Here is a 72,089-nt window from a genome sequence, read left to right as displayed (position 1 = left end):
TCTGCTGTGTTATGTTCCTGGAATCCCTCTGTGTTTGGAGCCCCGCACCCAGTGACTCTGAGACTCTTGTAACCGGTGTTCCTGCTGAGCATCTACTATGCTGTGCTCTGACTACCATGCGGTGCTAGCTCCATGCAGGCCCAGCAATCCTGCGGTGTTAGCACCATCACGCTTGAGTTCCTTCCTAGGTCCGATGCCCAGAGCCTGTTGACCGCAGTCTGGAACCTGACGACCACTGCCTGGAGCTGGATGACTGCAGTGGTGCCTGTAGGTCGTGTTGGATGTCCGAAAGCAAACGACTCCCGTCTGATGTCTGCCAGTGACCCTGATGTCCTGTGGGTGACCCTGATGTCCTGATGACCTCGTGTACTCTGATGTCCTGATGATCTCGTGTGTCCTGATGTCCTGATGACCTCGTGTGTCCTGATGTCCTGATGACCTCGTGTACCCTGATGTCCTGATGACCTCGTGTGTCCTGATGACATCGTGTGTCCTGATGTCCTGCCTGTGTCCCGATGTCCCGCTTATGAGTGCCTCAGTGATCCAATGGTGCCTTGGGGTCCACTGGGTGGTACCCTTCTGGGAATTGTGGAATCGGGAGCCTGGTTTAGCCCTGTTTTGTCTATGTACCTTGACTTTACTTTAAGTAAACTTTACTTTATTTATACCTGAAGTTGTGCGGTGTCGTCAAGTCCTACGTGTCCTTGTCCACATGCTAGGCTGCCACAGAATCGGGTAAGCCCGGGTCCCCTCTGTGGTATAGAGGGTCCATATTGCGTCCTCGGGGGATGCCCGCCCCCTCGCCGTCGGCTTGGAGGTGCCTGCTGGGCCGCGTCTGCGGCCGCAGTCGTGACATAAATATCAAGTATAGAAACTTTTTAGCACTGAATCAATATACAGCAGTGATAGTTATAAAAAGTCTAGTGCAAGAAAATCCTTATCTGCCACTGTATTGTAAATGTATAAATGCAAATATAGTGATCATTTCCAAAATTGGGACACCTCAGTAGGATGTGGATATGGGAAAAAAGCAAGCACTGCCTCTCGATATGATAGATGGGTCAGTAACTAGCTTTTTAGCCTTGGTTAGGGCAGAGACAGGGCAGTGAATCAAATGTTAGATCTGAATGAAAAAAAGTCTTGCTAGGACCCTGCTTACAAGGATAAACTGGCAGAATGGACTGCCGGCCTGTGCCTGTGACGAGTGTTATAAGGAACCTTCTCTTTGATCTACAGAATATATGAAGTGTGCATATATAACAGAAACAAACTTTTCACAACATCTCGATTTATTCAGTGTCGACTGTGAGCGCCACACGCAGAAATACACGCACTTACAGCCTTGGCTGCTATCAATGAGGTTTTTAGTATTGTTGTGTGGAATATTATGACACGCTGAATGAAATTTGGCAAATCATCAAGATCCACTACTCACAGTATGAGCAACATGTGGCCTGGTGTTGTCATGTCTTCTCCTGAGACACTTAGGAGAAATGGCCGTACCACTGGTTTCATGATTGATCCATTCTTACCGCAAGTGGAATTGGCAGCTATGTTTGCAATTGCCAACCAATGACGTCCCAAACCTACTCGATGGGAGACAAGTCCGGAGACACTACAGGCTATTGTAGAATGTTTAGGCCAAACAGTCTGCTCACAGTGGCACAAGCAACATGCGGCCTGGTATTGTTGTGTTGGAAAACATCTCCCAGGAAACTTCTGAGAAATGGATATGCCAACACTGGATTAATGTGACACCGAGCTGTTAGTGTACCTAGAATGTAGACTAGAGTGGTCCGGCTACTGTACATTATGCTACTCCACACCATAATCCCGGGGGTAGGACCGGTGTGACCTTCTCTCGTGAAGACTTATTCATTGCATTGACCATGTGGTCTTGTCAGATTTGAAGATTGGCACTTGGTGATCTGTTCTGTCCTGTAAGTGAAATTATACGTCACACACCAAGCCAAAGTCAGCAAATAGTGTTTCTAGAAACCATCAGAATATGTTAAGATAACACTGGGCTACGAGACAGATGTCCAGCTACAGATGTTCCGCTAAACTCACATCACTGCTCTCAAAGGCTATCATAGTGCAGAACAAGATGGCAATGAAAGCCAGAAAGGAAGTCTCTCCTCTCTTTTTTAAAGCATGTATTTAACTGAATTATGTTAGGGAGGGAGTTTAGTCACACATAGCTGAATGATGCTGGAATGGAAGGCATGGGGGACCTGACAGTTTCCTTTAATTTTAGCCCTTTTAAAGATCATTTAATCTTCAACCTGCTTAACTGTTCACAAAAACAGTAATTTTGACCAGAGGTGCATACATTTTTTTGTATATGAAGGCACTTTATTGGAGGAATCTCTTGCAGTATAGGCTATGTGATAAGGTAAATTGTACTTTTTCTATTTTGCGAATTTAATTATTAGATACAAGAAACCTCTCTGGTCACTATGGACATTTCTTCCTCTATTGCTGAAAAATCTCTTTATTATTTCCTGATATACAACCAGAAATGGAACTTTAACTTCTAAAATATGTCAGAGGTTTTTATCTGTAGGAGAGCTGGGACCCAAGAGGGCACTGATGATTTTCTAAGAAACATGTCCCTTTATTTTGTATCATGGAGGCCTTTACATTCTTGAAGATGGAGCAACACATCGGGTGTTGTGTGATCATATATTTATTTTAATTTATTTTACTTATTTATATAGTGCCATTAATTCCACTGTACTTTACAGACATCACCATAATTGTCATCATTGGGGCTCACAATCTAAATTGCCTATCAGCATGTCTTTGGAGGAAACCCATGCAAACATGAGGAGAACATACTGTACATACTCCTTGCAGATGTTGTCCTTGGAGGAAGTGAACCCTAGGTTACAAGGTTATAGTGCAAACTACCATGCTTCTCACGATAGTAAATGCTCCTTAGTAAAATGGAAAAAAAGTCTCCATATTAACAAGGCCCTCAAGGTATGGTCCATATTCAGAAAACATGGCTGCCTTCTTCCAAGAACCCAGATTCTGAGTGGTACAAGGCTACAGAGCTAACCACTAATCCACTGTGCTGCCCATGATATTGTACCTTCTTCACATCACCAGAATTCAATGATATGGTACATCAAGTGATAGGGGCAGAGATTTACAGAAGAGGACCCCTATGCAAGACCATTATATACGGTAGGCCTTTTGAAGTCCAATAATGTGTCTATGGCAGAAGCTGCTTGCTTCTTTGTAGGTGGAAGTGGGCCACAGGATGTCTCAATGGTATGTCCACCCTTGGCTATTGATTTGCTAATATGCTATAGAATAGTGATTTTCTTTATTTTGCCACAGTTGTAAGATACGGTGCTCTGTCTGGAGCAGCTTTGTTGCAGTCAAGGATGGGCTAAGATTTTTTCACAAGTGTGGTTGTTTCATCATATGACCACTAGGCGGGGGTGTAATCTAACATAACTAATCTGCTGTCAGACTGTAAAGATAAAAAGTGCAGCTACCCACAGGGCTGTCACACTGGTGACGGGAACATGTTTCACCAAACAGCTCTTCAAACTCACTGTCTAAGTCACTAAAAGAGCGTATCTTTTGACAGAATCCCTTTATTTATCACCCATACACAGTACCTTAGGTTTCCCAGCAGAACTTTGTTCATAACATCATGCTGCCTCCTACTGCGCTGCTTAGAGCATCTTCCTGAGGCCATTTCTTCCCCAGCTACAGTCATGGCTGAAAGTGTTGGCACCCTTGAAATTGTTCCAGAAAACGAAGTATTTCTCCAAGAAAATTATTGCAATTACAAATGTTTTATTATACACATGTTTATTTCCTTGCGTTTATTCGAACGACACAAAAAAAAACAGAGAAAAAAAGACAAATTCAACGTAATTTCACACTAAACCCCAAAAATGGGCCAGACAAATTGTTGGCTCTCTCAATCTCAACTTTTATATTGGTTGTACACCCTTTGGAATAAGTAACCGCAATCAATCCTATAATCATCAACAAGCTTCTTACACCTCTGAACTGTAATTTTGGACCACTCTTCTTCTGTAAGCTGCTCCAGGTCTCTCATATTTGAAGGCGCTTTCTCCCAGCAGCAATTTTAAGATCTCTCCACAGGTGTTCAATGGGATTTAGAGCCGGACTAATTGCTGGCCACTTCAGAACTCTCCAGCGCTTTGTTTCCATCCATTTCAAGTTGCTTCTTGAAGTATGTTTGGGGTCATTGTCCCTCTTGAAGACCCATGACCTAGGACATAAACCCAGCTTTCTCACACTAGGCACTACTTTGTGATCCAAAGTCCTTTGGTAATCTTCAGGTTTCACGATGCCATGCACACCGTCAACATGCAAAAAAAACCCTGTTTGGGAGAGAAGAACAGACAAATCGCGGCACCCTAACCGACTTTTTAAAACATAGCCATTCAAGGCATCTGCTAATTAAACATAACAAAATTTTTAACATAAAAGTAACTCCGGTGGAGCAGATACCCTCTGGTGTTGCAAATAGGAATGCTCTTTCAAACAGGAAAGAAACGTTTTGGATATATCGTCTGGGAACATTATATCCAAATGGATTGAATGATATCATAGAGAGAGTTTGAAGGTTGCCTTTTTTTTTTTCTCTCTCTGGGTTTTATTCCTTTTGGGTTTTTTATTTCTTCTTGCATCTATGTTGTCAAGGTTGGATCAATCAGTGGGTGTGTTCCTGAACTTGGTCCACACCCTAAATCAAGTTTCTGAGACTGGGATAAAATATTGCTACTATATATAAGTGTAACTGAATTTTATACTATTAGTATTTGTACTGTGTTTTTATGATACCTGATGAAGGATATACACTGTATCCGAAACGCTTTGTATCTCTTCTTTTTTAACCTATGAAATAAAAAAATATGAAATATCATCTTTGGATGTGAGTCCCGGGAAGCGCTGCCAATCATGGGCTGGATGTGCCTTTCTTGATGCACACAGTCAAGGTACCCAGTGCCAGAGACAGGAAAACAACCCCATATTATCTTTGAACCTCCTCCATCTGTATTTGTCGGTACTGTGTTATTTTCTCATTCTCTTTTCGATAAGCAGGAGGATGATCCTGACCAGACTATATTTATAAGCTTTATAAGCATTTTATGCCTTTAGTAGCTCATCTGTGGGATCAGACCAGATAGGCTAGCCTTCGCTCCTCATGCACGTCAAGGACCCGTGTGTGCTCATGAACCTACAATTCACAGTCATCTGTCTTTCGATGACTTAGGTAGATAGTAACCACTTCATATTGTGAACACTTCATAAGACCTATGGTTTTGGAGATGTCCTGACACTATCGGTTTTGGCTTTTTGTCACAGTCACTCTGTTCTTCACATTTGATCATTTTTAGTGCTTTCCACACATGAGATGTCTGTTTATTTGCCGCTTGTTAAATCCCACCCTATGTCAGGTGCCATTGTAATGACATAAGTGTTATTCATGTTAGCTGTCAGTGGTTTTATTCTTATGGCTGATCATGTATACTATAATATGGTATGTGCCTGTAAATTGACACCATCTCAGCTATCATAACGACGCTTATGATATAAGGCAGGAAATCTGTAATCTTCGTTCATACATCCTGTTTGCAGGAACCCATTATTGCGGACTTCACTTAGTAAGAACATCTGCTTTCCTATGATAGCTGATAATCAGGCTGAGTAGAGGCGTAAATCACATTGGATGCCACAAAATCAGGGATGCACCGTCTATAAGGCACACAGAGATTTTCCGCTCAGAGTTCGCTCCCTTGGATGCAGAGGGCATGAGGAGGAAAGCATTTTGATATAAACATCTTAACACTGAAATTGCAAAAGGAAAAGTCGTTTTATCATGGAAATTACAGGTTGGCTAGACAGGTTAATCAAATGCATATGATGAAAAAAATGGAGCCAAAATTTTATTTATTATTGCATATGACCCCAACGTCCAGAAATACACGCACATTCACACTTTGACATGTTATCAATTAGGTTATTAATAGTTGTCTCAAGAATGTTCTGCCAGACTAAGATCCTCAGTTGTTAACTCCTCTTGGAATTGCCGATTGTTATGGGGTCACCTTTTGAGGTGGATCCTCTAAGCCCCAGGTTTGGCTGGGGACACGAGTCACGGGCGTCAATGCAGCAGGTAGGCAAGGCACGCGGGAACAAGGAATGAGCACTGAAGGCAGACAGGACACAGGAAAACCGGTATGGAGCAGGTAGTGGTGCACAGACAAAGAGTCTACATACCAAGACACAGGTGTGTGAAAAATTTTTTCTACTTTTTTTAATCATTTGCTATCACTAACATGTCTGTCCATCCTGTGATTTCCATAATTCCACAACGTTTCCTTCTTCAGTTTAAATGTTGAAGAGTTTATGTCTAAATTTATGTAATTTGTATGTGAAACTTATTTCCACCACAATGTTTATGGGTTTATGTAGCAGAGAAATACTTAAGTGACTGTATACATACATAATGTATATATTATTACTAGAAGTGTGCCGGATGCTATCGCATTGGGAAGGCAGAATCATCACGATGGGGGCAGGTTTGTGGCGCTGGGGGTGGCAGGCCACCCACTTCCGTACAGACATAACCGTCAGGAAAGACGGTGTTTTGCGGCCTACGCTGGAGATGGTGTGCGGCGCCACCAGAGGGTGGCCGCACCCAATCTCCAGCACAGGCCTCAAGCTGCGGTCTTTCCTGCCGGCTGTGACTGCACGGAGGTGGGTAGGCAGGCAGTGGCGGGATCCGGCGCATGTAGTCAGGCGGTGGATCCTGGCGGGGGTCCAGCGGCGGCATCCCTCTCATTACTCCCCCCTCATTACACCCTCTCATTACACCCCCTCATTATGCCACCTTCATTAAACCCCTCTCATTATACCCCCTCGTTACACCCCTTTCACAGCCATGATCGCAGCAGCAGCCTGGATCCGAGCGGCAGCTTGGATCCCAGCGGCAGTTGGGATCGCAGCGGTGACCTGGATCCGAACGGCAGTTGGGATCCAAGCGGTGGCTGGGATCCAAGCAGCGGCCGGGATCCCAGCAGCGGTCGGGATTGCAGCGGCGTCCGGAATCGCAGCGGTAGCAGGGATCTGAGAGGCAGCAGTGATCCAAGCGGCGGCTGGGATCCAAGCAGCGGACGGGATCGCAGCAGCAGCCTGGATCCAAGAGGCCGCTGGGATCCCAGCGGCGGTTGGGTTCACAGCAGTGGCGCGGATCCCAGCGGCCTCTGGGATCCCAGCGGCGGTCGGGATCGCAGCTGCGTCCTGGATCCGAGCGTCATCACTTGGGTGTTCCAAAATGGCGCTCGGCGTACTTCCGGTGTGGTGCGGTGGATTGTGGGATTCGGGGACATCCAGACAGAAGTGGATGACGGACAATTTAAGGCAATTATATGTATAGATTATTATTATTTATAGTGAAAGTTCTTGTATGTCCATTGCAGCTTAGTTACTTAAAGAGGTTGTCTACTACTTTTACATGTATGACTTATCCTTAGGATAGGTCATCTATTACTGATCGGCCGGGATCCAACAACCAGCACCCTGCTGATCAGCTATTGTCGGTGTCGTCGGAAGTAACTTGCCGAGATGCTCCATCTTCTGGTAGTGTCGAAGGCTTGGTACTGCATCAGTAAGGATAGGTCATCAATGTAAAAGTAGTGGACAACCTATTTAAGGGGCTTTTCCTACTATTTATTTTATTTACTCACTTATATAGCGCAATTAATTCCACAGTGCTTTACAGGAATTATTGGCACTGTCCCCATTGGGGCTCACAATCTAAATTTCCTATCAGCATGTCTTTGGGGTGTGGGAGGAGGAAACTGGAGTAACCCTGAGGAAACCCACTGAAACACGGGAAGAACATACAAACTCCTGCAGACGTTGTCCTTGGTGGGACCCAGGACCCCATTGCTGCAAAGCTGCAATGTTAACCACTAAGCCACCATGCTGCCCTAAATATAAAAAGTAATAGTTTAAACTTACCATATGCCATCACTTTTTCATTGGAGTCCGACCTCCGTGCCCCATACTGATCTTGATATTTTGTGCCGTATCTTCTACTGAATTTCCCTGTGAGGCACAATACAGGAACACAGATACATTTATCTGTATGGCATTTTTATAACATAGATATAAAGGAATCATTATAAATAGGACAACTAATCAATATTGAGAGATGGGTATAGTAATTTACAGAACTGAAGAAATGTGCAAAAACATGTCTGGTGCCACTTCATTCATATGGTATACGAACAGTCCATGTGAGAGCTGCATATTTTGTACCAGGCTTGTCACTCTCCACAAGGAGAAGCATTTCTTCTTATACCCCAGTCCAGAACTGCCCACCAAGCCAAATCAGATCTCACACTTTGCACTGATGAGGGTGCAACACCCCCGAAACACTGTGTCTGCAAATTGAGATTCTGGTTTGGTTTTTATCCTAAGTCATATTACAAGGCTTATTAAAGTGTCGATATTGACTTTTAGGATCGCTACTTGCGATTGATGATGCTAAAGTTCTAGTCCTCTTCCTCTCCGAGGTAGCAGTTTTCTTATTTAATTTCCTAGATGAGCATGTATGGCTTTTAAGTCTCCTCACTCTGACATGCTAGGCTTGGCTTATCACTCTCCACAAGGAGAAAAGTTACCCCTGTGACCCCATATTTTGTACCAAAAATTAATTATGTGTGCAAGAGTAGAGCAAGGAAACCTTTTACAACATATAGTATATCATAAAACATTCACAAGCCTTGTCCATGGTGGTGTAAAAAGAGGCTTATCTGGAGTTGTGGCCTAGGAATTAGAGTAGTATTGCTGTAGTATTTTATGGGATTTTATGGCCATACTAATTACTAACTATGAAGCATTGTATGTATGTTCTTGATATATGCTCAGATTGAACAAATATCATTCTTGAAAGCAAACAGAAATCAAGACTGGAAACAGAGGTCCTCACAGAGCTGGCCTTGTTGTCCTTTAGGGCTACACCATTAGGACTCCAGCAGTGTTTGCTCTGACTTCTCTATAAACCTTGTCTGGTCCAGTTTTTATAGAACAATATTATATTTGGTTGCATGTACTAACCCCAGAAAGTAACGCAGCGAATGTCTGATTAATGCAGCAAAGTTCTGTACTGTGATACCAAAGAAAACAAATGTTCATCAAATGTTAATTTACCTGCAAGTTTCCCCTTTCAAAGTGGTCATTTGGCTTGTGGCAAGTACATACGTGAAAAGGCTCGGGATGTACTACAGAACATTGCTGTATGTTGTCCTGATTCGGACCTTTGCACAGTTACACAGTTCTCTTTTTATGCACAGTGGCTACAAGCCTGCAAAGTCAGAGGTGAAGAGGAGGGCACATAAATCTCAGATGAAGGGGACACGTTCATGCCAGTTACACAGAAGGCCATTTACACAGCTGACTGGGTTATACCTACAAAGACCTAGACCACTTCCAACACTGTATAGTTAGGCAAGACCAAAGCAAACAAAACTAAACACCAAGAAAAACTGTCTGCAGAATTATGGAGATCTACATGTGCAAGTAATGCATACAGATCCGGACAGTACTGACAGCACTGAGATATTATTTATCTTATTATCTCACATTCCTGTCAATGAAGCAATGACATTGTTGCTAACTACTTTTCTACAGAAGGTTAACTCTAGGGTTAAATATAAGCCACTGAAATCTACTTCCTCCATAAGTCCCTGTTTATTTCGTTTTGACCGATTTTACAATAATATCTCTCACTTTTATTTGAGATTAGCGATTATGACAGTGATTGCCCATTTTCAGAAAATTGTACGGATTACTACAGTTGCTATCAATATTTAATTTCGGGGGGATCTAACCTCTGAGACCCCCTTGGAACAGAACAGTGATGGGGTCACAGCTCTTGCCCCCTTTCTTTCTTACATACATACCCTCTGTAACTCATCATCAGAAAAATTTGCTGTGCATGGTACTGCAGTTCGCCCCATTTTAGTAAACAGGTTTATAGTGCAAAAATCGGCACGTATTCATCCGTCCAGTGGAATTCTATATTTTTTCCCATGTATCAATACACAGAGGATAACTGGTGTGCACTATGGATTTGCAAGGTAAAAATTATTTCTTCTAAGGAACATAGCTTCTTAAATGGTTGATACTACAAAAGGTCATATAAGTCCCAGCCAAATCTATGATGTTTTTAACCTCTCATTCCCTTGATGACATCACAAGCTATCACTTTCGCAGTAGAGAAGAAGCATAAAAAAAAGTTGGGGAATACATCGATTAGCACCAAATGGATTGTCTCACAAATAGACATTAATTAATTTACTTAAAGGGTTGTTAATTGTTGAGAAATTTAATTTTGTAATTTATATGCTGGAAAGATTCAGAAGACATGTCTTGCTTTTTGGAGTGTGCTTGAGCACCAGAAGTTCAATAGTTTCTTTAGTCTTGACACAAGAGAAATTAAATATCTGTCAGTCATGAATTGTTGTCAGTTTTGATGGTTAAGGGCTGAGCAGGGTCGGCATTAGATGTGGGGAAAACTGGGCAATTGCCCAGGACAATCATCCTCAAAGGGTTACACAACAGTAGCATAACATGCAGACAGTCACCCCGGGCCCATGTGCATGGAGGAGCCCCCCCTAGAGTAATCACCACTATCGGCATACGTAGCATACCGATACTGTTAAACTATGCAGTAGAGCAGAGAACTATGGTCTCCACTCCCTACCGCTCTCGATTCTGTAAGCCACTGATGTTATAATAATAATAATAATAAATTTTATTTTTATAGCGCCTACATATTCCGCAGCACTTTACATTTCAGAGGGGATTTGTACAGACAATAGACATTACAGCATAACAATAATCACATACAGTAGATTATAACAAATAACAAGGAAAGAGGGCCCTGCTCGCAAGCTTACAGTCTATGAGGAAAGAGGTAGACACGAAAGGTGGGTGGTAACAGTTGCCCTGATTGTATGGACCAGCCATAAAGTGTGTGACAGTACAGACACAGAGGGCTAATGGATGCATAAAGCATGTGGGAACATGATGCGGGGAATCTGGTTATGGTAAAACTTTTGGCTGTGTCACACAGGGATAGATTAGGTTAATGTGTTGAGGCGATAGGCCAGTCTGAATAAATGCGTTTTCAGGGCACGCTTAAAATTGTGGGGATTGGGGACTAATCGTATTGACCTGGGAAGTGCATTCCAAAGAATTGGCGCGGCACGTGTAAAGTCTTGGAGACGGGAGAGGGAGGTTCTGACTATTGAGGATGCTAACCTCAGGTCATCAGCAGAACGGAGGGCATGGGTAGGGTGGTATACTGAAACAAGGGAGGAGATGTAAGATGGTGCTGAGCTATGGAGGGCTTTGTGGGTGAGAGTAATAAGTTTATACTGAATTCTGGAGTGGATGGGTAGCCAGTGTAATGACTGGCACAAGGTAGAGGCATCGGTGTAACGATTGGTGAGGAATATGATCCTGGCTGCAGCATTCAAGACAGATTGGAGAAGGGAGAGTTTGGTAAGAGGGAGACCGATTAGAAGAGAGTTACAATAGTCGAGACGAGAATGAAGAAGAGAAACAGTAAGAGTTTTTGCAGAGTCAAAAGTAAGAAAAGGTCGAATTCTAGAAATGTTTTTGAGGTGCAGATGACAAGAGCGAGCCAGTGATCGAATGTGGGTGGCAAAGGAAAAATCGGAATCAAGTATGACCCCAAGACAGCGGGCCTGTTGCTGGGGAGTAATAGTGGAACCACACACAGAAATGGCAATGTCGGGTATAGGTACATTAGTAGAGGGAGGAAACACCAGGAGTTCAGTCTTTGACAGGTTCAGTTTCAGATATAGTGAGGACATGATATTAGACACAGCATTTAGACAATCGGTGGTGTTTTCTAGAAAGCCTGGCGTGATGTCAGGATAAGAAGCGTATAATTGGGTGTCATCAGCATAGAGATGGTACTGGAAACCAAATCTACTGATTGTTTGACCAATAGGGGCAGTGTTCAAGGAGAAGAGGAGGGGGCCTAGAACCGATCCTTGAGGGACCCCAACAGTAAGGGGAAGGTGAGAGGAGGAACCGGCAAAAGATACAGTAAAGGAGCGGTCGGAGAAATAGGAGGAGAACCATGAGAGAACGGTGTCCTTGAGGCCAATGGAACGGAGCATAGTGAGGAGGAGCTGATGATCCACAGTGTCGAATGCTGCAGAGAGATCCAAGAGAATTAGCATGGAGTAATGACCATTTGATTTAGCTGTTAGCAGATCATTAGAGACTTTAGTGAGGGCAGTTTCAGTGGAGTGTAAAGAGCGGAAACCGGATTGGAGAGGGTCAAGAACAGAGTTTTCTGAGAGATAGCGGATAAGACGGGAGTGGACCAGGCGTTCCAGGAGTTTAGAGATGAAGGGAAGATTAGAGACAGGTCTATAGTTAGCGGCACAGTTTTGGTCGAGGGATGGTTTTTTAAGTAGTGGATGTATGATGGCATGCTTAAATGAGGAGGGTAAAATACCAGAAGAGAGAGAGAGGTTAAATATTTTAGTTAGGTGAGGGGTGACAGCAGGGGAAAGGGACTGGAGGAGATGTGACAGAAATGAGTCACTGGTGCAAGTGGTTGGGCGAGAAGATGCAAGGAGCCTGCTTACTTCTTTTTCTGTGACTGGTTCAAAATCAGAGAGTGAGCTAGATGCAGTGGAGGAGGGAGGACAGTGCATGGTATGAGGTGATTGGGAGATAATTTCCTGTCGAATCTGGTCAATTTTTTCTTTGAAGTAATTGGCCAGATCGTCAGCTCGGAGCTCCATGGTTGGAGCCTGAACTCTTGGGTTGAGTAGAGAATGAAAAGTGTCAAAGAGACGTTTTGGGTTATTGGACAGTGAGGTGATGAGGGTGTTGAAATAGGCTTGTTTGGAGAGGTGAAGGGCAGTGTTGTATGTTCTAAGCATAAACTTAAAATGGATGAAATCTTCGTGTAGATTGGATTTTCTCCACAGACGTTCGGCGCACCTGGAGCACCGCTGCAGGAAACGTGTTTGCACCGTGTGCCAGGGTTGTCGCCATCTGCGTTGTGGTGTTCTATTTATAGGGGGTGCAAATTCATCCAGGGCACTTTGAAGTGTTTCATTGTAATGCTTCAATGCAGAATCAGGACATGAGAGGGATAAGGGCCAATGAAGACTGCAAGTTCTTCATAAGTTTCTGGGTGTTAATGGCCTGTATGTTTCTATAAGTCTGGACAGTGGGGGTGACCTGAGCAGCTTGGCAGTTCTTGATAGAGAATGAAAGAAGATTGTGGTCAGACAGTGCTATAGGGGAGTTTGCAAAATCATCCAATGCACAAAGCCGAGAGAAGACCAAGTCGAGGGAGTTTCCGTCTTCATGCGTTGGAGAATTATTAAGCTGCGAAAGGCCAAATGAGGAGGTTAGAGATAAAAGGTGAGTAGCAGATGGTGAGAGGGGAAGAGCAATGGGGATGCTGAACTCTCCCATGATGAGGGTAGTGATGTCACAGGAGAGAAAATGTGGAAGCCAAGTGGCAAAATAATCCAGGAACTGATGGGAGGGGCCAGGAGGACGATATACCACCGCCATTTGCATGGAGAAGGGGGTGTAAAGTGGCCTTCAGAGTGCCTGGAGCACGCTAATAGACATCAGCCTCTATTAGCTCAGTAGATTATATGGTACCACAGCAATCCTAACCGATGACAAGGAATTACAAGGATGAAAATTAAGTATTTAGTATAGTTGAATGTTTCACGGTTAGCGGTAGTAGCCGTTTTCAATTTTTTTATTCATATAAGGCCTCTTTTATTTTACAGCTTTAGGTCATAAGTATTGTAATTGTTTTTTAAATACTTTTTAGAAGGTGAATAGTTAGGCTTCAATAGTCATAGAAGGTGAAGGTGTGTTTTTAGCTCTTATTGTCAAATCAATGTATTTGAATATTGGGAGAGAAAAAGTGGTGACTATGATTGATAGCAATCTGGATGAAAAAAAGATATTAGGGTACACTGTAATATACATATTTATGGTACAAAAAATATAAAAAATTGCATCTGAGGGTTTAATATAGTAATTTTCTTCTCACTGGTGACATGTTAGGTGATTATAAACAGGTAATAAGATAGGAATAGTTTAAAGATGGAGCATTATATCGGGCTCATTATTCTGTATGGAGCAATATATGGGGCCTGTTATACTGTATATTGTATGGAGCAATATATGAGGCTCATTATGCTGTATAAAGTAATATATGGGGCTCATTATTCTGCATGGAGCACTATGTGGTGTACATAACACTGTATGGAGGACTATACTGTCCGGTTTCTGACCTATTGTAGAATTTACAATAGATATCACTCATATAATGTAAGAATGTGAATTCTGGTATGTGTTAAAGGGGCCACTGAGACTCTTTCACCCGGGGCCCTTTAAAACCTGGGCAGTGTAGCCACAACCGCAGATTCCTGGAGCAGCTGGGCGATCATGTGTGCCCACTACTAAAGAGGGAAAAAAGGAAGGGGGAAAAAAACTCTGACTAGCTGGTGTTATGATAACAATTCATAGTAGCTGCTAAAATCTAATGTTTGTTATTTCCTTTTTAAAAATGTCACGAATAAAAAATTGATAAAAATTGATGGTGACTGAGGATGTACATTTGAAAATATTGCATATTAAAAATATACAGTGGGTACAGAAAGTATTCAGACCCCCTTTAAATTTTTCACTCTTTATTTCTTTGTATCCATTTGGTAAATTCAAAAAAGTTCATTTTTTTCTCATTAATGTACACTCTGCACCCCACCTTGACTGAAAAAAAACAGAAATGTAGACATTTTTGCAAATTTATTAAAAAAGAAAAACTGAAATATCACATGGTCATAAGTATGCAGACCCTTTGCTCAGACACTCATATTTAAGTCACATGCTGTCCATTTCCTTGTGACTCTCCTTGAGATGGTTCTATTCCTTCATTGGAGTCCAGCTGGGTTTAATTAAACTGATAGGTCTTGATTTGGAAAGGCACACACCTGTCCATATAAGACCTCACAGCTCACAGTGCATGTCAGAACAAATGAGAATCATGAGGTCAAAGGAACTGGCCAAGGAGATCAGAGACAGAATTGCAGCAAGGCACAGATCTGGCAAAGGTTACAAAAGAATTGCCGCCGTACTCAAGGTTCCTAAGAGCACAGTGGCCTCCATAATCCTTAAATGGAAGATGTTTTGGACCACCAGAAGTCTTTCTAGACCTGGCCATCCAGCCAAACTGAGCAATCATGGGAGAAGAGCCTTGGTTAGAGAGGAAAAGAAGAACCCCAAGATCACTGTGGCTGAGCTCCATAGATGCAGTAGGAAGATGTGAGAAAGTTCCACAATGTCAACTATAACTGCAGCCCTCCACCAGTCGGGCCTTTATGGCAGAGAGGCCCGACGGAGGCCTCTCCTCAATGCATATGTAAGCCAATATAGAGTTTTCTAAAAACACATGAAGGACTCCTAGACTATGAGAAATAAGATTCTCTGGTCTGATGAGATGAAGATAGAACTTTTTGGTGATAATTCTAAGCAGTATCTGTGGAGAAAACCAGGCACTGCTCATCACCTTCCCAATACAATCCCAACAGTGAAACGTGGTGGCAGCATTATGATGTGGGGGTGTTTTTCAGCTGCAGAGACAGGACGACTGGTTGCAATTCAAGGAGACATGAATGTGGCCAAGTACACAGATATCCTGGCTGGAACAGATATCCTGGCTGAAAACCTCTTCCAGAGTGCTCTGGACTTCAGACTTAGCCAAAGGTTCACCTTCTACCCAACAAGACAATGACCCTAAGCAAGAAGACTCATGGCTGTACTAGCTCAAAAGGGTGCTTCTACTAAATACAGAACAAAGAGTCTGAATACTTATGACTAGAGTTGAGCGAAACGGGTCAAAAAAATTCAAAAGTCGCTGACTTTTGGCAAAGTCGGGTTTCATGAAACGAAACCCGACCCTAGGATGAGGTCGGCCACGAGGTCAGCGACTTACACGCCAAAGTCGCGTTTCAAAAGTTTGTTTTGCGCTCTTTTTCAGCCAAATCAGGATCCACGGACACTGTGGGCAACGTGATGACATAGGCACGGGTCACCACCATCTTTCAGAAGGGCATGCAAGTGATTGGCTTGCTTTGGTGGGCGTCACAGGGGGTATAAAAGGGCGTGCACGCCGACCGCCATCTTACTTCTGCCGATCTTAGTATAGGGAGAGGTTGCTGCTGATTCTGTAGGGAGAGCGTTAGGCAGGGAAGAAGACAAAAAAACTGCTTCTGCTGCTAGCGATTTGGCCTGCACAACACACAAGTCACTGTGTGTGCAGTGCAAGGGGAGGCTATATAGTGGTGTATCAGTGGTGTTGGTTGTTGGGCTGCCTTTTAAGGATTCCTGACAGGCTGGCATTGCTGTTTACCCACTGCTCCGCAAACTGCTTTTTTAAAAGCAATCCCAATTTTTTTTTTTTGTCCTGCTGAGAAGAAAAAAAAACTGCTTCTGCTGCTAGCAATTTGGCCTGCACAACACACCAGTCACTGTGTGTGCAGTGCAAGGGGAGGCTATATAGTGGTGTATCAGTGGTGTTGGTTGTTGGGCTGCCTTCTAAGGCTTCCTGACAGGCTGGCATTGCTGTTTACCCACTGCTCCGCAAACTGCTTTTTTAAAAGCAATCCAATCTCCCTTATCCTCTAGTCACTTTTGTCACAGCGGTGCCATCGAGCCTGTCACATAGCGCTCAGATATTCATTGGGCCTCACACAATCCAAAAGTGTCCAGTGTCCAAAAGTGTGTGCAGAGATTCAAAATCTCCCTTATCCTCTAGTCACTTTTGTCACAGCTGTGCCATCGAGCCTGTCACATAGCGCTCAGATATCAGTGGGCCTCACACAATCCAAAAGTGTCCACTGTCCACAAGTGTGTGCAGAAATTCAAAATCTCCCTTATCCTCTAGTCACTTTTGTCACAGCTGTGCCATCGAGCCTGTCACATAGCGCTCAGATATCAGTGGGCCTCACACAATCCAAAAGTGTCCACTGTCCACAAGTGTGTGCAGAAATTCAAAATCTCCCTTATCCTCTAGTCACTTTTGTCACAGCTGTGCCATCGAGCCTGTCACATAGCGCTCAGATATCAGTGGGCCTCACACAATCCAAAAGTGTCCACTGTCCACAAGTGTGTGCAGAAATTCAAAATCTCCCTTATCCTCTAGTCACTTTTGTCACAGCTGTGCCATCGAGCCTGTCACATAGCGCTCAGATATCAGTGGGCCTCACACAATCCAAAAGTGTCCACTGTTCACAAGTGTGTGCAGAAATTCAAAATCTCCCTTATCCTCTAGTCACTTTTGTCACAGCAGTGCCATCGAGCCTGTCACATAGCGCTCAGATATCAGTGGGCCTCACACAATCCAAAAGTGTCCACTGTCCACAAGTGTGTGCAGAAATTCAAAATCTCCCTTATCCTCTAGTCACTTTTGTCACAGCAGTGCCATCGAGCCTGTCACATAGCGCTCAGATATCAGTGGGCCTCACACAATCCAAAAGTGTCCACTGTCCACATGTGTGTGCAGAAATTCAAAATCTCCCTTATCCTCTAGTCACTTTTGTCACAGCAGTGCCATCGAGCCTGTCACATAGCGCTCAGATATCAGTGGGCCTCACACAATCCAAAAGTGTCCAGTGTCCAAAAGTGTGTGCAGATATTCAAAATCTCCCTTATCCTCTAGTCACTTTGGTCACAGCAGTGCCATCGAGCCTGTCACATAGCACTCAGATATCAGTGGGCCTCACACAATCCAAAAGTGTCCAGTGTCCAAAAGTGTGTGCAGATATTCAAAATCTCCCTTATCCTCTAGTCACTTTTGTCACAGCAGTGCCATCGAGCCTGTCACATAGCGCTCAGATATCAGTGGGCCTCACACAATCCAAAAGTGTCCACTGTCCACAAGTGTGTGCAGAAATTCAAAATCTCCCTTATCCTCTAGTCACTTTTGTCACAGCTGTGCCATCGAGCCTGTCACATAGCGCTCAGATATCAGTGGGCCTCACACAATCCAAAAGTGTCCAGTGTCCAAAAGTGTGTGCAGATATTCAAAATCTCCCTTATCCTCTAGTCACTTTTGTCACAGCAGTGCCATCGAGCCTGTCACATAGCACTCAGATATCAGTGGGCCTCACACAATCCAAAAGTGTCCAGTGTCCAAAAGTGTGTGCAGATATTCAAAATCTCCCTTATCCTCTAGTCACTTTTGTCACAGCAGTGCCATCGAGCCTGTCACATAGCGCTCAGATATCAGTGGGCCTCACACAATCCAAAAGTGTCCACTGTCCACAAGTGTGTGCAGAAATTCAAAATCTCCCTTATCCTCTAGTCACTTTTGTCACAGCTGTGCCATCGAGCCTGTCACATAGCGCTCAGATATCAGTGGGCCTCACACAATCCAAAAGTGTCCAGTGTCCAAAAGTGTGTGCAGATATTCAAAATCTCCCTTATCCTCAGTCACTTTTGTCACAGCAGTGCCATCGAGCCTGTCACATAGCGCTCAGATATCAGTGGGCCTCACACAATCCAAAAGTGTCCAGTGTCCAAAAGTGTGTGCAGATATTCAAAATCTCCCTTATCCTCTAGTCACTTTTGTCACAGCAGTGCCATCGAGCCTGTCACATAGCGCTCAGATATCAGTGGGCCTCACACAATCCAAAAGTGTCCACTGTCCACAAGTGTGTGCAGAAATTCAAAATCTCCCTTATCCTCTAGTCACTTTTGTCACAGCTGTGCCATCGAGCCTGTCACATAGCGCTCAGATATCAGTGGGCCTCACACAATCCAAAAGTGTCCAGTGTCCAAAAGTGTGTGCAGATATTCAAAATCTCCCTTATCCTCTAGTCACTTTTGTCACAGCAGTGCCATCGAGCCTGTCACATAGCGCTCAGATATCAGTGGGCCTCACACAATCCAAAAGTGTCCAGTGTCCAAAAGTGTGTGCAGATATTCAAAATCTCCCTTATCCTCTAGTCACTTTTGTCACAGCAGTGCCATCGAGCCTGTCACATAGCGCTCAGATATCAGTGGGCCTCACACAATCCAAAAGTGTCCACTGTCCACAAGTGTGTGCAGAAATTCAAAATCTCCCTTATCCTCTAGTCACTTTTGTCACAGCTGTGCCATCGAGCCTGTCACATAGCGCTCAGATATCAGTGGGCCTCACACAATCCAAAAGTGTCCAGTGTCCAAAAGTGTGTGCAGATATTCAAAATCTCCCTTATCCTCTAGTCACTTTGGTCACAGCAGTGCCATCGAGCCTGTCACATAGCGCTCAGATATCAGTGGGCCTCACACAATCCAAAAGTGTCCAGTGTCCAAAAGTGTGTGCAGATATTCAAAATCTCCCTTATCCTCTAGTCACTTTTGTCACAGCAGTGCCATCGAGCCTGTCACATAGCGCTCAGATATCAGTGGGCCTCACACAATCCAAAAGTGTCCACTGTCCACAAGTGTGTGCAGAAATTCAAAATCTCCCTTATCCTCTAGTCACTTTGGTCACAGCTGTGCCATCGAGCCTGTCACATAGCGCTCAGATATCAGTGGGCCTCACACAATCCAAAAGTGTCCAGTGTCCAAAAGTGTGTGCAGATATTCAAAATCTCCCTTATCCTCTAGTCACTTTTGTCACAGCAGTGCCATCGAGCCTGTCACATAGCGCTCAGATATCAGTGGGCCTCACACAGTCCAAAAGTGTCCACTGTCCACAAGTGTGTGCAGAAATTCAAAATCTCCCCTGTCCTATAGACACCTAGTACCTTGTTTTACATTACTATATAGTTTGTTGGATTTTGTCTACATTTCTACCAAAAATGAGGAAGGCTGGTGGAAGAGGCCGTGGAATTGGGCGGGGGTTGGCAGCTGGTAATGATGGTGTTGGTGGTGGATCTGATGGTAGTGGCAAGAGCAAAATAGGACCGAATGCAGGAGGTGCTGACCCTGCGTCATCGTCTGGCTACATAAGGCCTCGAACGCTTAGTTTTCTAGGAGTTGGCAAACCGCTTTTAAAGCCAGAGCATCAGGAAAAAGTTTTGTCTTACATTGCTGACTCAGCCTCCAGCTCTATCGCCTCCTCTTCTTCAGTTGCAAAAAGTAAAAGCACTGAGTCGTCATTGGAGGCTCATGTTCATGAACCACACCTTTCCTTGTGTCCTTCACCCCAACCAAGATTGAAGGATGACGCAGGCCATACTACTGATTACTCCATGGAGCTGTTTTCACATACCATGCCTGGATTATCAAGTGAAATGGTGAATTACCCAGGCCAAGATGAATCTGACATGGAGTGCACTGATGCACAGCCGCTGATGGATGATTCTGCTGGTACATTCACTCAGAGCACTAAATTGTCCTCGCAGTGTACAGAGCCAGATTCTGACCCTGATGAGACTCAGGTGCCCCTTCCCGCACACTATACCACCATACACGGTGACACAGAGGAAGGTGCACATGACATAGAAGAGGAGGTGATGGATGACCCAGTTGTTGACCCAGATTGGCATCCATTGGGGGAAGAGGGTGCTGCTTCCAATAGCTCAGATGAGGAGCATCCACAGCAGACATCGACATCGCAACAGCTGTTATCTGGCAGGCCCGGAGCACTCCAAAGACAGGTTCCAAACATCAAAAGAGTTGCTGGACAGCTTGTCCAGAGGGTCAAAAGATCACAGCGTGCTAGGCCGCAAAATGTCTGCCAAAGTAGGAAGAGTGCAGTGTGGCAGTTTTTTGAACAAAATCCTCATGATCAGGCCAAGGTTATCTGTAAGAAGTGCGCAAAGACCTTTAGCCGAGGGAAAAATCTGAAAAATTTGAATACCAGTTGCATGCTTAGACATTTAACCAGCATGCACTTGCAAGCGTGGACACAACACCAAACCTCAAGTGCCACATGTGCAACTGATCACAACGAAGGTAGTCAGCAACGCTACATTGTTTCCCCCACTGTAAGCCCACCGGTTAGCACAGCAGCAAATGTTGAGGTGTCGTTGCAAGACCACAGCAGTTCATGAATCCCACTGTTATATCAATGAAAGACTGATTCTAGGCCATCAGAAAGAACACCAACTCCATCACCATCATCAACCCTCTCTCAGTCCGCCCTGTCCACCGCTACTTCCACCATATGCAGCTCTCAAGTCCAGCTCACCCTCCCAGACACTATGAGTAGGTCAAGAAAGTACTCAGTCTCTCATCCGTGTACACTGGGTTTGAACGCCCACATTGCCAAACTAATCTCGTTTGAGATGATGCCCTTTCGGTTGGAGGAAAGCACAGCTTTCCGCGAACTCATGGCCTATGCAGTACCACGCTATGACCTACCCAGTCGCCACTTCTTCTCTCGCAAAGCCATCCCAGCCCTCCACCATCATGTGAAAGACCGCATTGTCCATGCACTCAAGCAGTCAGTGAGCGGAAAGGTGCACCTCACAACTGATGCATGGTCCAGTCGGCATGGCCAGGGCCGTTACGTGTCCATCACTGCGCACTGGGTTAATGTGGTGGATGCAGGGTCCACAGGGGACAGCGGTGGTGGGACAGTGCTGCCTAGCCCACGGTATAGGAAACAGTTGGCTGTAGGCGTTCGACCCTCCTCCTCCTCCACCTCCTCCAGAAGCGAAAGCTCGTCCACAGAGCGCAGTCGTACGAGCACTCCATCTGCAGCTGCCACTGTTGCACACGATGTGTCCCCCTATCGAGCAGCTAGTGGAAAGCGTCAGCAGGCTGTGTTGCAGATGATGTGTTTGGGCGACAGACACACCGCCGAGGTGCTGGCCGAGTACTTGAAGCGACAAACTGAGTCATGGCTGGGCAGTGTACATCTTGAGGCAGGCAAGGTAGTTAGTGATAACGGCCGTAATTTTGTGGCAGCCATAGCCCTTTCAAAACTCAGCCACATACCTTGCTTGGCTCACACCTTGAACCTGGTGGTGCAGTGCTTCCTCAAAAATTATCCGGAGTTAACAGCCCTGCTCCAGAAGGTGCGAAGACTGTGCGCGCACATCCGCCGGTCGCCTGTACACTCCGTTCGTATGCAGAAGCTGCAGCGATTGCTCCACCTTCCCAACCACCGCCTCATTATAGACATTGCAACAAGGTGGAACTCCACCCTGCACATGGTGGAGCGGCTGTGCGAGCAGAGGCAGGCCATAATGCATTTGTGGGAGGATACACGGCCAGGCACTTTGAGAGCAGACATGGAGTTGACAGGTGTGCAGTGGTCGAAGCTGAAAGACCTTTGTAAAGTCTTTCAGTGTTTTGAGGAATGCACACGGCTGGTAAGCGCAGACGATGCCATCCTAAGCATGAGCATCCCACTTATGCGTCTGCTCATGCAAACTTTGACGCACCTTAAGGAGCAGGCGTCTGCAGCCAATGTTGATGAGGAGGAAGAGGAGGAGGGAATCCTTGATGACATTCAGCCATTGTCTGCTTAGGGACCTCTCCTGGACGAGGTGGAGGAAGAAGAGGAGGAGGAGGAGGATGATGGGGATGATTACTTAGGGGAGGAGGATGCATCTCGTGGGGCAAGTGAAAATGTTGGCGTGGCAAGGTCTGGTACAGGGTTTGTGCGTGACTGGAGGGATGTGGATTTGCCAGAAAGTGCTCCTCCACCCAGCACTCGCAGTGCATCATTGACACCGGGAACATTGGCCCACATGTCAGATTATGCCTTGCGGATCCTAAAAAGGGACCCCCGCATTGCCAAAATGATGAACGATGACGACTACTGGTTGGCCAGCATCCTGGATCCACGCTATAAAGGCAAATTACAAAACATCATGCCACAGGAGTACCTTGACCTAATATTGGCTAATAAACAAGCAACTCTGGTAAATCGGTTGCTTGAGGCATTCCCAGCACACAGCAGCGGTGATGGTTCTCACACGAGACGTACGGGCCGGGGGCAGCTTGGCAGAGGTGTTCGTGGTGCACACAGCAGAAGTGGCGTTGGAGACAGGGGTTTCATGACAATGTTGTGGACTGATTTTTCAAATACCGCTCACACAACTGGTAATACTGCATCGATGGAAAGTGACAGGAGACAGCAGTTGTCAACTATGGTAACAAACTACTTTTCCTCCCATATCGATGTTCTCCCACACAGGTCATTCCCCTTTGACTATTGGGCCGCTAAACTGGACACCTGGCCTGAATTGGCCCAATATGCCTTACAGGAGCTCGCTTGCCCAGCTGCAAGTGTGCTATCGGAAAGAGTCTTCAGTGCAGCTGGATCAATCCTGACAGAAAAAAGGACCCGTCTGTCAACCCAAAATGTGGATGATCTAACCTTCATTAAAATGAACCACGCATGGGTTTCCAAGGATTTTGTCCCACCTTCCCCTGATGACACATAGGGTGACAGAAAAATGGCTTGCTTTGGTCCACCTCTTCCTGGTACTTCACCTATTTCGCCTTTTGCATCAGCTGAATGTCCAACATCAACATATGCCACTTTCTAAAACTCCCTAACTGTGCTGCCTCCCCCCCCATGGCCGGGGTCACCACCTACCGCACGACACCGTGCGAGTGCCGTTGCCCTGGACAGGTGGGTAGGCCGACTCTTGGGCACGGGCACTGGCACAGGGTCCCTCATAGTGCAATCAAGTGTCTCTGACGGTGGTGGTGCACACCCGCCATCAGACACACCACTGTACTATGAGGGGCCCAGTGCCAGTACCGACGCCCACGAGTGGGCCCCCCTTGCTTGGGCAGGGCCCCAGCATTTGCAATCTTTACCTCTCCCTGCTCCTCCGCTGTGTAATCTGGGCCGTCAAATCCATACTGTGCCTGACACCGTCTGAGCCTGCCTCCTGAGACATATATTTTGAATGTGTACGCTATCCATACATGTTATCCAGGGATACGGTACCCTTTCTAACCTTTGTGCAATCACGTGCAATCCATACTGGGCCTAACACCGTCTGAGCCTGCCTCATGCTGTATAGACATATATTTTGAATGTGTACGCTATCCATACATGTTATCCGGGGATACGGTACCCTTTCTAACCTTTGTGCAATCACGTGCAATCCATACTGGGCCTAACACCGTCTGAGCCTGCCTCCTGAGACATATATTTTGAATGTGTACGCTATCCATACATGTTATCCAGGGATACGGTACCCTTTCTAACCTTTGTGCAATCACGTGCAATCCATACTGGGCCTAACACCGTCTGAGCCTGCCTCATGCTGTATAGACATATATTTTGAATGTGTACGCTATCCATACATGTTATCCAGGGATACGGTACCCTTTCTAACCTTTGTGCAATCACGTGCAATCCATACTGGGCCTAACACCGTCTGAGCCTGCCTCATGCTGTATAGACATATATTTTGAATGTGTACACTATCCATACATGTTATCCAGGGATACGGTACCCTTTCTAACCTTTGTGCAATCACGTGCAATCCATACTGGGCCTAACACCGTCTGAGCCTGCCTCATGCTGTATAGACATATATTTTGAATGTGTACGCTATCCATACATGTTATCCGGGGATACGGTACCCTTTCTAACCTTTGTGCAATCACGTGCAATCCATACTGGGCCTAACACCATCTGTGCCTGCCTCCTGAGACATATATTTTGAATGTGTACACTATCCATACATGTAATCCAGGAATACGGTACCCTTTCTAACCTTTGTGCAATCACGTGCAATCCATACTGGGCCTAACACCGTCTGAGCCTGCCTCATGCTGTATAGACATATATTTTGAATGTGTACGCTATCCATACATGTTATCCAGGGATGCGGTACCCTCTCTAACCTTTGTGCAATCACGTGCAATCCATACTGGGCCTAACACCGTCTGAGCCTGCCTCCTGAGACATATATTTTGAATGTGTACGCTATCCATACATGTTATCCAGGGATACGGTACCCTTTCTAACCTTTGTGCAATCACGTGCAATTCATACTGGGCCTAACACCGTCTGAGCCTGCCTCATGCTGTATAGACATATATTTTGAATGTGTACGCTATCCATACATGTTATCCGGGGATACGGTACCCTTTCTAACCTTTGTGCAATCACGTGCAATCCATACTGGGCCTAACACAGTCTGAGCCTGCCTCCTGAGACATATATTTTGAATGTGTACGCTATCCATACATGTTATCCAGGGATACGGTACCCTTTCTAACCTTTGTGCAATCACGTGCAATCCATACTGGGCTTAACACCGTCTGAGCCTGCCTCCTGAGACATATATTTTGAATGTGTATGCTATCCATACATGTTATCCAGGGATACGGTACCCTTTCTAACCTTTGTGCAATCACGTGCAATCCATACTGGGCCTAACACCGTCTGAGCCTGCCTCATGCTGTATAGACATATATTTTGAATGTGTACGCTATCCATACATGTTATCCGGGGATACGGTACCCTTTCTAACCTTTATGCAATCACGTGCAATCCATACTGGGCCTAACACCGTCTGAGCCTGCCTCCTGAGACATATATTTTGAATGTGTACGCTATCCATACATGTTATCCAGGGATACGGTACCCTTTCTAACCTTTGTGCAATCACGTGCAATCAATACTGGGCCTAACACCGTCTGAGCCTGCCTCATGCTGTATAGACATATATTTTGAATGTGTACGCTATCCATACATGTTATCCAGGGATACGGTACCCTTTCTAACCTTTGTGCAATCACGTGCAATCCATACTGGGCCTAACACCGTCTGAGCCTGCCTCCTGAGACATATATTTTGAATGTGTACGCTATCCATACATGTTATCCAGGGATACGGTACCCTTTCTAACCTTTGTGCAATCACGTGCAATCCATACTGGGCCTAACACCATCTGAGCCTGCCTCATGCTGTATAGACATATATTTTGAATGTGTACGCTATCCATACATGTTATCCGGGGATACGGTACCCTTTCTAACCTTTGTGCAATCACGTGCAATCCATACTGGGCCTAACACCGTCTGAGCCTGCCTCCTGAGACATATATTTTGAATGTGTACACTATCCATACATGTTATCCAGGAATACGGTACCCTTTCTAACCTTTGTGCAATCACGTGCAATCCATACTGGGCCTAACACCGTCTGAGCCTGCCTCATGCTGTATAGACATATATTTTGAATGTGTACGCTATCCATACATGTTATCCAGGGATACGGTACCCTTTCTAACCTTTGTGCAATCACGTGCAATCCATACTGGGCCTAACACCGTCTGAGCCTGCCTCATGCTGTATAGACATATATTTTGAATGTGTACGCTATCCATACATGTTATCCAGGGATACGGTACCCTTTCTAACCTTTGTGCAATCACGTGCAATCCATACTGGGCCTAACACCGTCTGAGCCTGCCTCATGCTCTATAGACATATATTTTGAATGTGTACGCTATCCATACATGTTATCCAGGGATACGGTACCCTTTCTAACCTTTGTGCAATAACGTGCAATCCATACTGGGCCTAACACCATCTGAGCCTGCCTCATGCTGTATAGACATATATTTTGAATGTGTACGCTATCCATACATGTTATCCGGGGATACGGTACCCTTTCTAACCTTTGTGCAATCACGTGCAATCCATACTGGGCATAACACCGTCTGTGCCTGCCTTCTGAGACATATATTTTGAATGTGTACGCTATCCATACATGTTATCTGGGGATACGGTACCCTTTCTAACCTTTGTGCAATCACGTGTAATCCATACTGGGCGTGAGAACGGCTGGCGAGCTGTTAAGCAAGCTTCAGCACCTGTCCAGACAAGTACAGGGATTCCCTAGCGAGGAGACTTATTTGATTGTTTTCAATGTTGGGACAGCAAGTTTTGGGGAGCACTATACTCTGGAGAATGATAGATGGGGCCCACCATACACTGGAACATTCCAAAGGTGGACATCAGACACTGGAGCAGCATTTACAGGGCCCATTATACACTAGAGCATTAGAAATGGGGCCCATTATGTTTGGAGCATTATTTGGGCCCATAAGACAGTGGAGCTTCATCCATGGGGACCAACATGTACTGTAGCATTATGTGGAGCTCATCATATACTGTTTCAAACATTATATGGGACCAATGATTCTGTATGGAGAAATAGATGGGCCTCGTCATGAGATGTAAAAAGTGAGGTATTTTTCATTGTACTATACCGCTATTTCTCTGCCGTATCGGAGCATGATGAGTTGTGGTATGTGTTAAAGGGGCGCTCTTTCGCCCAGGGCACATGAAAACCTGCAGCCAGCCCTCCCCCCCCACAGTTTGTAGCCAAATAACCCCCATTTTTCAGTGCGTAACTTGTATTATGAAGTTAATTAAGGTTGACAAGCTTAAGAAAGAAGAATTGATGCTTTTGGCATTCAAATGGGCACTGTAGGTGTGTTTCCTGTCCTCCTCTCACTGCCGACTTTTATTGCCCATTGACTTACATTGGGTTTCGTGTTTCGGGACGACCCCGACTTTTCCCTATAATCAGACGATCTTGCTCGACCCGACTTTTGGAAAAGTCGGGTTTCACGAAACAAAACGCGACCCTAAAAAACCAAAAGTCGCTCAACTCTACTTATGACCATATGATATTTCATTTTTTTTAACAAATTATCAAAAATTTCTACATTTCTGTTTTTATTCAGTCAAGATGGGGTGCAGCATGTACATTAATTAGAGAAAAATTAACTTTTTTGAATTTACCAAATGGCTGCAATGAAACAAAGAATGAAAAATTTAAAGGGGCTTGAATACTTTCTGCACCCACTGTATGTAATAGAGTGTATAGAAATGTATAAAACTATGTAAAAGATATATAAGGAATGATATTACATTAACGAAAGTAAATAAAATAAATACTGATTTGGACCAAGGCGCGAGTCAGAATAAGAGGGGAACCTGATCCAAAAAAGTTGATCCAACGAGATAGTATGGTCATGTGTGTGTAGGGTGAACAAAACCTAAAATGGTGGAATTTTAGCATGTCCAACAGCTAGATAACACTACTAGCCCCTTTTAATAATGCATGTTGGACTACTGCACTGGCTATAGTAACTTGTACATATATAATTTTTTTGATATATTATTGTTGTTATTAATTAGAAGGCATCAATTTCAATCTACGCTACGCTACGCTATTAATTGTGAAAATCCATTTGGATTCAATCCTGTACTTCTGTTTCAGGTAGTCCCCACTCCTCCATTTTTTTTGGTACAGTTTGGATGCTGGAGAACCTGGTATCTTTACAAGACTGGTTATGAATTTCACAATAATGACACGAAAGTGGGTGGTGTCCTTTGTAGCCCTGTGCTCTTTTATTCTTTTAGAGAGTGCCCTTTTAGTGCATCCCATGTATATTTTACTATATGGGCATTGGATTATATAATTGACCCCTAATGTAGAACAGGAAATGGCCTCTTTAATTGCGAATTGGGCCATCTTGCTTGAAGTAGTGAATACTTTTTGGCGATCCTCTGCATCGGGGCACCGCGGCTTGAACACCCTCCACACGGTATAAATAATCCTTTTATAAACACCATGGTGATTGTGGTATTGAGTGATGATAGATAGTTGGCTGATCTGGTGAGGAATATTAGAAGTTAATGCAGGAGGTTTCTTTTTATATAATAGGCTCGTCCTGGGAATAGACTGAACCTCTTTTAATGATTTTTATATTAGTCATTGGTCATACCCTTTGCTCATAAATTGATGTCTCAAGTGTTCAGCTCCTGTGGTAAAGTTATCCAAATGCGTGCAGTTACACACTTGGTCAAAATTGTTGGTACCCCTCGTTTAACCCCTTCACTACCAAGGGTGGTTTGCACGTTAACTCCCGGGCCAATTTTTACAATTCTGACCACTGTCCCTTTATGAGGTAATAACTCTGGAACGCTTCCATGGATCCCGGTGATTCTGACATTGTTTTCTCGTGACATATTGCACTTCATGATAGTGGTAAAATTTCATTCATATAACTTGCGTTTATTTGTGAGAAAAAATAGAAATTTGGTGAAAATTTTGAAAATTTAGCAATTTTCCAACTTTGAATTTTTATGCTCTTAAATCACAGAGATATGGCACTCAAAAAACTTAATAAATAACATTTCCCACATGTTTACTTTACATCAGCACAATTTGGGAACCAAAATTTTTTTTTGTTAGGAAGTTATAAGGGTTAAAAGTTGACCAGCGATTTCTCATTTTTACAACACTATTTTTTTTTACGGACCACATCACATTTGAAGTCACTTTGAGGGGTCTATATGATAGAAAATACCCACAAGTGACACCATTCTAAAAACTGCACCCCTCAAGGTGCTCAAAACCACATTCAAGAATTTATTAACCCTTCAGATGCTTCACAGGAATTTTTTGAATGTTTAAAAAAAATGAACATTTAACTTTTTTTCACAAAAAAAATTACTTCAGGTTCAATTTTTTTATTTTACCAAGGGTAACAGGAGAAATTGGACTGCAAAAGTTAATGTGCAATTTGTCCTGAGTACGCTGATACCTGATATGTGGGGGGAACCACTGTTTGGGCGCATGGCTGAGCTCGGAAGGGAAGGAGCGCCGTATGACTTTTTCACTGTAAAATTGGCTGGAATTCAGATTGGACGCCATGCCACATTTGGAGAGCCCCTGATGTGCCTAAACAGTGGAAACCCCCCACAAGTGACCCCATTTTGGAAACTAGACCCCCCAAGGAACTTATCTAGATATGTGGTGAGCACTTTGAACCCCCACGGGCTTCACAGAAGTTTATAACGTACAGCCGTACAGTTAAAAAAAATCATATTTTTTCCACAAAAATGATCTTTTCACCCCCAAATTTTATTTTCCCAAGAGAAATAGGCCCTCCAAAAGTTATTGTACAATTTGTCCTGAGTACGCTGATACCCCATATATGGGGGTAAACCACTACTTGGGCACATGGCAGAGCTCAGAAGTGAAGCAGCGCCATTTAACTTTTTTGACTGGAATTGAGATCGGACGCCATGTTGCGTTTGGAAAGCCCCTGATGTGCCAAAACAGTGGAAATCCCCCAATTCTAACTCCAACCCTAACCCTAGCCCTAGCCCTAGCTCTGACCCTAGCCCTAACCCTAACCCTAGCCCTAATGGGAAAATGGAAATAAATAAAAAAAAAATTATTTTATTATTTTTCCCTAACTAAGGGGGTGATAATGGGGGTTTGATTTACTATTTATGGTGGTTTTTATTTTTGGCAGCTGTCATACGCTAAAAGACGCTTTTTAATTGTAAAAATAGTTTATGCATCACCACATTTTGAGAGCTATAATTTTTCCATATTTTGACCCACTGAGTCATGTGAGGTCTTATTCTTTGCGGGACGAGTTGACGTTTTTATTGGTACCATTTTCGGGCATGTGACTTTTTTGATCGCTTTTTATTCCGATTTTTGGGACGCAGAATGAACAAAAACCAGCGTTTCATGAATTTCTTTTGGGGGGTGCGTTTACACCATTCCGCATGCGGTAAAATTGATAAAGTGATTTTATTCTTCGGGTCAGTACGGTTACAGCAATACCTCATTTATGTCTTTTTTTATGTTTTCAGAAAGTTGTGGGAAGCAGGGTGTGTTGCAGTCCGCGCTGCCGAGATTCACAAATCACCTGGGATGCAAGATGTTGTAGCAGTGTACTCCTTTATTTCCTCCTACGCGTTTCGGCGCCCTTCCTGGCACCTTCCTCAGGGATATCTGATATCTGATATTTGATATCCCTGAGGAAGGTGCCAGGAAGGGCGCCGAAACGCGTAGGAGGAAATAAAGGAGTACACTGCTAGAACATCTTGCATCCCAGGTGATTTGTGAATCTTGGCAGCGCGGACTGCAACACACCCTGCTTCCCACAACTTTCTGAAGGTTTTTCCACGTGCGAGTGGTTGGTGGAGGTCCTGCAGCAGCTGATTCTGTGATATGCTCTCAAGCCAGTTGTGGGTTACACAACTGGAATAGGTGAGTGGAACTGTATTATACCGCTCATACTTCTAGTGTCACTAGTGATAGGGCACTATTGCGCCTCTTGTTCCCCCCACCATTTTTTAATGTTTTGTCGGTTTTATGCAATGAAAACAATTTCTATATTAAAAATAATTATTTTTGCATCGCTTTATTCTGCGAGCTATAACTTTTTATTTTTTCACTGATGATGCTGTGTTGCGGCTCATTTTTTGCAGGACAAGATGACGTTTTCAGTGATACCATTGATATTTATATGCATCTTTTTGATTGCGCGTTATTACACTTTTTGTTTGGCGGTATGATAATAAATCATTATTTTTTGCTTCGTTTTTTATTTTTATTTTTTAAGGGGTTCGCTACAGGGGTTAACTAATGGGACAGTTTTATAGGGTGGGTCATTATGGACGCGGCGATACCAAATATGTGTACTTTTATTTTTTTTTGTTTTTTTATTTTCAAAAAATGAATTTATTAGGGAATATATATTTTTTTTTAATTATTTTTGCACTTTTTTTTTTTACTTTATTATAATGTCCCAGGGGGGGACATCACTGTCCTGTGACAGATCGCTGATCTGTCACATCACAGATCGCTGTGACAGATCAGCGATCTGTCACAGGCACTGCTGCAGGATTCCTCATGCCTGCGCTTTGCGGGCAGTGAGGAAGCCAGCTCTCTGCAGGCCCCCAAAGGTCCCCGTCACCATATTGGATCAGGGGACCTGCAAGGTGTGACCACTAATTAGCATCACAGGTGTCTACAATCTTGGAATCAGTGAGTGGCCTGTATAGAGGGCTTCAGATACTCACTGTGCTGTTTGGTGACATGGTGTGTATCACACTCAACATGGACCAGAGGAAGCGAAGGAAAGAGTTGTCTCAGGAGATTAGATTAGAAAGACAGTTATAGACAAACATGTTAAAGGTAAAAGGTACCAACAATTTTGACCACGTGTGTATATAGTCATCATTTGCAGGGGATTTTCATTATAATTTATATTCGCTGTGAGGGCGTATTGTCACTTCACTCACCCATGCTGTGGACAGTTCTTCCCTTCCCCATGCTCTGCATGCTTCCAGCCGGTCCTCTAGCCATGTCCTTAGGGCACACACGTGTGTGCTCCCACCCGCTTAAAAGGTACGCACTTGCTATTCCCTCCCCAGCAAATGTCTGTTGGACATAATGTATATATTGCTTCCTAAACAAATATAGCACAAAAAGAGGTCTAAGAGATTCTCCAAAAATTCAAAAAATATTAGCAAAAGGCAGAGATGCTTACCTGCTCAGGCCTCCAAACAAATTCACTATCAGGATGCAGTGGACCCATGTTGTTAAGATGGCGGCAACACAGGTGCAGAAATACCAATGAGACAACTACTCACAACCTACCAATCCCAATAGAGGGGGTGGCTGCTTGGTATATTACTGCACAAAAAAGACTTGTATGCGGCACTGTTCACACAATGGAAAAGCACAGCATCCAGGTTAAAAGCCTATTAGTGACACCCTTCTATTAGATCAGGCGGGCTGCCTAGTTAATATTTTGGCCAAAATACGTAAGCTCGTAACCCATGTCACGGGTCCCGACACTTACGAGTCCTAACTCTAAACAAATATAGCACAAAAAGAGGTCTTAGAGATCCTCCAAAAATTCAAAAAATACAAGCAAAAGGCAGAGGCCAGGCTTCCAAACAAATGCATCAGGATGTGTGGCACCCCAGGAGTCCGGTGGCCACAGTGGCATTGGCTCCCTCACAGGGAGTAATGTCATGCTTGGAAGCAAGGAGGGGTCCCCTTACCAGGTGTCAGTAGGAGAGAAGTCGAGCAGAACCTGGGGAGTGGAGCTGTGATTAGACTCGCCCCAGAGCTGAGCGCTAGGAACCAGATACCAGAGTCCGTGGGTGCATGGGTACTGAAGTCCCGGCAGCTAAATCCGGAGGGCAGGGGACTGCAGGCCTCCTGGCCCGATCTAATACCCGGAGGCACGGTAGCATACCAGAGCCTGGAGCCGACACAAAGGAGCCGCACCTGTGATAGGCTTGAGCTGCCTGCCATGCGGGCAACAGTTTGTTTTTAAAAACAGAGAGAGACAGCGCAGCAGGAGGGTGAGCTGTTAGGCAGCGAGGAGAAAGGGAGGACAGTGCAGAAGGAAGGGCTCCATACCTACCAGGCCAGGTGTATCCAAAATTGCTTCCAGGCTGCCCAGCTCTCCATCACGATCTGTTACCAGTGCACCGGTCTGTACTATCAACCATCAAGTAAAGGAAAAGAAAACTAAAGTCCTTGTGTCCTCCAGTGATCTCTTGTGCCCTTAGTCCTGCACCACAAGGTACATGAAGCCTGACATAAAGAGAACTGGTAGCCCTAGGGCCCCACTCCACCTGTTTTAAGCAGAACCATCCCAGTTGTGTCACCATCAGCCCCAGCGGTCTCCTTTAACAGCGTCGGCCATCTGTTCCCGAACACCACAGGTGGCGTCACGTTAAGTCCCATATACATATTCCCCATTTTACGGTACAGCCAGGGCCACAGAGTTGAGTCACGGCCCCGTGACTTTCCCAAAGAACTATCCAACCCGGTTCCAAGTACCCCACGGCCCTGGTGAGCGTGTCAGATGTTGTGGAACCATGTAGTTAAGATGGTGGCAATAAAGGTGCAGAAATACTGATAAGGCAACCACTCACAACCTACCAATCTTATGAGTGTCTGTAAACTGTGGTGTCTGTTCACATGCGATGCATTTGGATAGCGCTTTGCAGCCCGCCTGATCTAATAGAAGGGTGTCACTAATAGGCTGTTAACCTGGATGCTGTGCATCGCATACAAATCTTTTTTGTGCAGTAAAATACCAATCAGCTGCCCCCTCCATTGGAGTTGGTAGGTTGTGAGTGATTGCCTCATCGGTATTTCTGCACCTGTGTTGCCGCCATCTTTACTACATGGGTCCACTGCATCCTGATGTTGGAGGCCTGGGCAGGTAAGCATCTCTGCCTTTTGCTAGTATTTTTTGTATATATTGCTTCCTCCCCACTGGGGAGGTACCTGAGCAACCTTCCTGTTTGCAGTCTATGTTGTGTAAGGTTGCATACCTGTCCCTGCTGCACTCTTGTGCAAATCCTGCCTGCTGCACTCTGGTGCAAATCCTGCCTGCTGCATTCTGGTGCAAATCCTGCCTGCTGCATTCTGGTGCAAATCCTGCCTGCTACACTCTAATGCAGACCCTGTCTGCTGCACTCTGACACAAACTCTGTCTGCTGCACTCTGATACAAACTCTGTCTGCTACACTCTGATTCGAACTCTACCTACAGCACTCTGATACAAGCTCTGCCTGCTGCTCCATCCAGTCTGTCCTTCTGGGTCCAGCAGATGGCGCGACCGTTGGTCTGACTTGGACTGGCACCTGGCATTCATCGGGAGCCAAGTCTAACCTCACCATTAGAGGCTCTAGTGAACAGTCAGGTGCTCGCTTATTTACGCCCCCCAGACTCTCCACGGTCCGTGTGCACAGTGGTGCCACAATCCACGTCCGTGACATAATGTGCATTTTTCATTTATTTTAAACTTGTTTTCACTTGTATTTTTTCACGCATACCTTTTTACATGAGTTATAACAAAAGTATTGGTTTTATTATTATTGGGATGTGCCATCTTTTAGCATAGTTTTTTTGCTTTTTCTGCTTTTCATATACCTATTATGTTTTGCTATACTTATACCATACTATCTACGTTGTGACATGATTATTTAATTTTCCATTTATTCACTATGCATAACATTGCCAGTGTTTAGAATAGAGGACTATATTATCCATGTTGGGTGATTTTTCGTTAGAAATAGTAACTGTTTTAGAATGTTGCATTTATACAGGGAATGTTTTATAGCTCCAAGTAGCAAGTTCAGATCATTTATTTCTCCCACAGATGGTTGGTCCTCCAGCGCACTAAAGTCAGAAGGAATGTATTATCACCATATTAGAAGGAAAATGCTCATTAAAAAGTCAACAGGCTCGACCACCACTACTGGACTGACAGTGGCCATATGCATAGTAGTGACAGCACAAATATGGGCATGTGGGGCACAGAGAAGTCCACATCAAAAAGAAATTGTATTTGACGAAATTATTATATTTATATTCTGTAAAATCTTGATTGGCATTACTGAGAGGGGAATGCCATTTGTGTACTATCATTTATTTTTTCATGCTAGATGCCAAAAAAAGTCATTTGTGAAGAAGTGAAATTTTAGGACAGTGAACAACTTGCTAGAAGCTCTATGGGCTCTTGGTGGGTTCAAATAATGGATTGTTTTCCCAGAGCCATATCACTGATGATTTAGGATGCTCAGTCATGGAAACTTTATGGCAACAGGTCTTCTGATGGGCAATTCTCCAAATAACACAGCTTTCAACATATGGGTTTTAGAAGCAGCAAAACAATGTTGACGGGGCGTGACATTCTGTGTTGTTTCTTTCATGATGGCTGCCTATCCATGGAGAAAATAAAAGTAGAGTTGAAGCCTCCTGCAGTACAAGACAGTGTCACAATTGTTGTCTTTCTTCAAACTTTATTTGCAATAATTATTTCCCCTAATTCTACTTTTAGAGCAGCTGTTCATTATTGGGTGACACAGACAAGACCTCTGTTGAGAAGTCTCGGCCAACCAGTTGACTTGGGACATTTCCTTATCTGTGGTTTGGAAAGGGGGTGATTTAAAGGAATTTTCAGCCCTTGCAGTAATTTTCTATAGAGAAATTGTTTTATTTATGAATTTGCTATATAACAATGTGGATATTTTGCTTTATTCCATTGCTATTGTGGAAAGCAAGAGGCCTATCAAAATGTAATGAGCCATACTATCCAGAACCAGATAAATAATGTTGATTTAACACAGCATAAAGGAAACTTTAACATTATACAATATGTTTATCCAGTGTCAAACAGGGGTACATTTGATTTTATGAGTACAGTACATATCGAAATTAAATTTGCTGTTGTCCTCGGACACATAGCTCACATCATCATGGAAAATGTGCTTTCTTGACAAAAATGATTCACAGGTTGGAGTCCCATCTCTGGTTTCCCCAACTGAGACATCTAGTTGCGGCTACAGCTGGTAGAGAACTAATAAAAAGATATCTGTGTGCGCAACGTATTCTCTATTAAAGTCTATGGCAGTTATGGAAATAGTCACGCAAGTTTGAGAAACTCCCATCCTCCCAATAGTACAATTGTGGCATATCTGGTAGGGTTACAGTTAGGTCCTTCCCAACCTTTACTGTTTGCTCAAAATGAGTTAAACCAAAACTATTTTAGAATAAAAATGTTACTACGTGTTGGTCTTTCTTGAGACTGTAACAAATTTGTATTGCCAAAAAAATTGGTGTCCTTCATGAAATTCTCAGAAATGGAAGCGTGGACATGCATAAAAGATGAGTATGCATCTATATATATAATTGCCTTAAACTGTCTGTCATCCACTTCCGTCTGGATGTCCCCGAATCCCATAATCCACCACGCCGCACTGGAAGTACGCCGACTGCCATATTGGAATACCCAAGTGATGGGTATTCCAATATGGCAACCGCTGGTGGTACAAGGCCCTTCCACAGTACCACCAGCGGGACACCGCCAGGACCCCCCCGCCGCCGCCGGACCCCCCCATCGCCGCCGCCGTTGCTGGACTCGCCGCTGCCACTGCTGGACTCGCCGCCGCCGCTGGACCCGCCGCCGCCGGACCCACCGCTGCCTGCCCACCCACCTCCATGCAGTCACAGCCGGCAGGAAAGAGAAAGACCACAGCTTGTGGCCTGTGCTGGCCATCTCCAGCACAGGCCGCAAGCTGCGGTCTTTCCTGCCGGCAGCCCGCCACTGCCAGGATCCCCGCCGCCGCTGAACCCCCCTGCCGCTGCCGCTGGACCCACCGCTGCTGGCCATGCCACCGTACCCTCCCGCCGGACCCACCACTGCTTGCCCACCATGTACATACACACACACCCACACACATGTATATACACGCAAATATGTACACAAACACACATGTACACACGTACACACAAGTACACACACACGTACTCACATACACACATTTACTCACATACACACACCCATACTCACATACGTACTCACATACACACACACTCACACACACACTCACACACGTTCTCACATATACACACACACACGTACTCACCTATACACACACACATACTCACATATACACACATGTACTCACATACACACACATACTCACATACACACACACATACTCACATACACACACACGTACTCACATACACACACGTACTCACATATACTGTACACACACATGTACTCACATATACACACACACACGTACTCACATATTCACACACACTCACACACACGTACTCACCTGCCCACCATGTACATACACACACATCCACACACATGTACATACATGCAAATATGTACACAAACACACGTACACACGTACACACATGTACACACAAGTACACACACACACGTACTCACAAACACACACACACGTACTCACATACACACTGTGAGGGAGCGCTGTCATTCAAGGTTGGGGGACACTCGCTTGGAAGCAAATAAATCACATCCGGTACGGGTTTTCCATAAAACCATATCTGTCTGTGAGGTTTATTCACCGTCATAAACCACGGCAGCTGTTGTGAGTTCATTTTTCCCTTCACCGTTGAGGTCTGATGAACTCCCTCTTCTGGTGAAGGAAGGTAGTGAAGCTGATTACCAAACACCTGAGCAGATAGATGATGACTGGGTGGCTGGAACTGCCGACTGGATGTAGGGCAGCCGACACCCTTCTGCCTCGCTGGTGATTTTCCTGCTGGATTCTTGGAGACCAGCCTGATTCCTGCTTCTCAAAGCTAAGTTTTTTTGCTCTGCATTTGTACACTTTAGTTTTGGTTTTGTTTTGCTCAGTTTTTTGGAGTTCAGCCATCCCCGGCCGGGGGTGAGCTGAATTCCATTTTTGTCTCTGATCTTTTTATCTCTTGCTCTGTCTTCAGAATATACCTGAGTGCTGATATAGTCTTTTGAAGTCTAGCGACTTCAGGGCCTGTTTTTCCTATCAGTCGATTTGGTCTTTTTTAGGGTTTTTTGCGGATTGCAGACAGCAGCTTTCCTGTCCTGTCCTGTTTAGTTAGCTTGGGCCCCATCATTTGCTCAACCTATCTTTCTATCTGTGTTAGTGTTTTCATCTTGCCTCACCGTCATTATATGTTGGGGGCTGCCTATTGCTTTGGGGTCTGCTCTGGGGCAGTTTAGTTTTCCCCTTTCTGTCTTTAGGCTATTTAGTTCTCCGGCCGTGTTCAAGGGGTGTAGGGCACCTTAGGAACCCCCCACGGCTACTGCTAGTTGTGGTGATAGGTTCAGGGGTCTGCAATCCAATAGCTGCCAACCTCTCTGGTTTTTCTGGACTTAGCTAGTATTTTTGTTTTTCCTCCTTCGGTGACTCATCACAACAGTACCTCCCCCTTGAGGAGGGGTCCCCGAACCCTCATCCATGCCACCCGGGCGATCAGGGTGAGCCCTGTTATGAATGAGTCACCGTAGGAGGCAAAAGCAGAAATACAAGCTAGTCCAGAAAACCAGGGAAGTTGGCAACTATCAGATTGCAGACCCCTGAACCTATCAACACAACTAGCAGTAGCCGTGGGGGGTTCCTACGATGCCCTAGACCCCTCGATCACAGCCGGAGAATTAAATAGGCCTAAAGAAAGAAAGGGGAAATCTAAACTGCCCCAGAGCAGACCCCAAAGCAATAGGCAGCCCCCAACATATAATGACGGTGAAGCAAGATGAAAACACTAACACAGACAGAAAGATAGACAGAGCAAAGACGGGGCCCAAAACTACCTAGATAGGAAAGGACAGGAAGGCTGCTGTCTGCAATCTGCCAAAACCCTATCAAAGACATAAGCCAACAAGCTGATATGAAAAAGGCCCTGAAGCAGCTAGGCTTCAAAAACTAAATCAGCACTCAGGTATTTTCAGAAGACAGAGCTAAAGGAATTCAGCACACCCCAGCAGGGAACAGCAGAAATCCAGAAAAACAAAGCAAAACAAAGTCAAAGCACAAATGCAAAAGGCCGAGCAGCAAACTTAGCTTTAGAGGAGCAGGAATTCAGACTGGTCTCCAAGGATCCCACAGAGAAATCACCCGCAGGGCAGAAGGGCGTCGGCAGCCTTATATCCAGTCAGTAACTCCACTCAGCCAGCCATCATCATCAGCCTCAGGTGTTTGATAATCAGGCTCACTACCTTTCTTTACCAGAAGAGGGAGTTCCTCGGGCCTCAGTAATGAAGGGGAAAATGAACTCACAACAGTACCTCCCCCTTGAGGAGGGGTCACCGAACCCTCAACTACGCCACCAGGGCGATCAGGGTGAGCCCGATGAAAGGCACGCACCAATCTTTTGGCATGAATATCAGAGGCAGAGACCCAGGAATTATCCTCCTGACCATAACCCTTCCACTTAACCAAATACTGGAGTCTCCGTCTAGCCAGACGGGAATCCAGTACTTTCTCTACCTCATATTCCATGTTACCTTCAAACAATACAGGGTCAACAAACCTCTTCAACAAAGATTTATGGAACACATTATGGATTTTAAATGTGACAGGAAGAGCCAAACGAAAAGAGACCGGATTAATAATCTCCACAATCTTGTAAGGTCCAATAAATCTAGGCTTAAACTTAGGAGAAGCCACCTTCATAGCAATATTTTTTGATGATAACCACACCATATCACCAACCTTAAATTGGGGACCAATGGTCCTATGTCGGTTGGAAAACCGCTGGGCCTTTTCCTGGGAGAGAGATAACTTATCCACCACTTAGTCCCAGATCTGGTGCATTCTCTCCACCACAGTGTCAACACCTGGGCAGGCAGAGGGATCCACCTGCATTGAAGAAAATCGAGGATGAAACCCAAAGTTACAAAAAAAAGGTGACATCAAAGTGGCAGAACTAGCTCTATTATTTAAAGCAAATTCGGCCAAGGGCAAAAATGAAACCCAATCATCCTGAACAGCAGAAATAAAACATCTCAAATATGACTCCAAGGTCTGGTTTGTTCTCTCTGTCTGCCCATTGGTCTGAGGGTGAAAAGCAGAGGAGAAGGACAACTGAATTCCCAGCCTGGAACAGAAAGTTCTCCAAAATCTAGACACAAACTGGACTCCTCTGTCAGATACAATGTTCTCAGGAATCCCGTGCAAACGAACCACCTGTTGTAAAAACAGGGGCACCAACTCAGAGGAAGACGGCAACTTAGGGAGTGGTACAAGATGAACCATCTTAGAGAACCTATCACAAATCACCCAAATAACAGTCATCCTTTGAGAGACAGGCATATCAGAGATGAAATCCATTGAAATATGGGTCCATGGCCTCTTGGGGACAGGCAAAGGCATCAACAACCCACTAGAGCGAGAACACGATTTAGACCGGGAGCACGTCCCACAGGACTGCACAAAATTCCTGACATCACGAGACAAGGAGGGCCACCAAAAAAACCGACTCACCAGATCTCTAGTACCAAAAATACCTGGATGACCAGCCAAAGCAGAGCAATGAACTTCAGACATCACTCTCTTCTTCCACTGGTCAGGAACATGCAACTTTCCACTGGGACAATACTCAGGTTTGTCCTCCTGGAACTCTTCCAGAGCACGTCTCAAATTGGGCGAGATGGCAGAAAGAACTACCCCTTCGCCTAAGATGGTAGCAGGCTTGGTCACCACAGGAGAATCAGCAAAGAAGCTCCTAGAGAGGGCGTCTGCCTTGACATTCTTCGTTCCAGGAAGAAAAGAAACCACAAAATCAAAACGTGTAAAAAACAAGGCCCACCTAGCCAGTCTAGGGTTCAAGCGCTTAGCCGACTCTAGGTAAATCAAATTCTTGTGGTCAGTGAGGACCACGACTTGATGCTTAGCTCCCTCCAACCAATGTCTCCACTCCTCAAATGCCCATTTCATGGCCAACAGTTCCCTATTCCCCACATCATAGTTACGTTCAGATGGAGAGAACTTTCTGGAAAAGAAAGCACAGGGATTCATTTTAGATGTTACAGGATCCTTTTGGGACAAAACAGCTCCTGCACCAATCTCAGAAGCATCCACCTCTACCTGGAATGGAAGTGAGACATCAGGTTGCCGCAAAACCGGGGCGGAGGTGAATCTTTGCTTCAGCTCCTGAAAGGAAGAAACAGCCTCCGGAGACCAATTTAACACATCAGCACCCTTCTTAGTCAAATCAGTCAATGGCTTGGCAATACTAGAAAATTTTGCTATAAATTTCCGATAAAAATTAGCAAAACCCAAAAACTTCTGGAGGGCCTTCAAAGAAGTGGGCTGAACCCAATCGTAAATGGCCTGTACCTTGGCCGGGTCCATTTCAATAGTTGACGGGGACAAAATAAATCCCAAAAAAGAAATCCTCTGTACTCCAAAAAGGCATTTAGATCCTTAGACATACAGGGAATTCTCCCTCAAGATCCGGAACACAGTCCGAATATGTTCCACATGAGAATCCCAATCCTTGGAGAAGATCAAAATATCATCCAGATAGATAATCAAAAATGTATCGACAAAATCTCGGAAAATATCGTTCATGAAGCACTGGAAGACAGAAGGGGCATTAATGAGCCCAAAAGGCATCACCAGGTACTCAAAATGTCCCTCCGGAGTATTAAACGCCGTCTTCCATTCATCCCCATGCTTAATGCCAATAAGATTATACGCCCCCCTGAGGTCAAGCTTGGTAAACCAGCAAGCACCTTTAACTCTGGAGAATAGATCAGAAATCAGGGGTAACGGATACTGATATTTAACAGTAATTTTGTTGAGGGCACGATAATCAATACAAGGTCTTAATGATCCATCCTTTTTGGCTACAAAAAAAAAACCGGCACCTAAGGGTGACGAGGATGGTCTAATATGACCCTTCTCCAACACCTCCTTAATATAGGATCGCATAGCCTCGTGCTCGGGTACAGATAAATTGAAGAGCCGACCCTTGGGAAATTTACACCCCGGGCTCAGTTCAATTGCACAGTCATAACTCCTATGAGGAGGCAGAGATGCAGACTCATTCTCACTAAATACATCATAAAAGTCCGCCAAATAATCAGGAACATCATGCGACTGAGGAGAGGTGGAAAACACCGGAGCCTCACTAAAGGCACACCGACAACCCCAACTCACCACAGACACAGATTTCCAATCCAAAACTGGATTATGAATCCGTAACCAGGGAAACCCCAGAACAATAGTATCATGCAGATTATGCAACACCAAAAATCTGCAATTTTCTTGATGGTCTGGGGCGACCCGCATTACCACCTGGGTCCAAAACTGAGGTTTATTTTTAGCCAAAGGAGTAGCATCAATCCCCCTCAAAGGGATAGGCGTCTGCAGAGGTGTCATCGGAAATCCACAACGTTTAGCAAAATCCAAGTCCATTAGGTTTAGGGCTGCTCCCGAATCCACAAAAGCCTTGGCGGAAAATGTGGACAGGGAGCAGATCAGAGTAATAGCCAGAAGAAACTTAGGTTGAACACCCCCCAACAGAAAACATGTGTGCAAAGCGTTTCTCTCGTTTAGGACAGACAGAAATAATATGCGAGGCATCTCCACAGAAAAAACACAACTTATTACGCCTTCTGAACTCCTGACGCTGCTCTCTGGAAAAAACTCTATCATATTGCATAGGTTCAGACATTTGTTCAACAGGTGGCAACACCTCTCGTTCAGCTTTGCGTTCGCGCAAACGCCGATCAACCTGAATGGCTAATGACAGAATCGTCAAGACCAGAGGGAACAGGAAATCCCACCATAGTATCTTTTATGGCTTCTGACAACCCCTTCCGAAAGAGAGCAGCCAAGACATTATCATTCCAGGTAGTAAGTACTGCCCGCTTTCAGAATTTTTGACAGTACAATTCTGCAGAATCACGACCCTGGTTCAATGCCAGCAGGGTCTTTTCAGCCTGATCAATGGCATTAGGTTCGTCATACAACAACCCCAAGGCCTGAAAAAATGCATTCACATTAGTCAGAATAGGATCATCTGGTTTCAAAGAAAACGCCCAATCCTGGGGATCGCCACGCAGCAAAGAGATGACAATTTTAACCTGCTGCGCGGAGCTCCCTGACGAGTTAGGCTTCAAGGCAAAAAATAATTTACAATTATTTTTGAAATTCAAAAATTTAGACCGATCCCCAAAAAATACATCAGGTGTAGGAATCTTTGGTTCAGCAGCATGTGAATGAGCAAGGTAGGCGGAAATTCCCCGCACTTCCGCAGCGAGCTGCTCCACACGATCAGACAATTGCTTTATCTCCATTGAGAGAAAAAAAAAATTCCCCCTACGGCCTCAGAGATATAGAGGAAAAAATATACACACTTTTTTTTTTTTTTTTACAATTTTTTCCTGCTATTGAGTACCCTAGGATCTGCGGTATGGCGGGTGATTCTGTTATGAATGAGTCACCGTAGGAGGCAAAAGCAGAAATACAAGCTAGTCCAGCAAACCAGAGAAGTTGGCAACTATCAAATTGCAGACCCCTGAACCTATCAACACAACTAGCAGTAGCCGTGGGGGGTTCCTACGATGCCCTAGACCCCTCGATCACAGCCAGAGAATTAAATAGGCCTAAAGAAAGAAAGGGGAAATCTAAACTGCCCCAGAGCAGACCCCAAAGCAATAGGCAGCCCCCAACATATAATGACGGTGAAGCAAGATGAAAACACTAACACAGACAGAAAGATAGACTGAGCAAAGACGGGGCCCAAGACTACCTAGATAGGAAAGGACAGGAAGGCTGCTGTCTGCAATCTGCCAAAACCCTATCAGAGACATAAGCCAACAAGCTGATATGAAAAAGGCCCTGAAGCAGCTAGGCTTCAAAAACTAAATCAGCACTCAGGTATTTTCAGAAGACAGAGCTAAAGGAATTCAGCACACCCCAGCAGGGAACGGCAGAAATCCAGAAAAACAAAGCAAAACAAAGTCAAAGCACAAATGCAAAAGGCCGAGCAGCAAACTTAGCTTTAGAGGAGCAGGAATTCAGACTGGTCTCCAAGGATCCCACAGAGAAATCACCCGCAGGGCAGAAGGGCGTCGGCAGCCTTATATCCAGTCAGTAACTCCACTCAGCCAGTCATCATCATCAGCCTCAGGTGTTTGATAATCAGGCTCACTACCTTTCTTTACCAGAAGAGGGAGTTCCTCGGGCCTCAGTAATGAAGGGGAAAATGAACTCACAACAGAGCCCGATGAAAGGCACGCACCAATCTTTCGGCATGAATCTCAGAGGCAGAGACCCAGGAATTATCCTCCTGACCATAACCCTTCCACTTAACCAAATACTGGAGTCTCCGTCTAGCCAGACGGGTATCCAGTATCTTCTCTACCTCATATTCCATGTTACTTTCAACCAATACAGGGTCAGGAGGTGCCACCACAGGAACTACTGGTTCAACAAACCTCTTCAACAAGGACTTATGAAACACATTATGAATCTTAAATGTGACAGGAAGAACCAACTGAAAAGAGACCGGGTTAATAACCTCCAAAATCTTGTAAGGTCCAATAAATCTAGGCTTAAACTTAGGAGAAGCCACCTTCATAGCGATATTTTTAGATGACAACCAAACCATATCACCCACTTTAAACTGGGGACCAACGGTCCTATGCCGGTTGGAAAACCGCTGGGCCTTTTCCTGGGAGAGAGACAACTTATCCACCACTTGGTCCCAGATCTGGTGCATTCTCTCCACCACAGTGTCAACACCTGGGCAGGCAGAAGGCTTCACCTGCCCTGAAGAAAATCAAGGATGAAACCCAAAGTTACAAAAAAAGGTGACATTAAAGTGGCAGAACTAGCTCTATTATTTAAAGCAAATTCGGTCAAGGGCAAAAATGAAACCCAATCATCCTGATCAGCGGAAATAAAACATCTCAAATACGACTCCAAGGTCTGGTTTGTTCTCTCCGTCTGCCCATTGGTCTGAGGATGAAACGCAGAGGAGAAGGACAACTGAATTCCTAGCTTGGAACAGAAAGTCCTCCAAAATCTAGACACAAACTGAACTCCTCTGTCAGATACAATGTTCTCAGGAATCCCATGCAAGCGAACCACCTGTTGCAAAAACAAGGGCACCAACTCAGAGGAAGATGGCAACTTAGGGAGTGGTACAAGATGGACTATCTTAGAGAATCTATCACAAATCACCCAAATAACAGTCATTCTCTGAGAGACAGGCATATCAGAGATAAAATCCATTGAAATATAGGTCCATGGCCTCCTGGGCACCGGCAAAGACATCAACAACCCACTAGAGCAAGAACAAGGTTTAGACCGGGAGCAAGTCCCACAGGACTGCACAAAATTCCTGACATCACGAGACAAGGCGGGCCACCAAAAAGACAGACTCACCAGATCTCTGAGATTCATGCCGAAAGATTGGTGCGTGCCTTTCATCGGGCTCACCCTGATCGCCCGGGTGGCATGGATGAGGGTTTGGTGACCCCTCCTCAAGGGGGAGGTACTGTTGTGAGTTCATTTTTCCCTTCACCGTTGAGGTCTGATGACTCCCTCTTCTGGTGAAGGAAGTTAGTGAAGCTGAATACCAAACACCTGAGCAGATAGATGATGACTGGGTGGCTGGAACTGCCGACTGGATGTAGGGCAGCCGACACCCTTCTGCCTCGCTGGTGATTTTCCTGCTGGATTCTTGGAGACCAGCCTGATTCCTGCTTCTCAAAGCTAAGTTTTTTTGCTCTGCATTTGTACACTTTAGTTTTGGTTTTGTTTTGCTCAGTTTTTTGGAGTTCAGCCATCCCCGGCCGGGGGTGAGCTGAATTCCATTTTTGTCTCTGATCTTTTTATCTCTTGCTCTGTCTTCAGAATATACCTGAGTGCTGATATAGTCTTTTGAAGTCTAGCGACTTCAGGGCCTGTTTTTCCTATCAGTCGGTTTGGTCTTTTTTAGGGTTTTTTGCGGATTGCAGACAGCAGCTTTCCTGTCCTGTCCTGTTTAGTTAGCTTGGGCCCCATCATTTGCTCAACCTATCTTTCTATCTGTGTTAGTGTTTTCATCTTGCCTCACCGTCATTATATGTTGGGGGCTGCCTATTGCTTTGGGGTCTGCTCTGGGGCAGTTTAGTTTTCCCCTTTCTGTCTTTAGGCTATTTAGTTCTCCGTCCGTGTTCGAGGGGTCTAGGGCACCGTAGGAACCCCCAATGGCTACTGCTAGTTGTGGTGATAGGTTCAGGGGTCTGCAATCCGATAGCTGCCAACCTCTCTGGTTTTTCTGGACTTAGCTAGTATTTTTGTTTTTCCTTCTTCGGTGACTCATCATAACAGGCAGCAATGTACAACATACAGTTCATATCAGCATAGCGTCCATTGTATAGGCTAATCAGCCTCAGTTTTATCTCACCCATCAGGGTTCCTTATGCGCCTTCACCATCGCATACGTTAGTTTCCTCCAGGGGCTCTCAGGCACACATCGCCATTGCACATGCACAGCCGCCCCACAGGCTGTTAGTGAGGAGATCCTTCTCCTCACGGGACCATCCCAACTGGACCAATCAGGTCCCAGCATTCACCCCATGTGACCTACCCTGGCCACCATATATGGTCAGTAGCCACGCCCACCGGGTCACAGGGCTATGACCTCATCACAGGTCCTTCACATACTCACATAGCCTTTTACTATAGGTGTTATCAGACACACCCCTGGGTGGATTTGTAGGCAGCTAGAACCCGCCCATCTCTCCAGCTGCCAGAAGGCTTCTCCCTAACACATAGGCACAAAAGATCAGCTCTGCGGATCAGCACATAACCAAGCCTTCATCTCAAAGCCACCCACTTTGAGATACACAACGGCCACTCAGTATTCTGCCACTCATCCTCTCTCTCGGGACATCCACACAGCGCCCCCTAGCAGACACAGTAGTCATTACACCACATACCCCGCCCCTCTGTTCAAACTTGTGGGGTTGAACACACAATCTTACACCAGGATCTCGAGACCGGGCACTCATTACACCTTGCCCCCCAGGTCGAGAGAACCGTCTCCATCTGTCATACGGCCTCATCTCTGCGTTAGGCCTCCCCCGCCCCCAGCGGTCAGAATATCGGTCATTGTCTTTGACCCTCCAGTTGCAGTCTGTCTGCGTCATCAGACACTGTCTAGGCACCGTATTTCTCTTCCTGTCTGTTCCGTTCCCCCACCAGCTCCCCCGGTTGGTACGGTCATCAGTCCTAATCAGGCCTACTGTCTGACCTGAGTCTGACTCATTCAGGGTCTCACAGGAACTACGGTCTCTCAACGTCATCCTGCCAGTCGAACTACCACTTGCTGACACTCTTCGGTCACCTGCCATGTCACTACTTGGAGGAACCCTTCGGGTCCTTACATCTTGGGTTGGAAGCGGCCGCCACCTGGTATTCCGTACTTCTTTATTAATTCGCTGACGGTCCAGCCTCAACTGCTCAATTTCTTGCAGGTACCCCACTCTATACTCCACGAGCATCCGAAAGTCTCTCAGGCTCTCCATGGAGCCAACCATGATGATGGGAATTCTACCCACTTCCCTGGATACCGGGTCTTCATTATCAGGAGGGATCCTCACCCTCACCACACCGTAGATATTCACGAGGTCTTGCATCACCTTCCCGGATCTTCCAATGATTCTCCCAATCAGAGCTTTGGGTACCGGAACCACATCTTTCCGCAAACCCAACCGATCCATAGCCTCTCTTGCTATCTCTAGGCATCGAGCAGCCTTCACATTACTCTGCCTAACCAATTGTTTGACACGTAGACACTGCAAATGCATCTCTTTCAGGACAGCTACTCGGTTTGATGTATCTTCTCTGGCTGATACTATCACCAACTGCCGAGTCTAAGGTGCCCAGTGCACCTTACAGGCTTTGACCGCCTCTTTGAAAGCCTCATGCACACCTTCCTCAGCACAGGCTTCTTGCATGTCCTCTGGTACATCAATCACACACTGGAAGGTCGTGGTCTTGCTCTCTTCCTGGACCGAAGGCTCTGGCTTTACCACGGACACTTCCCCCACTACAGTTGCCCCGACCGGGTGACTGTCTTCTTTAGTTCTTAACTCACCAACTTCACACAATGGGATCACTTCATGACCCTTTGGCACGATGGCTACTGGCAGTTCTGTCTTATTATCACTCGTGCTCACCTGCGGTAAGTCTTCGTCCAACTTCTCTCGCAGAAGACTTTTTACTACTCCTCTGAGTTCCTCCATCTCTTCCTTGAGGTTCTTGTTCACACTTTGCCAGGTGGACAGGTGACCTCTGAGCTCCAAGACTTCTTTCTCAAGCTCCTCGACCCTGTGCTCGGCCGTTTGTCTCAGGACTCTTTATTGTATGACATGTTCATCCACCTCTTCTCTGAGGGTCTTATTCAGTCCGTGCCATGTTACCATGTGGTCTTTGAGCTCAGAGACTTCTTTCTCTAGCCCTTCTATTCTGTGCTCCCTTTCTTTCTCAGAGCCACAGTCACCCCCCGAGATTGAGTCATCCCTCCAGTTACTCACTAATCGTGTGACTACTTCATCCGTCTTATCCACCAGGTCAGCGTCAGTTTTGTCATGAGATGTCAGGTCCGTCCGTTGGGCTGACATACCCCTTTTTCCGGTCACTTCCACCTCTGACCTCTCCACGTCAGGAGCCGTCACCGTCTTAGTATCGGTTAACCCAACCGTAGGAACGTCTCCACCCTCGTGGCATATATCATCAAACCTGAAAAAGTCCCGGCCCCACTCCAAGGCATACACTAAGTCTGATGGTATACTTCCCCCTTGGCACTCACTGCTTTCGAGCCCCTCAAACATTATTCTGTCTACCGCATAGTTCACTGTGACCCCATGTACACAGCGAACCTGGACCATTTTCTCGGTCAGACAGAAAGTGAGAGGAGTTCCTACCAGCGTCACCTGACTCTTTGAGTCCCACCGTCCCGAGATCCCTTCCCGGTGTAGCATCACAGAACACACTTGCGGCCAGTCATCACTCGGAAAGAATATCCCACATTCTGGAAATGACATACATGAACACTGCAGTTTCCCAGACATACCCACTGAGCCAACCAGTGCTGCCATTTCTTCAAACTCGGCCCCTTTCTGGACCATCACCCCAATTTGGGTTACCGCCTCCTTCTGAGACTCCACCCCTTTTTGGGTTACCACTCCAATTTGGGACTCCACCCCCTTTTGGGACTCCACTTCTTTTTTGGTTACCACCCCAATTTGGGACTCCACCCCCTTTTGGGCTACCACCCCAATTTGGGTCACCGCCCCCTTTTGGGACTCCACCCCCTTTTGGGATCTCCCCATGTCTGTTATACCGGTCTTCTCAGACCATAGTTCACACCACACAGTTTATGTCTCTTACGATACCACACAAGTCTTTGTTGGCACCACCACAGCTCCTGCTGTTACCGATCACCGGCACCACCGGCTGCTGTTCACACACAGCGGCTGGTGTCACTGCAGCTTCTGCTGCGCCATCTTCGTGGACCCGCCGATCCACCAGAAGCCGCTTGTCACCTTCGTGACCCCACTGAGCCACATCAAGCCGCTTGTCACCTTCGTGACCCCACTGAGCCACATCAAGCCACTTGTCACCTTCTTGACTCCCACTGAGTCACTGCAGGCTGAGTCAAGAGAAAACACACCTCAAAAAAACTCACGTGTCCTGACTGTGTGCTGTTCAGGATGCTCCTGTCTCCATCTGAGACCATCCAACACACAGGGTGCATCGGGGACGATTCAGGGAGCGACCCTCCTCCCAGGGTCTCCCCACACACCAGCCTCACCAGGTCCAGGGGCTCAGTGGGTGCTCTTCAGGACATCTGTCTCCGCCTGAGACTGCCCAACACTCGCGCCTCACCAGGTCCAAGGTCACACCACGTGCTCCTGGGATCCGACTCTTCTCCCAGGGCTGACCCTCCAGGACCTTTCCTCACTGAACCCTCCAGGTACACTGTCTTCCTCACTGACCCAGGTCAGTACCACACGAACACCTGTCCGATACCTGTGTCGGCCACACGGGTCACCGTTTTACTAATTGACCCAGGTCAGTACCACACGAACACCAGTCCGTTTCTCCTGTGTTGCCTACAAAGGTCCTCGGGTACGTCTTCTCCGCAGAGGCACCCTAGCAATCACCAGTCTCTTTCTCTTGGGGAAGCAGCCGCACTGGGCTCACCGATCTGGACAGTGCCTTACTCACTAGGCTGCCCCACAGCTGGACAGTGGCTTCCCCACTTGCAGGCCGTCACAGGCTCTGCTCACACGTGGCCGGTCAGGAGCACATCACACGGCTTCCACAACCGTCAGCCCTCCTGGCTCAGCGTTGCTCTTTGCCACCGAAATTTGCAGTCCTTTTCCGTTGCTCACAGCAACAAGGCTACAATACTGCCCGCATTCTCCACCAATTGTGAGGTAGCGCTGTCATTCAAGGTTGGGGGACACTCGCTTGGCAGCAAATAAATGACATCCGGTACGGGTTTTCCATAAAACCATATCAGTCCATGAGGTTTATTCACCGTCATAAACCACAGCAGCAATATACAACATACAGTTCATATCAGCATAGCGTCCATTGTATAGGCTAATCAGCCTCAGCGTTATCTCACCCATCAGGGTTCCTTATGCGCCTTCACCATCGCATACGTTAGTTCCCTCCAGGGGCTCTCAGCACACATCGCCATTGCACACGCACAGCCGCCCCACAGGCTGTTAGTGAGGAGATCCTTCTCCTCACGGGACCTTCCCAACTGGACCAATCAGGTCCCAGCATTCACCCCATGTGACCTACCCTGGCCACCATATATGGTCAGTAGCCACGCCCACCGGGTCACATGGCTATGACCTCATCACAGGTCTTTCACATACTCACATAGCCTTTTACTATAGGTGTTATCAGACACACCCCTGGGTGGATTTGTAGGCAGCTAGAACCCGCCCATCTCTCCAGCTGCCTGAAGGCTTCTCCCTAACACATAGGCACAAAAGATCAGCTCTGCTGATCAGCACATAACCAAGCCTTCATCTCAAAGCCACCCACTTTGAGATACACAACGGCCACTCAGTATTCTGCCACTCATCCTCTCTCTTGGGACATCCACACAGCGCCCCCTAGCGGACACAGTAGTCATTACACCACAACACATGTACTCACATACACACACACACACGTACTCACATACGTACTCACATACACACACACACTCACACACACATACTCACATATACACACACACACGTACTCACCTATACACACACACTTACTCACATATACACACATGTACTCACATACACACACGTACTCACATATATACACACACGTACTCACATATACACACACACGTACTCACATATACACACACACACACACTCACACACACATACTCACCTATACACACACACGCACTCACATATACACACACACGTACTCACATACACACACGTACTCACACACACACGTACTCACATATACACACACATGTACTCACATCTCCAGCACAGGCCGCAAACCACCCTCTTTCCTGCCGGCTGTGACTGCATGGAGGTGGGTGGGCAGGCAGCTGCGGGACACACACACATACACACACACACGTACTCACATATACACACACACAAGTGCTCACCTATACACACACACATGTACTCACATATACACACACACGTACTCACATATACACACACACATACTCACATATACACACACATACTCACATACACACTCACATACACACACACTCACACACACACACACACTCACATATACACACACGTTCTCACATATACACACACTACACACACATGTACTCACATATACACACACACATGTACTCACATATACACACACACATGTACTCACATACACACACACGTACTCACATAGACACACACACGTACTCACATATACACACACACATGTACTCACATATACACACACACATGTACTCACATCTCAAGCACAGGCCGCAAACCACCCTCTTTCCTGCCGGCTGTGACTGCACGGAGGTGGGTGGGCAGGCAGCTGCAGGACACACACACACATACACATATACTCACATATACACACACACGTACTCACATATACACACACGTACTCACATATACACGCACACACACGTACTCACATACACACACTCTCACATACATACACACACTCACATACACACACACATGAACTCACATATACACACACGTACTCACATATACACACACACGTACTCACATACAAAAACACACACACATGTACTCACATCTCCAGCACAGGCCGCAAACCACCCTCTTTCCTGCCAGCTGTGACTGCACGGAGGTGGGTGGGCAGGCAGCTGTGGGACACAGACACATGTACACACGCATGTACTCACACACATGTACACACACATATGTGCACACACACACGCAACACACACACTTTCCTCCCAATGCGATAGCATTGGACACACCTCTAGTGTAATTATATCCAATTTAGGTTTTTTCAAGCTTAGGGCCAAATTATGATAACCATTATCCTTAAAGGAGTTATCCAGTCTTCTTATAAAAGATTTCTGTTAAAAACTTTGTGACTGCAGACTTCTGATTTCTGTCAGCATTCGGTGTGCATGCTGTCAATATTCACCAGTATTGCCAATAATGGCGGGTGGTCATGTGACTATGTAAGGGATGTGTAAATCCATGATATACGTGCCTTTTATTTATGTTATGCATATTTAATGTTGATTAATGTCCACCGTATAATTCTCTGTATGCTTTGCTATTATTGTATTTATGGAAAAAAGGCAGAGCCACCTCGGGAAGGCCCTGAAGATGAGAAAAATGGTGCAAGCGTAGTTCCCTAGTGGGCCCACTAGATGGGGATATAGTTGTGCTCAGAATGAGAACAGTTAATGTAGGAGGGGCTAACTGAAGTTAAGCCAGGGAGCATCTGGCATTTGAGTCAGTTGGGCTTAGTAGCCCTGACAGGGTAGGTAGCCCCGTAACGTTTAAGAACACGAGCCCAGCCATTCAGGGTGTGAGGGCCACAGATGACAGCAGTGCAGAACATTTCATTACCGAGCACTACACTGCAGATGGTAGTGAGACAGTTGGCAGCAGTACGACAGCACAGATCACTCATTATGAGGCAGCTTGCTACGAGGACAGATGCCCTTTTGTCTGGGGTGAAACAGACAGGGGAACTCCCAAAAATGGTGGAGCAGGACAGGGAGGATGCTGTGATGCTGACCGGGACAGGACAACCTGGGAATGTTCTGGAAGGTGACAGTGAGAAACTAGGGAAAGTGAAGAAGGCAAATTGTGTGTTACCTGATGTCAATGCTGTAACTGAAGAGAACGGACTGAGAATACAAAAAAGTAAAGTTTCTTGTTTAAAGTTGGAATTGGACAGTGTCTTCGTTTTTGCTAAAAGAGTTGGAAAAAAGGCAGAGCCACCTCGGGAAGGCCCTGAAGATGAGAAAAATGGTGCAACAGGTATGCTGACAAAGAACTCTCATGTCTATGTGAGGGAAGACCAGAGCGTGCCTGAGCCATTTACCTCAGCCATGACTACCGCCCTGGCCGACCCTTACAACTACAAGAATGCGATTTGCATACAGGCAGTCATACTTGAGATCACAATGACTGCCTGTTCCCACCGCTGATTACTGACAGCGTGCACACCAAACGCTGACAAGTTTCAGTCTGCAGTCACATAAAAGTCTACAGTCAGTGGATAGAACAATCCATTTTAAAGGCTGTTATATTTAGGCATTTATCTTGTTATTTTTTTTTTTTAAGCCTCAGGGGAATTCACAAACCAATTATACATTTTATAGAAAATGTAGCAGACAAAATATAACAAATCACGACGGTAGTGGCCTTGCTGAGAGATAAAGGCTGGTTAGGAGTTTATCTGAACAAGTGACAAGGAGTTTACAGTGGAAGCAATTATTTTAGGAGTCTTTGAAAAAAACAAGTTGACACTCCAGTGTCGGAAAGATTAAGAGTTAAATATAGACACCGAGGGACAAATATAGAGAAGTCTGAAAAACAATGAAAAAAAATGTTGGTGGAGCTCTGCATACAATAATAAGCTATAAAGAATAGACTGGCCCTGCTGCTGTGTATGTCAGGCAAGAAATATTTCCCACGTTACCTCAAAGCAGGAGATACATTTTTTGGAATACAGCTGCCATACCTACAACTGAGATAGTTTGCAGCATTTTATTAAGATGGGGTTTGCACACACAATATTATAAGCCATGTCTGGCTACCAAACTTCAATCAAAATCGCCTAGTATGAGTGCACATACTCCACAAATCAGAGGTAGCAGCAGAAAAAAAGCCTGCTACTACTTCAAGCTTCACGTTAAAATGGTGATCAATATCAGATTAGTGGGGGTCCAACAGTGGCATCCCCACCGATTAGCTGAGCTGCAGTACTTCTGGGTGACCACTAAATGTATTGAACTTTCCAGCTGCTGTCAGAGGTGGTTACGGTGATAGGTGGTTGTAACGACTGTCAGACCCCCACAAATCTAACATTGATGACAGACTGATGCTTCAACTTATTTGTTGCAGAGGTATCACATGTATGAAAGTGCTACAGTAGATGATTACTAGATATATAACCACTGAAAAAGCATGCTATTTGAATAGTGCAGAACACGTAGGCTGAGCTGACAAAGCTCCAGACAAGCAGCGTTGGGGGAAGGGGGGGCAGTACATCAGGTGTGACAGTGTGAGAAAGTGGAAAAGAGAGAAGGAGCGTACAATAGAAGTTGATGCCTAGCTGAGTAATCGCAAGCGAACCCCGCCATCTGCTGGTTAAAGGTGAAAGTAAAGAACGAATTTCAGTTGTAGGATTCTAATAGTGGAAACCTGTGTTTCCAGAGGAGAAAATTAAAGATGACACCAGGTCAGGTGGCACCTTTGTCGAAGTTGACTTGACTTCTATTGTGCCTGCTCCCTGTAAACTGTCTTGTCTCTCTGGCTTTCCTGACCTCGGTTCGTGAATTGAATTTTGAATCTGACTTCACCTTGTTGTACATTTTTTACTATCTGTTATTGTAGTCTTTTTCTCCACTTCTGGGACTAATATTTACCACAGTGACTCGTGTCACAGCTTGCTTGTGCACGCGTGTGTGTATGTACAGTATATATATATATACAGTTGTGCTTAAAAGTTTACATACCCCGGCAGAATTTTTGCTTTCTTGTCCTTTTTTTAAGAGAATGTGAATGATAATACCAAAACTTTTTCTCCACTCATGGTTAGTGGTTGGTTGAAGCCATTTATTGTCAAACTACTGTGTTTTCTCTTTTTAAAACATAATAACAACCGAAAACATCCAAATGACCCTGATCAAAAGTTTACATATCCTGGTAATTTTGGCCTGATAACATGAACAGAATTTTACACAAATGGGTTTGATTGGTTACTCAAAGATACATCCTCACCTGTGACCTGTTTGCTTGTAATCAGTGTGTGTGCATAAAGCTGAGTGAGTGTCTGGGATCTAGACAGACTCTTGCATCTTTCATCCAGCTACTCCAGCCACTTAAATTTCTGGATTGTGAGTCATGGGGAAAGCAAAAGAATTGTCAACGGATCTACGGAAAAAGGTAGTTGAACTGTATAAAACAGGACAAGGTTACAAAAAGATATTTAAGGAATTGATAATGCCAGTCAGCCGCATTCAAACTGTGATTAACAAATGGAAAATCAGGGGCTTTGTAAAAACAAAACCACAGTCAGGTAGACCAACACACAACTGCCAGGAAAATTGTTTGTGATGCAAAGAAAAACCCACAAATAACATCAGCTGAAATACTGTACTCTCTGAAAACTATCGGTGTGGCTCTTTCAAGATGCACAATAAGGAGGCACTTGAAGAAAAATGGGTTGCATGGTCAAGTCGGCAGAAGAAAGCCATTACTGCGGAAAATGACACAAAGTATCTTGCCTACAATACACAAAACAGCACAGAGACAAGCCTCAAAACTTCTGGAACAAGGTAATTTGGAGAGATAAGAACAACATTGAACTTGGTCACAACCATAAATGTTACATTTGGAGAGAGGTCAACAAGACCTATTGTTGCCCAGCAGCAATTAGCTGATACTGTGCAAGGCGCAGTTTCTTCTGGTAACCTGGGAGTGGGGGGTCGGGATGTTTCCTTGGTGTCCCCTGAAACCCCAGTTAAACTGCCGGATACATTTTCAGGGGACAAGAAGGATTCTAGAGCCTTCAAAGACGGGTGCAAACTTTTTTTTTCCTTAAGGCCCCGTTCCTCGGGGGATGAGTTTCATAGATTGGGGGTCGTTATTTCTTTACTTAGAGGGGTTCCTCAAGCTTGGGATTTTTCCCTTTCCCCCTCAGCCCCTGAGAGATTGACGATGGATGCTTTCTTTGAAGCTTTGGGTCATATTTATGATGAACCTGACAGAGTGTGCCTGGCAGAGGACATGGTAATGAATGTGTGCCAGGGGAAGCACTCGGCAGAGTTCTGACGCTGGGCTGCGGAGGTCTCCTGGGATGATGCTGCCTTGCGGGGTTTGTTCCAGAAAGGCTTGCCCGAACGCCTCAAGGATTCTCTGGCACTTCATCCCCGCCCGACTCTTTGGAGGATTCAATGACCCAAGCTGTATGCATGGATCACAGATTACGGGCAAGATGGGTAATGCAGCATGAAACCCCTCTGTTCTCCTGTAGTAAAGGAACTGGTGCCATTCTGGAACCTATGGAAATTACACTCGAAGAAAAAGAAAGGAGACGCAGCCGCGACAAACAATTATGTTTTTACTGCGGAGAAGCTGAACATGGGAAGAGGGATTGTCCTTCCTGTCCATCATCCTCCAAGGTGATGGGAAACGACTAGGTCTGGGTAGTGGTCAAGGAAACTGCCCAGACCTTCAGGTACATTTCTCCTCATGTTCTAAGGTGTTGCTAAAAGTTGAACTGTTGGTGGAAAATTGTCATTTTTCTTCTACAGCTTTGGTGGAACGTGGTTCATCCATCAACCTGATCAGCTGCGGTGTTGTTTCCCAAATTAAGATAGGGATAGTCAGGCTCAAGACCACACTCAAAATCGTGACCATTGACTTGTCTCCCCTCACCCGAGCTCGAATTCTTTATGTTTCTGAAACTTTTTCATTATAAATTGGTTCTTCTTGAAATGTCTTGCTTTGGACAATCTGCTCTCAGGGGTCATGCTGGGAATGCCGTGGCTGCAATGCCATAACCCTGTCATTAACTTGGAGTCAGGCAAGATTGTCATGTGGGGATCGAAATGTGCCAATTCCTGTTATAAATCTGTTTTGAGTGTGGAACCTACAAAATATTTCTGTGTAATCTGTTAGTCTGGAAGGTATTCCAGAGTATCTAAAAGACTTCGAGGATGTATTTTGCGAAAGCGAGGCTGAGGCCTTACCACCGCATAGACCCTATGACTGTGCTATTGATTTAATTCCCGGGGCTAAACTGCCTAAAGCTCGTTTATTTAATTTATCTGGTCCGGAAAGATTAGCCTTGAAGGAGTATATTGCTGAAAGCTTTCGTAAGGGGCATATACGACCTTCCATTTCTCCTGTGGCTGCTGGCTTCTTTTGTGTTAAGAAAAAGGATAGCGGTTTATGCCCCTGCTTTGATTTTCAGGAACTTAACAAAATTACGGTAAGGAACACTTATCCCCTTCCTCTTATTCCAGATTTGTGCAATCAACTCTCCGGGAATAAATGGTTCTCCAAACTTGGCCTTCGGGGGGCTAGCAATCTGATAAGGGTTCGGGTGGGGGATGAATGGAAGACAGCCTTCCCTACATCGGAGGGTCTTTTTGAAATTTTGTGATGTCGTTTGGTCTCACCAATGCCCCAGCTGTTTTCCAAAATTTTATTACCGTGGTTTTTGCGGGCCTCATAGGCCGCTTTGTGGTAATTTACTTAGATGACATTCTTATATATTCTGCTGGCAGTCATACTCATTTGCTTCATTTAAAAATGGTGCTCCAGAGACTCAGGGAGAATCAACTGTTTGTCAAACTTGAAAAATGTTAATTCTTTGTACAGGAGTTACCTTTTCTTGGGTTTATTGTATCAGCAGAGGGGTTTCAGATGTATCCCAAGAAGGTGCAAGCTATAGTTTAATGGGTTCAACTCTGGGACCTCAGGGGACTCCATCGCTTCTTGGATTTCGCTAACAATTACCGCAAATTCAACTAAGGGTTTTCACAGATAGTGAAACCTCTCACAGACCTCACATGTAAGGGAGCGGATGTTAAGAATTGGTCTCCTTTGGCCAAACAGTCTTTTCTTACTCTAAAAAAATGTTTCATGTCTGCCCCAATTTTTGTACAACCAGACCCAATCAAGCCGTTTGTTGCTGAAGTGGATGCATCAGAGGTGGGGGTGGGAGCAGTGTTGTCCCAGGGACCCGCCACCTTGAATAACCTTAAGTTTTGTGCTTCCTTCTCCAGGAAGTTCTCCTCAGCTGAGAGGAACTACGACGTGGGCAATAGGGAGCTCCTGGCTGTTAAGTTGGCATTCGAAGAATGGAGGCATTTTTTGGAGGGGGCGGCTCATCCTATCACCATGATCACGGACCATAAGAATTTGGCGTATATTGGATCCGCTAAAACTTTAACGTCCAGGCAGGCTCGTTGGTCGCTTTTTTTTTCTAGATTTCACTTTTCTATCACTTTTCGTCCTGGGTCGAAAAATGTTAAAGCTGATGCTTTGTCACATAGCTTTGAGCCAGTGTCCGCCCCCGGACTGCCGTCTTCCATTCTTCAACCTGGGGTGGTGGTAGCTGAGGCTTCATTGGAATTGGAGCAGGAGATTGTGGAAGCTCAGTCTTCAGTTCCAAGGTCTAAACCTGAAGGCAAACTATTTGTTCCTGAACAGTTGCTATCTAAGCTTCTGCAGGAATTTCATGAGTCTAAACTAAGCGCTCATCCTGGTATTTCTGCCACGCGTGAAGTGGGATCTGCGGGAGACACAGTGGAGGCAGACATCTACCCTCACAGTACTTACTCCAACTAAGAATTCTCCCTGAGGACAACTCTATATGGGGAGAGTGGCAAAGCAACCAGGGAGCTCCCAAGAGAACCTGGTCGATACCCTCGGGCATTATAAGGACGGACACTGTCTCGTGATGGGACAGAGACAGCGAGAGCCTTAGTGGAGCAGTCTGATGGGTAATCTGCGAGGGTAGTGTCGAGCCATTCTCCACTCTGATGGTGACAAGCTGAGATAGCATAACCCTCCGCTCCGGAATCTACACAAACCTCTACCGCCAGAGTGGAGTAACCGAACTCTATCATTCCCTTGAAGGTTAGCTTGGAGGAGAATGGTGAGGTGTCTAGTAGGCCTCCTTCTATTGCCTAGACGCGGGCGTTTCTCCGAGTGCTGTGGGCACCTTTTGGCTAAGTGAGCAGACTATCGGCAATGGAAACAGGCTGTCGAGGTTCGAGCAGAGCGGAACTTAGAGCCCATGCGAGGCACCTCCATAGCCACTGATGGCTTGGACGCTTGATCTGGTGGTTCCAGAGGTTTAGAGAAGGTTGCTGCAAACCTAAAACTCTGTCTGGACTGGGAGCGCTCCAACCCTCACTCTAAGAAGCGGAGATTAATGCGGGTGGAGATGATAATAAGCTCCTCCAGAGTGACGGGAACCTCCCGAGTGGCCAGGGTGTCCTTAGCGTGGTCAGCCAAACCCCTCCAAAAAATTGGTATAAGGGCATTTTCTGATCATTCCAACTCAGAAGCCAGCATCCAAAAATGGATGGCATACTGGCTGACCGGGGACGAACCCTGTGTCAGAGCCAACAACTGGAGTGCGGTATCGTGTGTGACCCGTGGTCCCAGAAAAACCTGCTTCAGAGAGACTAGGTACTGAGATGCTCTCTGTACCACGGGGTCGCCACGCTCCCACAGTAAAGTGGCCCACTCCAGAGCCCTGCCAGCCAAAAGGGAAATGATGAATCCCACCTTAGCCCGCTCAGACGGGAATCGCGCAGCCAGCAGCTCTAACTGAATAGCGCACTGGCTCATGAAGCCCCTGCAGGAGACACTATCACCCGAGAACTTCTCAGGCAGTGGGAGGCAGGATAACATCGGTGCAGGGATGATAGTAGGGACACGGGAGACAGCCTCCGCGGCTGCCTGGACAGCGACCGCAGTAACGTCCACAGCTGAGGTTGAACGCTCGAGAGCCGCCAACCTGCCCTCCAGCTGCCGGATGCGCTGCAGCAGTTGCTGTTCATCCGCCATTACTAGCCAGACCCTAGCGCTAGTATAATGTTAGGGCTGGCAGACCGCATCAAATAATAAAATAATAGTAAGTTGCGTTCGCAGTCCGGGGTCCACCGTGCAGGGGTGGTAAACTGCTGCTTAGTAATGGCGGAAGTATAAAGCGGTATACAAAAGGTCATAAGGTAGGTTAACGTCATCCAGTGTGAACAGGGTGAACTCTGTTACCTCACAGAGCCGCACTACCGCAGAACATAAATGCCGGAGCCTGTTTAGCTCACAGAACTCGGCAATGGAGCGCACAGAATGCGGTCACAGAACTCTGCCCCAAGGTCTAGTCCCTCTAGACCTTCTGAGCGTGTGGTGTCGAACCTGCAGATGCCACTATAGATGCTGACTATGGTGGATTGTCGAGCACGTGCACCGTGGCATGCAGAGCCACCGGTGGACATTGAGGCCAGTCTCAGACTCTACCTACACCTAAGCCTGGGCGCTTAACAGGCTAGGCTGCACAACACATGTGTACTGTTATGAGCTCATTTTCTGCTCCACCAGTTGAGAGTTCCCCTTCCTTTCTCCCTCTGGTGGTGACAGGAGGTAGTGAGGTTGGTTTAAGTGGTAGTAATCTGCCACATGGTGAGGAAGATAGTGATTGGATCTCTGGAGTGTCAGACTGGATATAAGACAGCCAACGCCCTATCCTAGTGCTGGTGATTCAGTCTGATTCTCAGGTCTAGGACTCAGCTCTGTTCCAGTCTTCTAAAGATAAGTTTGATTTTTGCTAATGTTCACACTTGCTCTTGTTCGTCTTTTCAGTTTTTTGTGTGGTCAGCCAGCCCGGCTGGGCTGTGCTGAATTTCCACTCTTATTTGCCAAATTGCCTTTCTTTTGTCCCTTATTAGATTGGCCTCTTTTTGCTCTGTCTCAGAATGTTTCAGAGTGCTGATATAGTGGGAGAAGTCTAGTGACTTCAGGGTTAATTTTGCTATCAGTTGTGTTGGACATTTTGTAGGGGTTTTTGGCAGACTGCAGACAGTGACTTTCCTTTCCTGTCCTTTCAAGTTAGTTTGGCCCCATCGTTTGCTCAGCCTATTCTCCTGCCTTTGTTTGTGTTTTCATCTTTTTTCACCGTCAATACATTTGAGGGGCTGTTTCTCCTTTGGGGTCTGCTCTGGGACAGTTAGTTTTTCCTCTTTTCCTGCTTTAGGCTTATTTAGTTCTCCGGTTGTGACGAGGCGTCTAGGACCACCGTAGGAACGCTCCACGACTGCTGCTAGTTGCGTGTTAGGATCAGGGGTCTGCAGTCTGCATAGTTACCAACCTCTTTGGTTTTCTAAGACTTAGCTTGTATTGTTTTTTTTATTTCCTCCTCGGCTGCCCGTTCATAACAGCGTACCAAGGGTAGGGGTTTTTTAATGAGTCATTCACTAGAGACATTCATACATGCATACAAAACTCACTCCTTATAGTCTGGTAATGCAGTCTATACTAGCGCATGGCCGAGCGGCCATGCGAACCTTTTATATCAACGTCCTTCCTGGACCTTCCTGACCTTCCTGATGGTCCAATCCGAGCTGGAGAAGGACCTGAGCATGTGACCTCCAGTCTCCAATGAGAGATCGTCCCACTGGCATGCTCAGTGGACCAAAAGGAGGACTTAGTCCCAGCTGACCAGCATGCGTTGCTATAGCTGGACCAGAGGTGGCAGCAGCACCCAAACCCACAGAGCTGGTCTGAGTAGAGCGCCGGGATCGACGAGTCTGCTGAGCAGCCTCCTCTGCGGCTGGAAAGGAATGGGAGACTGCTAAATGCAAGGCTCGGGATTCCTGCTGTGCAGCGACAGGAACCCGACGCCTAACAATAGTCTCCAGTAAAGGTGTGTGCTTGACAAAGGAGAAAGTAGATGCTGTACTGAAGTGGCCTACACCCACGATGATGATAGAGTTAAGGGCACTCCTGAGCCTGTCAGGATACTATAGAAAATTTATCAAGGATTTTGAAAAAACTTCAGCACCACTACATGAGCTACTAAGCAGAACGGCAGGAGGTTCCAAGAGTCGGCCAATCGAGTGGGGGCCGAGACAAGAAGAGGCCTTTCAAGCGCTGAATTTGCATTGACGAATGCCCCTATCCTGTGTTATGCTGACTTCTCTCAACCCTTTGTGTTATACACAGATGGAAGTCTCTATGGACTAGGGGCAATGCTGTTTTAGGTCTAAGAAGGACAGGAATCGGTGATTGCCTGCGCTACTAGATCCCTATGGGATACGGACAGAAATCCTGAGAACTACAGCTCATTTAAACAAGAATTTTTGGCTCTAGTATGGGCCATGACAGAGAAGCTTGTAGAGTATCTGTTGGGGTTTGAAGTTAATGTGCGAACTGAGAACAACCCACTTGCCCATTTAGAAAACACAAAACTGGAAGCATTGGAAGAACGATGGGTCATGAGGATGTCCAAGTATTGGTACAAGATAGCCTATTGGGGGAAGGCCAAAAGCGCCCACGTGGATGCACTAGAGTAAACCATGAACAACCGTCTCAGAATGTGGATGAAGAGTTGGAAGGTGATTAGACCCCCGATTTCAGATGCTTTGCCACAGCTCTTGTAGCCTCTCAAGGATTGGAAGAAATACACTGACCAAATTGAGTGCTGGGACACACAAAAGATGAATGGGTACAAATGCAGGAGTTGGTCTCAGAACTATCAGTGCTATGGAAGTGGGTGACCCTAGGCCAGAATTCCCAGCAGGAGAGAGCGGATTTGTCCATTGGTGCCTTACTGATTCTAGGGCAATGGTTGCATGCTCTGTATGAAGAATGGCTTGTTATACGGGTAGATACAGTTCCCTAGAGAGTTCGTAATTACATGGCAATTGGTGATCCCGAAGGTATGGTGCCGCATGTGGTGAAAGAGGCCCATGAGAGGAGCGCGCACTTCAGAACAGAAAGGACCTTCCAATGACTACAGTGGCTTGTGTATGTCCCACAACTACTTTGGGTGGTGGAAGAAGTTTGTCAGAAATATATGTGGTGTGCATTGGTTAAGCCACCAGAACAAAGGGCACCCATACAAGCAATTAGGATGTCAGATCCGCTAAATGTGTTAGTGGTGTAGTACCTTATGAATGGCCTGTCCCATAACAGCTGTGAATATTGCCTGGTGATGACAGAACATTTCACAAAATTCGCAGTCATCACCCTGATCTGATACCAGATGACCGAGTCAGTGGCCCAAACTATCTGCCCAGACTTCATCCGAGTGTATGAGTGTCTGAAGAGGATCCACTCAGATCAAGGGGCCTGCTAACAGGGGAAATTCGTGGAGGAATTACATCAACTCTATTACATTGAGAAAAATAGAACAATGCCCTATCACCCTCAGGGAAACGAGGTCTGTTTACGCCTCAACAGGACATTGCTACAAATGCTGAAGATGCTGGAAGATGATCAGAAAATGATGTGGCCTGATATGACCCCAGTGCAGAAGGCACCACTACAACTTGGAGACTGAGAGGTGGAAGGAGCAAAATGTGCTAAGGTCACGTTGAACTACAGTTGGGAGACAACTCCCCACCAGGTCACCCAATAGGGTACACTCTGAGAATTCGGTGTATGAGGTTCAACCAGAGGGGTAAGAGGGTGCATTAGGAAGAGTACTACACCATGTTAGGCTGGCGGAATGCACTAAATAATAAAATGATAATGAGGTGCGTTCGCAGCCTGGGGTCCACCGTGCAGAGATGGAATGCTGCAGCTAAGTAATGGCAGATACTATATGGCGGTATAATAAGTGAACGCACATGGGTTAACGTCAACCGGTGTGTACGAGGCGGACGGACTCTGTTGCCCCACAGAGCCGCACTACCGCCGAATGTAAATGCCGAAGCTTGTTAAGCTCACAGAGCTTGGCGAAGTGAGCGCTGGTGTAAAGTCACAGGACTCTGCCCCAAGACACAGGGTCAGAGTCCCTCTAGACTCACCAGCACTCGGCGCCGCAGTAGATGCGGTACTTATGTGCCTTGTGCTGGATGGCATAATATGGCGCTACGTGAGGTGCTGACCTGGAGCACTGTGACCTAAATCCTAGCCACTGAAAGATACATGCATCCATTATCATACACACCTTAAGCATAAGAGTCTATACTAGGGCATGGCCGAGTGGCCATGTGACTCTTTTATAGCGGTGCCCTTCTGGGACCTTCCCAATAGTGGACCAATCAGAGCAGGAACGGGACCTGCGCATGTGACCTCCGACCTCCAATGAGAGATCGTCCCACGGGCATGTTCAGTAGGCAAAATACAGGACTTAGTCTCTGGAGCATCTGCTTGCTGCTGACTCAAGCATGATGTTACAGCAGAGCCTGAAGGAGCAACCAGACGCCTAGCATTAGCCTGGGCAAGACACCTGGACCGACTTCTCTGCTGAGCAGGAATCTCTGTGGCCACAGAGGAATGGGAGACCGCAGAAGACATGGCTTGAGATCCCCCTGTGCAGTGGGGGAAACTTGACACCTAACATTACCCCCCCTCTCCTCTGAGCCTCGCTACGCTCAAAGGCCGCAATGAGTAGTGGAGCGCTGATATTCTTTACTGGCTCCCAGGTCTGATCCTCTGGGCCATGACCCCTCCAATCCACCAGATAATACTTCTTTCCACGTAGTACCTTGCAGCCCACAATGGTGTTCACCTCAAACTCATCCAAGGACAAGCTTGATGTCCTGGCAGATGACTTAGAGAACCGGGACATGTGAACGGGCTTAAGGAGAGAAACGTGGAAGGTATCAGTGATACCCAGACGTTGGGGAAGGGCCAGCCGGTAGACTACAGGGTTGACCTGTTCGAGGACATTGAAAGGACCAATGTAGCGAGGTGGGAACTTAGTAGACTTGACCCTCAGCCTGATGTTACGGGCGGAGAGCCACACTAAGTCGCCAGGGGAGAAGGTCAGAGCGGGCCGCAGGTGTGTGTCGGTGGAGGCCCTCATTCTCTCCATGGAGGCCTGGATGGCATCCTGAGTGTGGTCCCAAACGTCATGTGCCTCCACCGCCCAGTTTGCCACCCTAGAATTGGTGGAAGGCATGGGAACAGGGACACGAGGATGCTGGCCATATTTGAGGAGGAATGGGGTCTGACCGGTGGAATCGGCAACTGCGTTGTTCAACGCAAACTTCGCCCATGGTAGCAGGGATGCCCAGTCATTCTGGGTTGCCGAAACATTGTAGATATGTGACCAGGGTCTGGTTGACCCTCTCTACCAACCAGATCATCTCAGGATGATAGGCTGAGGAGAGATTCAGCTCAGTGCTGAGGAGACTACAGAGTTCTCTCCAGATCCGAGATGCAAACTGGGGTCCCCGGTCACTGACTACCTTATCCGGCATACCATGAAGGCGAAAGATATGCTTAATAAACAGCGCTGCCAGACCCTGTGCAGAAGGTAACCTCGCGAGATGCACCATTTTGGATAAATTGTCGGTGACAACCCAGATAACCGTGCTGCCCCTGGACTTGGGCAGTCCCACCACAAAATTCATGCCAACCATCTCCCAGGGCCTGTCCGCCACCGGCAGGGGGTGAAGTAGCCCATTGGGCCGTTGCCCAGGGGACGTATTCTGGGAGCAGGAGACACACGCCTGAAAATGGTCCCTGACATCACGGGCCAAATGCGGCCACCAGTACGTCCTCGCCAGAAGCTCAGAGGTCCGTTTTGTCCCAAAATGTCCACCCACCCTGGACGAGTGAGCCCAAGAGAGGACCTCCGGTCACAGACGGGCAGGGACAAATGTCTTGCCCGGAGGTACAGACTCAAGAGCAACCAGAGCCATGGTCCTCAGGCTCTCAGGCAGACGCCGAAATGCGCGTCAGGGTCGGACGTTTACTGGGAACCTGGCACTAATTGATATTAGGTATCTATTGTTACTTTTCTAAACATGTGTCCCTTATAATTGTAGACAGTATGGCACGGCCACCTAGTGTATATAAATGTGCATTGTGGAATTGTATACTTATTCCTATTACATTGGCACCAGTCTGCAGTGAAATATGTATGCTTATACTATTTAGTATCGGTATCTACCGCCCATTATTTGTTACCATACCTTAATGTTCATTATAATTACTTGTACTTTGGGCGTATTGACATTTCCCATATTAATTCACTTAGATTTGGATCTATGCTAATTATGTTATGTTGTATACATTTTGGTAAAACCTTAGTATACATGTTGGTAACAACTTCATCATGACATATGTTATTTAATAATAATTTTTTTACATTTGCACTTTATTGTGGACACTTAATTACAATTATACTTATTTTTTGTGCAAATTTATTGATGCCTTATTGGTTTCCAGTATTTCCTTTTTTGGTATTGGGATCTCATCCTTTTTTGCATATATATATTTATTGTACAGTGGGGCAAAAAAGTATTTAGTCAGTCAGCAATAGTGCAAGTTCCACCACTTAAAAAGATGAGAGGCGTCTGTAATTTACATCATAGGTAGACCTCAACTATGGGAGACAAACTGAGAAAAAAAAATCCAGAAAATCGCATTGTCTGTTTTTTTTTCCTTTTATTTGAATATTATGGTGAAAAAAAAATGTATTTGGTCAGAAACAAGCAATCAAGATTTCTGGCTCTCACAGACCTGTAACTTCTTCTTTAAGAGTCTCCTCTTTCCTCCACTCATTACCTGTAGTAATGGCACCTGTTTAAACTTGTTATCAGTATAAAAAGACACCTGTGCACACCCTCAAACAGTCTGACTCCAAACTCCACTATGGTGAAGACCAAAGAGCTGTCAAAGGACACCAGAAACAAAATTGTAGCCCTGCACCAGGCTGGGAAGACTGAATCTGCAATAGCCAACCAGCTTGGAGTGAAGAAATCAACTGTGGGAGCAATAATTAGAAAATGGAAGACATACAAGACCACTGATAATCTCCCTCGATCTGGTGCTCCACGCAATATCCCACCCCGTGGGGTCAGAATGATCACAAGAACGGTGAGCAAAAATCCCAGAACCACACGGGGGGACCTAGTGAATGAACTGCAGAGAGCTGGGACCAATGTAACAAGGCCTACCATAAGTAACACACTACGTCACCATGGACTCAGATCCTGCAGTGCCAGACGTGTCCCACTGCTTAAGCCTGTACATGTCCGGGCCCGTCTGAAGTTTGCTAGAGAGCATTTGGATGATCCAGAGGAGTTTTGGGAGAATGTCCTATGGTCTGATGAAACCAAACTGGAACTGTTTGGTAGAAACACAACTTGTCGTGTTTGGAGGAAAAAGAATACTGAGTTGCATCCATCAAACACCATACCTACTGTAAAGCATGGTGGTGGAAACATCATGCTTTGGGGCTGTTTCTCTGCAAAGGGGCCAGGACGACTGATCCGGGTACATGAAAGAATGAATGGGGCCATGTATCGTGAGATTTTGAGTGCAAACCTCCTTCAATCAGCAAGGGCATTGATGATGAAACGTGGCTGGGTCTTTCAACATGACAATGATCCAAAGCACACCGCCAGGGCAACGAAGGAGTGGCTTCGTAAGAAGCATTTCAAGGTCCTGGAGTGGCCTAGCCAGTCTCCAGATCTCAACCCTATAGAAAACCTTTGGAGGGAGTTGAAAGTTCGTGTTGCCAAGCGAAAAGCCAAAAACATCACTGCTCTAGAGGAGATCTGCATGGAGGAATGGGCCAACATACCAACAACAGTGTGTGGCAACCTTGTGAAGACTTACAGAAAACGTTTGACCTCTGTCATTGCCAACAAAGGATATATCACAAAGTATTGAGATGAAATTTTGTTTCTGACCAAATACTTATTTTCCACCATAATATGCAAATAAAAGGAAAAAAAAAAACCGACAATGTGATTTTCTGGATTTTTTTTTCTCAGTTTGTCTCCCATAGTTGAGGTCTACCTATGATGTAAATTACAGACGCCTCTCATCTTTTTAAGTGGTGGAACTTGCACTATTGCTGACTGACTAAATACTTTTTTGCCCCACTGTATATGTTTTAATCATCAAAATAAAAATTCTTGTATTGGATACTAGTTCGGTTTTTCGTAAAATACAGGAGCAACCAGACACCTAGCATTAGCCTGGGCAAGACGCCTAGGACCGACGTCTCTGCTGAGCAGGAATCTCTGTGGCCGCAGAGGAATGAGAGACCGCAGAGGACATGGCTTGAGAGTCCCCCTGTGCAGTGGGGGAAACTCGACGCCTAACACACCATAACATGTTTTGTCCCTCTGTGCCTGATAGGGAGAGAGTGCCCAAACCCCCAAAAGTGCAAAGGAACATGGCAGCCAGGGGGTGTACAGAGGATAAAGATGAATGGTGGTTGATACAAAAAGTACCCAGAGAGAATTTTCTCCCCCGAGGACTAGCGAGTTTAAAGAAGAAAGGAATGTGAGAAAGTGGACAAGAGATAAGAGTGTAATTGAAGATGAAGTAAAGAAAGAATTATAGTAGTAGGAATGTAATAGTAGGAACCTTTGTTCCCAGAGGAGGAACTTAAAGACGACACCAGGTCAGGTTCCACCTGTGTCGCAGTTACTAATTATAAAAGGCCTGGCTGGGCTGAAAAGAGGCAGTTGGCACCTGTACCTGCACAGTTGACAGCCACCATTGCCACAGAAGGCAATGTTTTATTTCTTTATGCCCAATAATTACACCCTTGCATAGATAGAAAAAATGTTGTCGAAACACATAATGCAAGTAACAAGGTGTTAGGGTTGGCAGATTGCACTAAATAAAAATAAATAATAAAGTGCAATCGCAACTCGGGGTCCACCGTGAAGAGATGTATAACTGCTGCTAGCGAACAGTGGCGGAACTAAACAGCAAGCGATCACCTTAAACGCGCTGTGTTAACGCCACGCATTCTGAACAGAACTCAGAGTACCCAGCTCAGTTACTGCACAGAGTGGTACTGCAAGTAAGCAATGTACTAAACCCTGTTAAATGTCACAGAGGAAATAGCATGTGGGTAGAGCTCACTCTGCAAGTAAATTATGCTAGCCGCACACGTGTAATAAAGCAGATGCTGAGTCAAGGAAGAGAACACATGTGACTAGAGATGAGCAACTTTGCCTTTTTTCGGGTCGAGTCGGGTTTCATGAAACCCGACTTTCTCAAAAGTCAGGTCGAACGAAATCAGCCGAATATCATGAAAAGTAGAAGGCCGACTGAAACACGAAACCCAGTGCAAGTCAATGGGGAACCAAGGTCGGCAGGGAGTGGAGGACAGGAAACACACCTACAGTGCCCATTTTAATGCCAAAAACATCAATTCTTATTACTTAAGCTTGTCAATCTTAATTTACTTTATAATAATAGCTAGGCATTGAAAACTGGGGGTTATTTGGCTAAAGTTGTGGGTGGGGGGTAGGGCTGGCTCCAGATTTTCGTGGGCCCTGGGCCAAAGAGTGTCACTGGGCTCCTTTAACACATGCCACAATTCATGATCCTCTGATACGGCAGAGAAATAGCGGTATAGTACAATGAAAAATACTTCACTTCTTACATCTCATGACTGATATCCATCTTAAATTCTCCAATAGCTCCAAAAACGGACAGTATATTACTCCATACAGTATTATGGCCACCGCATAGTGCGCTATACAGAGTAATAAGGCCCATATATTTCTCCATACAGAATCATTGGTCCCATATAATGTTTGAAACAGTATATGATGAGCTCCACATAATGCTACAGTATATGTTGGTCCCCATGGATGAAGCTCCACTGTGTTATGGGCCCAAATAATGCTCCATATATAATGGGCCCCATTTCTAATGCTCCAGTGCATAATATGCCCTGTAAATGCTGCTCCAGTGTCTGATGTCCACCTTTGGAATGCTCCAGTGTATGGTGGGCCTCATATATCATTCTCCAGAGTATAGTGCTCCCCAAAAATAGCTGTCCCAATATTGAAAACAATTAAATAAGTCTCCTCGCTAGGGAATCCCTGTACTAGTCTGGACTCCTCGTCGTCCCCATCTTCCATCTCACTGCACTTGGACTGTTTAGGCAGAGGGCGTACAGACGTGATGTCATCGCGCTCTCTGACCAGAATGTCACTGTCAGGAAACGCGGAAGACGTCACGGCGGTGGAGCAGGGAGAGGTAAGTATTTCAACTTTGCAAGTGCTGTGATCCTGAGCAAGCGGGGGGGGGCACTCGTTGGCGACGCACTGGCACAGGGCCCCTCATAGTACGGCGGTGTGTCTGACGGCGGGTGGGCCCTCCCCTCCCACCAGCAGAGACACTTTTGCGTACTATGAGTGGCCCTGTGCCAGTGCGTCGCCCATGAGTATGCCTCCCCACTTGCTCAAGGAACCTGCACTTTCATCTGCACCTTCCTCTTTGTCACTGTGTAAGGTGGTATAGTATGCGGGAAGGGGTACCTGAGTTTCATCAGGGTCTGATTCTGCCTCAGTACACTGCGAGGACAATGTAGTGCTCTGAGTGAATGTACCAGCAGAAAAATCTAGCAGTGGCTGTGCATTAGTGCACTCCATGTCAGATTTATCTTGGACTGGGGAATTCATGATTTGACTTGCTAACCCAGGCATCGTATGTGAAAAGAGCTCCATGGAGTAATCGGTAGTGTGGCCTGCCACATCCTTCACTTTTGGTAGGGGTGAAGGACACAAGGAAAGGTGTTGTTCCTGACCAGGAGCCTCCAATGATGACTCAGTGCTTTTATTTTTTGAAACCTCAGAAGAGGAGGCGAGAGAGCTGGAGGCTGTCAGCAATGTAAGCCAAAACTTGTTCCTGACGCTCCGGCTTTAAAAGTGGTTTACCTACTCCCAGAAAAGAGAGCCTTCGAGGCCTTGTGGAGACAGACGATGACGCAGGCTCAACACCTCCTGCCTTAGGTGCTATTATGCTTTTGCCACTACCAACAGATGCAACACCACCACCACCACCATCAGGACCAGCTGGCAACCCCCACCCACTTCCATGGTGTCTTCCACCATACTTGCTCATTTTTGTGAAAATGTACCCAAAATACCACCAGCTATATGGTACTGTAAAACAAGGTAGAAGGTGTATCTACTATTGGTGAGATTTTGAATCTCACTATAGATTTGAGGACGCTGAACTATTGTCTCAGACCCATAGAGATTACACCTCAATTTAACAGGATGAAATTGGATGCTGTATGACAAGGTGTAGGGTGTCTATAGGATTGGTGAGAATTTGAATCTCACTAGAGATTTGAGGACGCTGAACTATTGTCTCAGGCCCAGTAGAGATTACACCTCAATGTAACAGGCTGAAATTAGATGGTGTATGACAAGGTGGAGGGTGTATATAGCATTGGTGAGAATTTGGATCTCACTAGAGATTTTAGGAGGCTGACAATGATGCTCTCAGTCCAAGTATGGATGCAGGCAGCCTAATAAGCAGGACTGCTGCACACAAAAGGGTGGAAAAATGAACGCTTGGTAACTGTGCAGAAAAGAGGAAGAAAAGTATTTTTGCTTTTAAAAAGCAGTTTGCACAGCAGTGTGCAAACTGCAATGCAGCTGTCAGGGAGCCTTATAAGGCAGCCTAATAACCAACAGAGCTGATGCACAAAAATAGAGCCTCCCCTGTCACTGCACACAAAGTGTTGTGTGTTGTAAGTGGAAATCGCTAACAGCA

Source organism: Dendrobates tinctorius, unplaced genomic scaffold (genome assembly GCF_039654945.1).
Source record: "Dendrobates tinctorius isolate UK_male_01 unplaced genomic scaffold, ASM3965494v1 ptg000079l, whole genome shotgun sequence".
Classification (NCBI taxonomy): domain Eukaryota; kingdom Metazoa; phylum Chordata; class Amphibia; order Anura; family Dendrobatidae; genus Dendrobates; species Dendrobates tinctorius.
This window is presented reverse-complemented; position numbering follows the sequence as displayed.